This window comes from Apium graveolens, unplaced genomic scaffold, assembly GCF_009905375.1.
Source record: "Apium graveolens cultivar Ventura unplaced genomic scaffold, ASM990537v1 ctg4907, whole genome shotgun sequence".
Lineage (NCBI taxonomy): Eukaryota > Viridiplantae > Streptophyta > Magnoliopsida > Apiales > Apiaceae > Apium > Apium graveolens.
Window position 1 is genome coordinate 7175 of NW_027418738.1, and position 72089 is coordinate 79263.

General features: G+C 35.5%; 4 protein-coding genes across 4 annotated transcripts; 2 read left to right on the forward strand and 2 right to left on the reverse strand.

Moving 5' to 3' along the window:
* The first annotated feature begins 8981 nt into the window (after positions 1-8981).
* LOC141702355 (ras-related protein Rab11D-like) lies at positions 8982-12239 on the forward strand. Its single transcript, XM_074506055.1, has 2 exons — positions 8982-9333; positions 11623-12239. Exons 1-2 carry the CDS (start codon positions 9113-9115, stop codon positions 12053-12055), a joined length of 654 nt encoding a protein of 217 aa, XP_074362156.1. The 5' UTR covers positions 8982-9112; the 3' UTR covers positions 12056-12239.
* A 935-nt stretch (positions 12240-13174) lies between these two features.
* On the forward strand, positions 13175-14044 carry LOC141702354 (uncharacterized). Its single transcript, XM_074506054.1, has one exon. The coding sequence runs from the start codon at positions 13282-13284 to the stop codon at positions 13933-13935; it is 654 nt and encodes a 217-aa protein (XP_074362155.1). The 5' UTR covers positions 13175-13281; the 3' UTR covers positions 13936-14044.
* A 221-nt stretch (positions 14045-14265) lies between these two features.
* Positions 14266-19742, reverse strand: LOC141702356 (large ribosomal subunit protein uL5-like). The gene is made up of 5 exons (XM_074506056.1): positions 19695-19742; positions 19511-19580; positions 14879-15043; positions 14733-14754; positions 14266-14368 (listed from the first exon to the last, which is right to left on the reverse strand). Exons 1-5 carry the CDS (start codon positions 19740-19742, stop codon positions 14266-14268), a joined length of 408 nt encoding a protein of 135 aa, XP_074362157.1.
* A 239-nt stretch (positions 19743-19981) lies between these two features.
* Positions 19982-23435, reverse strand: LOC141702353 (uncharacterized). The gene is made up of 4 exons (XM_074506053.1): positions 23197-23435; positions 21502-21590; positions 21263-21360; positions 19982-20390 (listed from the first exon to the last, which is right to left on the reverse strand). Exons 1-4 carry the CDS (start codon positions 23204-23206, stop codon positions 20288-20290), a joined length of 300 nt encoding a protein of 99 aa, XP_074362154.1. The 5' UTR covers positions 23207-23435; the 3' UTR covers positions 19982-20287.
* Between the last annotated feature and the right edge of the window lie 48654 nt (positions 23436-72089).

A 72089-nucleotide genomic window follows, 5' to 3' on the forward strand; every position in this document is an offset into this window, starting at 1 on the left:
CTCAGCCCAAAAATAAGTTGGGAGTTTTGACTCCTCAAGCATTGTCCTTGCAGCTTCAATTAGTGATCTGTTCTTCCTTTCCACCACACCATTTTGTTGTGGAGTTCTTGGAGCTGAGAACTCGTGTATGATCCCATTTTCTTCACAGAACATCTTCATGGTTGAATTCTTGAACTCAGTTCCATTGTCACTCCTAATATTCCTTACTTTGAAATCAGGATGATTGTTGACTTGCTTGATATGATTGATGATGATTTCACTAGCTTCATCCTTTGATCCAAGAAAATAAACCCATGAAAACTTTGAGAAATCATCTACAATCACTAGGCAGTATCTTTTCCTTGAAATTGACAATACATTGACTGGTCCAAAAAGATCTATGTGTAGAAGTTGCAGTGGTTCATCAATTGCAGATTTAAGCTTCTTACGGAATGATACTTTCTTTTGCTTTCCTTTCTGACAAGCATCACACAGTCCATCCCTTGTGAATTCCACTAGAGGCATTCCTCTAACTAAGTCCTTTTTGACTAGATCATTTATTGTCTTGAAATTCAAATGGGACAGCTTCTTGTGCCAAAGCCAACTTTCAACTGGACTTGCTTTGCTGAGAAGACAAGTAATGGATTCTGCATCTGTAGAGTTGAAATCAGCTAAGTACACATTCCCTTTTCTAACTCCAGTTAGAACCACTTTATTGTCCTTTTTACTTGTGACAATACAGGCTTCAGAATTGAAGGAAACAGAATTCCCTTTGTCACATAGTTGACTGATGCTCAATAAATTGTGTTTGAGACCATTAACCAATGCAACTTCATCAATGATGATATTTTCTCTTGCAATCAAGCCATATCCCATAGTGAATCCTTTGCTGTCATCTCCAAAGGTTATGCTAGGGCCAGCTCTCTCCTTAAACTCTGTGAGCAGGGTGAAATCTCCTGTCATGTGTCTTGAACAACCACTGTCCAAGTACCATAGATTCCTTCTTTGTCCCTGCACACAACAAAATCAATCAAGTTGATTTTGGTACCCAAGTTTCCTTGGGTCCAACCTTGTTAGTCTTTTTCCTAGACTTCATTCCTCCTGCATCTTTTGACTTAGGTAACTTTAGGTCAACCTTGGTCTCAGATGTGGTTGGTTGAAGTGTAGGGTTAGTCACAGAATCATTTAACACATTTGATTGAATTTGATAAGGCATAGGTTGTGCAAACATGTTATTCCACATAGGCATATTGTATGGCATTTGAGGCATACTAAATGCAGTAAAGTAAGGATTGTTAATGTATGGCATGTTTGCAAAATGTGCATGGGGATTCTGGTGAGACATAACAGGCATAGCATGCAGAGGTGACATAGATATGTTAGACATGGAGGAATTTGAAGGCATGGGAGCATTTTTAACAGATTTGCAATTATTAGATAGGTGATTAACACTTTTATAATGCACACGGCTTTTTCTAGGAGCATACCTATCAGGTGTGTAATTGTTGTGTTTATTAATCCCTACCTTCCCATTTCTTTTAGATTTTCTTTTAGTTTCCTTCTTATCCTCAACCAACTTAAGTCGATCTTTTAGCTGATCTAAAGTCATATGTCCTATATTCACCTTACTAACATCTCTGGATGTGCTAGCTCCTTCTTTGACAAAGTTTTTGAGAGTTGAATCATTCTTTTTATTTTTAAAAGAACTTGCCTGTTTTAATTGATGAGCCTTCAACGGATGCTCCTTTTCTTCCTTCAACAGATAACTTTCATCATCCGTTGATTCCACATCCGTTGACAATCCATCAATTAATTCTAACTTCTTTTTGTTTTTCTTCCAGGCATCCTCACAGAATAATTCAATTCCCTGGACCTTTGCAATCTGAACACTGACATCCCTAGATGTTTTCCAGGCCTTGATTACCTCTTGCTCACTTTCTAACTGTTTAGAAAGAATTTCCACTTTCTTAACAGCTTCTGCTAGTTCACTCTCAACAGTCAGGCATTTAAGTTTTATCTTTTCAAGCTCAATTACCTGATCCTCTAACACAGCATTCCTATCACTTAAAAACAAGTTATTCTCCTTGATCCTAGTATTTTCTTTTGCTAGAGATTTAAGGGAAACACGCAAATGATATAATTCATTGGTCATGTCATTTATGGCTTCATTGCATTCATGTTTAGAAAGCTGAGAGAGATCAGTAGTAATTACCTGGTTGCTTGATGAACTAGTTTCATTTTCATCAGAATTAGCCATCAGGGCTAGGTTGACATATTCCACATCATCATCTTCATTTACCCCATCTGCTGCCCAATCATCTTGAGTGAGGAATGCTCTTTCCTTTTGTTTGAGCAAATCAAAATACTTCTTTTTGTAATCAACTTGCTCAAATTTCTTTTTCTCAGAATTTGGCTTCCTACACTCACTTGCAAAGTGTCCACTAATGCCACAGTTGTAACATTTGAACTTTGATTTGTCCACCATGTTCTTGTTTGGCTTAGTGAATTTTGTGTTTTTCCTGAACTTCATCTTTGCAAACCTCCTGGATAGAAAGGCCAAATGTTCTTCAATATCATCAGATTCATCCTGACTGGAATTGTCTTCATCCTCAGCAACTTGCTCTTTACCCTTGCTTGATTCTGATTTGCTTGTGCCAATTTTGAGACTTGGCATTGTCTTCTCCTCATTCTTGGCTTCCATCTTCTCACAGTCAGCTACAAGAGCAACTGTTCCTCCATTTCTTTTTACCTTTTCCAACAGCTCATCCTGCTCCATTTCAAGTTCATAAGTCTTCAAAATTCCATATAATCTTTCAAGTGTGAAGTTCTTATAATCTTGAGAGTTTCTCAAAGAGACAGTCACGGGCTTCCATTCCTTTGGCAGAGACCTAAGAAATTTTAAGTTGGAATCCTTGACTTGGTACACTCTACCATACAGCTTCAATCCATTCAACAGTTTCTGAAACCTGTTGAAGGTATCATTTAATGATTCACCTTCTTCAAAGTGAAAATATTCATACTGTTGAATAAGAAGCTGCATTTTGTTCTCTCTGACCTGCTCAGTACCTTCACAGATGATTTGTACAGTGTCCCAAACTTCCTTTGCAGTTTGGCAATTGATGACATTGTCAAACATATCTTGATCTAAGCCATTAAACAAAATGTTCATGGCTCTCTTATCCTTGCGGATTTCTTCCATGTCTTCAATAGTCCATTCTGCTCTTGGCTTGGGAATAGACTGTCCAACAGCAACTGTTGCAGTAGCAGCTGTGGCTACCTTGTGAGGGATGTGAGGACCATTTTCAATACAGTTGATGTAGTTTTCATCTTGAGAAAGAAGATGTAAATGCATCTTCACTTTCCAGTGATGATAATTATCCTTTTCCAGGACTGGAATCTTTACACCAATATCCTTCCTATTCATGATGGTAACAGGAGAGTTCTTCTGTGCACTCATGATGTTAGCAGAATAGATCTTTAAACTCTTTATATGTTAAGAGCTTGCTCTGATACCAATTGTTATTCCCAGTGGACTAACAATGAGATTTACAGAAGGGGGTTGAATATAAATCTTAAAACTTTTTCAAGTTTTGAGCAGTTTCTAAGGCTAAGTGTTTGAGTGATCAAATGTGTGTGAATTGCTTGGAGCTGATGCAGACAGATATATATTCAAACACAAATGTAATGAACACAAAGAACTTAAAAACTTTTCTGGTTGATTTGTTGTTCCACCAGAGATGTGTTATTTCAGAAAATCTGTGATTCAAAATTAAATCACAGCTGCTTCCTAGTACAAACTAGATGATTTTCTCTCTTGATATTTCTAAACAGCTCAGGGAAAATTCACATCTAATTACTAGCTACTACTTGGTTTATATATCACCAAGATTACAAGTGAAGACAAAGATAAAGTACAATAAGACAATAGTTCTCCACTTGTTTCTATTCCATTTTTATCCAGTGTAATATGGAATTATCTGTTGACTTTCCATTTTGAACCAGACTAAAAACGGCTGCTTTTTCTGCTGTTCCTGAAATAGGCTACCACATCTCTGTCAATCCATGTGCCTCTGTCAGCTTTGTTAACTGTCACTATCAACTGCTATTAGACTGAGCATCCGTTGAAGCTTTCATCCGTTGATGGCTTTATCCGTTGATGCTCTAGCAGTTGAAGCTTTATCCGTTGAAGCACTTATCCGTTGATGGATATTTATCCGTTGAAGCATTAGAGACATCCGTTGAAGCTTTGTTTCTTATCCGTTGAAGGTCTTCAATATCCGTTGACACTTCTTCACTTATACAAAATTACAAGGCATGAAATATTTACAATTAGCCCTCCTATTTGTACATCCATTAGTAGTCAACATGACTGATTATTTCCTAACAACATCTAAGTATTACAGCTTGAAACCAGAGAGTGAAATGTGCTACAATACCAAACTTATTGCTAAGTAAGGCTACTCCTTCAACGGATAGCCAAGATGGTCTTATCCGTTGAGGCTATAAACACTAGATTTCTACTTAAGTGTTTTGCTTAACTTATCATCAAACTAATACACATATTCCTAACACTATCCAACACTCGTGTGATCGAAGGTTGGACAACGATTGTTTATACACTTGTAATAAGCGAGATTCAACAACGTTTTTTAATACTGGTTACAATCAAGAATTCACAACGGGTACTCTATACTAACCATTGTTAGGAAATTCTTTAAACAACTGTTTCTTTATTCAACTATCGTCTACCTAACTTAACAACAATGGTTTTGTAGAAAAACCATTATTATTAACTTATTCGATATTTTCATAAACAACAGTTTATAAATTTCTTTTAACTAGTTAAAACTGTTGTCATTAATATTTTTTTTAAAAAAGATAATGGTGTAAAAGATTTAAACCATTGCAAAAAAATATGAAAAGACAACAGTTTTTTTTTAAAAAATATGTGCATTGAGACATACAACAGTTTTCATCATTTTTTAAGTGGGTTTCACACAACTGTTTACAAAATTAATCTCATTATTTAAAATAAATCAATTTTAAAATAAAATAATATTATAATAATTCAATTGTTATATCACAATTGAAATTAAATTTATAATACAAAGATTTTGTACAAGAATTACAACTATAACTTAAAATCTATTTCTAAACATGCTCATTAAGGTACACAATAACTAATTTGCAACATTCACACTAGTCAATCAATGCAGCCATCCTGTGTGGCCAGTTTACTCTCCTGTGTTGGCACTCCTCCTCTGTCTATCACTCCTCTGTCTATCACTGATTTCCTTTTCTCTCTCGGTGCTTCCAACTCTCTTTTTGTACCCCTTTCCTGGTCCGGCAGAATATGGGGACCAACTCTATATAGGCTTGATGCACGGGTAAATTCAGTTGTGCCACTGCTGATTGTGGCTCGGGAACTATCGAATATGCTAACACTGGCGCAATTCCTCCAGCCACTCTAGCAGAGTTCACGCTAACCCTAAACCCTTTCATAAGAAATGAAGAAATATCCTACAGCTAGCGGAGATTATATGAACATTAAAGTCAGACACCTACTTTACCATCTTTTCTTCATTTTATTCAGAGTTATTCATAAAAAAATAGATACTTAAGAAACTCACAACTGTCTTAAGCTCATGCCATTAGCCTAGATCTTTATAACCAGATCAGGGATATACTTACCTCACTAACAGAAAGAGATTGGGGCTGACCTGAGCTCCAACACATGCCTTAACAAACTAGAACATAATAGTTCTTCTCTTCATTCCCGGCTAACAAAAGAAATTATGTAATAAACTTTTTAAGCTCGTGATATTTTAAATTCTTGTCTTGTCACTACTTAACCAGATTGTCATTGACTTTACATTAATCTTACTTCAAAACGAAGCAAAGGGATGAAGCTAGTGCTCACTTTGTATCATGTAAAGTATGTGAGCCATGATTCTGCTTTCATTGCTCATGTCAAGTTATCAACCCTGCACAATCAAATTTGATACATTAAAATAGTGCAAATTATGCATATAGTCTGTACATACCTCGAAATCATGGTCATTTCAAAAATCACAGAACTAGCACATGGTTAGGTTATAAATGGTCGGGGGCGGTATGTTTCTCACGCTATGTAGTCATACTATTTTATTGCATATATGATTTACAGTATTGTATAGTTTACTATATAAGTATTATATAAGCATAGGCATATGTATATCATGCCTTTTCCAAAGAGATATAGATCATTAAACCTTGTTGGAGGATACAACGTATAGTCTGTATAAATTTTGAACCATAATAATTATGCAAAGGTAAATTTGGTATGCTAGGTTCATGGAGCCAAATATCATACATGAACTTTAGTATTATTTACTAGAATATGCAATTATATTCCCCTTTTTTCAATAAGGTATTTGCTTAGCACAAATTTTCACTCCGCTTCTTTAATTATTTCTTCAACAAGACAATAGCTAGATGGTGAGTGATTGTTCAAGGGAACAAAATTTGAAAAAAAATATTAGAGAACCGGCCACCTTAGGCTCAGGCTCCTGCTCTTCAGGATCAGCTACGGGATTCTTCTTGTTGACCTCACCAGCATCTTCCTGTTCTGTCTGTTTTTCGACATCAACGTTCTTCTCACCTTCAAGAGGGGTACATTAACTGGATTTTTCTAATCCTGACATGCAAGATGAATTTTAAATTTTTTAATAATTTTTTCATATGACTAAAATTGATATATCTTAACATCCGTACGGTTGGATCGTCGAAAAAATAATTTTAAAAATTAATTTGTCAATCGGGAACGAGTCTCGTTGTTGGGAGGGGTACATTAACTGGATTTTTCAAATCATGACATGCAAGATGAATTTCAAATTTTTTAATAATTTTTTAATTTGACTAAAATTGATATATCTTAACATCCGTACGGTTGGATCGTCGAAAAAATCAATTTAAAAATTAATCTTGTCAATCGGGAACGAGTCTCGTTGTCGGGAGGGGTACATAAAATGGATTTTTCTAATCCTGACATGCAAGATGAATTTTAAATTTTTTAATAATTTTTTCATATGACTAAAATTGATATATCTTAACATCCGTACGGTGGGATCGTCGAAAAAATCATTTAAAAATTTAACTTGTTAACCGGGAATCTCATTTTATACATTAATACTTTTACAATGGTTTCCTTGAAACACCATTGTGTAAAGATAAACTAAGACAACGCTTTTTTTATTATAAAACCGTTGTGTAAGCATATCAGCTTTTTTCAATCTAACGGCTAATATCTAATCTCATTTCAATCAAGGACAGTCATTCCGACACTTCAGCAATCCGAGTAAAATGTTTACAACCTATCATCGGGTGCCACCTCATCAGGTGGTGCCCATTGAAATTATAAAATAACTATTTTAGACAACTGTTTTATTCCGTTGTATGAAGGTATCTAAGACAACCCTTCTAAAAACTGTTGTATGAATTATACAACGTAATATCTAAAAGCTTGTATGATACCAACTAAGACAACACTTTTGTTTTAGCATAAAACCGTTGTATAAGAATATCATCTATTTTTCGATCTAACGGCCCATATCAAATCTCATATCAATGAAGGGCTCTCATTTCGCCACCTCATCAATCCTTGTGAATGATTTACCACCTATCACGTGCTGCCACCTCAATACGTGGTACCCACTGAAATTCCTCAGATAACTGTTTTATTCCGTTGTTTGATTGTTTAGAGGACAACCTTTTTGAAAAACTGTTGTCTGAATTACACAATGTAATGTCAAAATCGTTGTCTTCTATCCCTATACGTTAACATAGTAACAACGGTTTGTAATCGTTGTGTTAAAGATCTACAACAACACTATATTTAAAAAACCGTTGTCAGACTCGATGAGAGGATACAACTTGTACAACAGTTTAAAAAAGATGGATATCCGTTGTTTGTTCTAGAGCTCACACAACTGTTTTTTCTGCAAAATCAATTCACCGTTGTATGATTTTTTAGGACGACGGTTTTTTTTTTAACCATTGTCTGTCAAGTGTTGTCTGATTGCAAATTTCTTGTAGTGCAAGGTCAAATCTTAGTTTGACTTTTTCAATTTTTTTAAACCTGTCAAAAAAAGATCAAAACATGAATTTATACATCTTTGCATTTTTTTAAAGTACCAAAATATATTTGAATAATACGTGAATTTTTAAAACTTATATTAGATTATATATTAAAAATGAGATTAATATTTCTCAGTACAAAAAGATTTTTTATGAGAATACAGAGGAGTATTTTTGTAATTACACGATTGATTAAAAAAATATAACTTCACCATTAAAAATACAGTTCATACTCATATAACTCTCCTCAGTACGTATCTATAATATTAAATTATTAGTTTATTAGATAATTTTTTTATTAGTGCTACGTATAACTATACATATCTAACAATAAATGTATATAAATTTTGATACACATATACAAAAAATAGAATAAAATGAATCCAATATATGAGAGATAAAATTAATATAATGATGATGATGATAATAATAATAATAATAATAATAATAATAATAATAATAATAATGTAGAATACACAAATTTTCAATGGACGTTCTTGTAACATTTGTAAAGTGAAAACATACATTCTAAAAATGTGTATTAGATGATACGTATTTTTAGAATACATATCTTTTTTATTTTATATAGGCCTTATATTATTTGTGTCTCGTCGGTATTTTGAATTATATCTTCTGCTGATAGATATTTTGGGTCGTTATTATTAAAATGTCGATATTTTAGACATTTTCTCATCAATGAAAATAAAAATTAAAAAATATATTCAAATTTGTATATGATTATCAAATTTCAAAATTAGTAATGCAATAAATTATAAAATATATTTATAGAATGAAATAAAAGTTGAGTTGAAGTTTGATAATAATTAATAAATACTAATAAATAATTTGTCAAGGAATCAAACTTAAAATCGAAACTGTGAGTCGGCGGACTAGCACACCTGTAAAAGGAACAAATGTTGGAAGGGGCATATAAGTAACTCTATTCTTTCTTTGATCTTCCCAAAAATCTAGCCAACCTCAAGGCTGCAATAACAAGAATCACGAGAGAGAGAGAGAGATGTCTGGTTACAGAGGAGAAGAAGAGTATGATTACTTATTCAAGTTGGTGTTGATAGGTGATTCCGGTGTGGGTAAATCAAATCTGCTTTCCCGCTTTACGAGAAACGAGTTTAATCTTGAATCAAAGTCCACTATTGGTGTTGAATTTGCTACCAAAACTCTTAATGTTGATTCCAAAGTCATCAAAGCTCAAATCTGGGATACTGCTGGCCAAGAAAGGTATATGTGTGTGTGTTCTTTTCTAGCATTTACACATGTTTGATCTTTTGTTTGTGTGATTAGTTCTTTTTCCCATTTGGGTTTTTTTAATGTTATTATTAGAGAATTTTGCATTATTACTATTGGATCAGATTTTGTTTTTCGATTTTATTTATTGAATATATGAAGAATTAGGTGATGTGGGCTTTGTTGTATTTCTAATGACTTATGATCTTTTACCTATAATTGCACTGGAATTTTTAGATCATTAGGGGGGGATGGAGGTTTGGCATTAAATCAATACTGATTTCTCGGTATTTGATGTTTAACAGAGATTAAGGATGTAGATGTCTGTAAGTCTGTTGTGATTCGTGGAGAAGCCAGTGGATTTGAGTTTCTTTCATTGTTTGCATTTTAGAGTTTTTTTTTGGTTGTCATTGAAATACCATTGAGCTGATATAAACTTGATCTGATTGGTTTTACTTTAACTACTTGAACTTGAAACTTATATAAATTGTATTTGGGTGCTTTTCCTAGTTATGCTTATAACTTGTGCAATCTGAGGAATGCCATTCACCAATACATCTTCATAGAAGAGCCTGGAACTGTTATTTTTTTTATTCTTGAAAAACTGGAACTGTTGTTGTACAATTTACATTGTTCGTTTGGGAGGTCAAAGAAGTCTGTTTGGTAATATTTCTATATCATTTGTTTGTTGCAAGGACAACATAATTTTCTCATTGATATTTTTGAGTCATCTCATCCTTTTCAAATTTTCATATCTTGGTCTGTCGTGTTTTGTGCATTCTATTTGCTTGTCATAATTTCCCTTATGGATCTCTGTGATCCCTTTAATTTTAGTTCATTCAGTATCTGTTTCTATTCACAATATTTTTTTCTTTCAATGCTCATCATTGTGTGGGCTTTCAGATCATTTTGCTCTATAAGTTCTTACGTTGTTATAAAATCCTCTGAAACATATTTTTTAGCAGTACATGCTAAAACTGAATACTGCTAGAATTGATATTAAAAATTTTCCTGGATGTTCAAGATATTTGCACAAAGTCAGTGGTGGAGGGAGGAATTTTTCCAGGGTATCCAAGAAAGAAGCAAAAATTTGTGTTAAAAGAGGGAGTTGAACCCACTATTCTTAAGTTTTAAACCAACTTGTCTAAGTGAAACATACAAAATATATGTAATGTAAAGTCAGGGCAGTCCATTAAATAATATAAAGAAAATATTTGAACTTGCAATGGTTTATCACCAGACCACACACCTCAAACCAACTTTGCTATGTTAAGCTTTTGTTATTTAATCTGAAAATCCTGTTACTCCATGAGTAACCCTGGTTCCAGAGCCCCCCTGGCCCCTGCATATAGTTATCGTCGTTAGATTTGGTAAATTTAGTGACAAGTATAGTTGAACTAGGTAGGGTAGATAACCTGTCCTTGCTATGTTACTCTTATAAGGCTGTGCCCACTTTAATATTTTTATACTATTTGGGTGCTTTATGTTTCTTTTTGAAAAAGTAATCTGCCTTGTAAGAATGCTTCCATTGTGCTGATCAGTCCTTTATAAGCTGCCATGTCTTCAACTTATTAAGGGAAAAGATATTGTATTTCATAAATCTAATGGTGAAATGTGGAAGTAGCACCCCTCTAGTATTATAAATGAAAAGGGTGACTAGAACAATTAACGGACTTGTCCAGCAACACTAATTGGTCCTGCAGATTAGTTTACTTTGTAAGAGATATTAACTACTTAAAAATAACCTTAATTATCCAAAATCGATATGGTGTAGAAATGTCTGTCTGGGTCATTTGGTGATCCTCATACTAATTGTCAGATGACAAGAAATGGGAAGATGTTCCAGCGTTCAACTCAAGAAATGTTTGGAACTTTTAAATATCTGCACATAGTTGTGATGCAAACATAATTTATTTATTTTTTATCTCTTTTCACTTGGCAAATCACATTAGAACTATGTTTGTGATGTTTTATTATTTTCTTTGTTCTCGTGATCTTAGAATAGTCGAATGTAACCGGCACAGACGCACAGTTACTGATTGGTTGTGAATACCGTGTCTTTTTGTAGTTGATTAAGGGAATTAGAGGTCCATCAACACTGTATCATTGAATCATAATTCATAAGCAGCGAAATCTCTACTCACTTTATAGTTCATATGCAGATCTTAAATTTGTATACCTACTTTATGTACTTAAAGCTTGAAAGTGCTAGTTTATGATAAGATACTAGACTTTTGAAACCTTTTAGACTTTGCACTTTCATCTGAGCCCTATTTTTCGCAGATACCGTGCCATTACCAGTGCTTATTATCGTGGAGCTGTTGGTGCTTTACTTGTGTATGATGTCACTCGAAGCGTCACTTTTGAAAATATTGAGAGGTGGTTGAAAGAGTTGAGAGATCATACGGACCCCAACATTGTAGTAATGCTGATTGGCAATAAATCAGATCTTCAGCACCTTTCCGCTGTTTCAACGGAGGATGCAAAAGCATTTGCAGAGAGGGAATCTCTTTACTTCATGGAGACTTCTGCACTAGAGGCCACTAATGTTGAAAACGCCTTCAAGGAAGTTCTCTCCCAGATACATCACATTGTCAGCAAGAAAGCAGTTGAAACTGGGAATGAATCTGCTTCTTCCATTCCATCCAAAGGACAAACCATCAATATCAAAGACGATTCATCCGCTCCCAAGAAATCTGGTTGCTGCTCAAGCTAGATCTTAATCTAATAATTCAATTTGCTTCATCAGGATTATACTTTTGTTCATCATATTTTCATTCATGGTTTTGGTATCCATAATATATGTAGAAAGAAATAGTTTCATGCAACGTTATTTAAACAGGCTCGAAACCGGATGCAGTATTGCCCCGTCTTTGACAATATGAGAATCTTTTTATGCACATCTTCTCTGTTAAAAGAAGCTACAAGCTGGTAGTTTACATGGCAAATATGTTAGAAGTTAAATGCCATGTTCATGTTCATGTTCATGTAAACATTTTGTGTCCGGGAGTATGGATACTGCATTTCATGCGTGATGCGTAGCACGGAATTATGCAATTACGCGATTAATTAGTTTTGTATTTATTCGTAAATGTATTTAAAACGTGTTCACCAAAATGCAATTATATAAAGAAATAGTGATCGCGCTTAGTTCTATTTGACCACAAGCGAGAATGCTATATATGAGTTGTGACAGAATCTTTTCTTTTGTATCTCCCTCTTTTGACCAAGGTTACAGGGTCTTGGTCACGGACCAACAGACTCTAACAAAACTGTACATGTAATAATTCATTTTCGGATGGCCAAAACCATTAGCTAAACTACTTCTTTTGCTCATTTTTCTGGGTTCGACACCTCTTTTTTGTACGTCACAAAGAGTCCAATGATGAGAACAAAACAAGTTGCAATTTTGTACATATCTTCAAACTGTAGTGACTGGACAAATATGTACTCCCTCTGTCCCATCCATTTCTTTACAGTTACTATTTTGGGCCGTCCCATCCATTTCTTTACATTCCAAAAATAGTAAATTTTTAATAATATAAAACACTATTACACCCACTAACTTCCTCCACTCTCTCAAATCTATTATTAAATATTAATAGGTCCCACTACTTTAACCACTTTTCATCATTTTTCATTACTTTACCTACTTTTATATATATATATATTGGTCTCCGTGCCCACCAGAGATGTAAACATCCTGGTGGGACGGAGGGAGTACATTCATACAGCATCTTCATGACTTGAAATATTTACATGATTAAGACGTCGACCACTAACAAGATTCCCATAATATGCGCATAACTTATGGGCCATCGTGTATAATTCAACCCAATATAAATCAACTCTATAAAGTTTGTTTAATTTGTGTTGTATCTACAATATTCTTACACTTGTGCAATCCTTTTCACTGTATAAGATTGAACAGTTATAGTACTAATGGCAGCTGAAGAAGTTCTTAAGCTTTATGATGCTTATTGGTTTGATCTTGATATCTTCACCAGCAAGAATACTATCCCAGCAACCATTTCAGTTGATAGCCAAAACCAAGTTCAAGAACCAAGTTTCTGTCCATCGGTTCAAGCTCGATCGCAAAGTCTATACTGTCTTTGCTCTGATACAAGTTTTAACCCGAGTTCTCCATCTCCACCAAAACTTGAAACTGTAGTCTCTGGAAAAGAAGTCAAAGAAGATGAACTCGAGATACCTTTGAGGAGAAAGAAGGTAGAAAAGAAGCAGAGGAGGAGAAACAAGAAAGGTAGTAGGAGCTTAACAGACCTCGAGTTCGAGGAGCTAAAAGGTTTCATGGACTTGGGATTTGTGTTTAGTGAAGAAGACAAGGGTTCAAGATTGGCTTCAATAGTTCCAGGCCTACAAAGATATAGAAGAAACGGTGATGAAGAAACAGGTAACAGTAAAGATCATGATTACAAAGTTTCAAGACCATATCTTTCTGAAGCATGGGGTGATTTGGATAAAACAAAGGCGGGGAACCCATTAATAGACTGGAGACTTCAAATTCCTAATGGAGAGATTGACATGAAAGATCTTCTTAAAGTGTGGGCTCAAAGTGTTGCATCTGCAGTCAATTGATTCAGTTAGTTGAACTTTTTAATATGTTTTCAGGAGTTATACCATTGAGATCCTCATCCTTGTATTTGTTTTGTCATCATTATTGAAGACCGTCTACTGCAGATTAAAAGTTAGTGTAGTCTAAGATTATAGATACAAAGAGAAGTTCGGACCGTGAACATCCTTTACAGTTAAGTAGAGAAATCGCGCTAGCTAGACTAATAAGCTGGGTACTACAAGATTATTATGCTTGTTATATGAGATCCACTTATCAAAAGACCCGATACATCATACATGTTGAAAAATGTAAAGCAACACTCATCAACCAGGTCCACAGGATTTGTTTAGGACTTAAACACGAGATTTGCATCTTCGACGTCGTCCCACACGATAACCAGGACGTTCAAGTACAACATAGAAATCCATATCATAAATACCAGTACAAGGGTCATACCTGAAGAACAAAAATAACAATAAAATTACAGGGAAAACAAGTCCACTTCAAAAGTACTCCCTGCCCCCTTTAATTGTCTTATGAGTATTTGGCATACCAACTTCAATCCATAACTAATAACTGTCGGGTAATCATAAAATTTCAGAAAACAAAGGTCTTATAAAATAATTGTACACGTCAAACAAACAAAGTTCACTGCTCTATCTGAAATAACAGATTACTTCTTCATAGAAAGGATAAACTAACATGAATTATTACTTACTAGAGATCATTTTATCCCTACTGAATTATGATAAATGGCTTAATCAACCCAAATAAGGAACTCTGCATATACACATCTTCCAAAATATAACAGATTACACACCAGAAAACTTCAACAGAATAAACTGATAATCAGTGAACCAATTTAAACAAGAATTAAGTCAACAACATGAATTTAATAAAGAATAATACAAGATATATACAAAATATAGGCTTACTTTATTCAGAGATCAATATGCTCCTGGATACCAAAGCCAAAACATCCAGTATCACTGAAGTTCTTTCGCAGCAACTCATATTCCTTGACCTTCAGTCCACTCTCCAAGAGCTGCATTGCCTTGTCGCCCCTCACAGTGACATAGCAAGCTATCTTCTCATTACGCCTGATTCCAAAAGATTTTACAGTATACCTTGCTGTCAAGCAAAACAAAAATATTCTCAAATGCAGATCAGTATATTCTAATCAAAGATTCTAATCAACTACATAAATCACCATCTGTAAGATTTTTTTAGACTAATCAAGTAGCTACAATTTTATGCATTTGATTCTTGTTATTACATCTTTAGTGAAATACAACAATGTGTACCAAGTTTTTTGTGCTCCTGGAATTTAATCACAGGTAATGTAAGATCAAAATTTTATTTACATAATTTAATTATCCGAATAAGTTGAGAAAACATGCTCCTTTTTTAATATGTTTGCAATACTATTTATCAGTTAGTAACATATCCACACATATATAGTATAAGTGTACATACGCACTAGGTTGGGAGTAATAATAAGCTAGTTAAATTCTCATCTTATTTTTTTCCCAACATATGGTTTTGGTAAAAGAAAAACTAAAGAATTTGCACTTTCTATCAATATTGGTTAAATTTTTTTTAAGATTTGTTGGTAGCAATTTCTTCTTCGCCTATGGATGCATCCTCTGCATCAGCTTAATCACCCTTTCTGGCCACACCTTACTTTGATTCAATCATCTCCTCTACATTCTTTTCTACTTTTGGGAACTTAAATTAGGTTTCTTTAACTTTGCAACCAACTCATTCATATAGAGGAGTGCTTTGGATCATTGACAAGGTATATTATGAGTAATGTTCCAAGTTGGTCTCAAAAGGCTTAATTTCAAATTAGAGGCAGCAGATAGACAAATAAAATGTAAGCAAGTAGAGCGATTAGGTTGGCGAAAATGATGAAGGACATAGCTATGGAGATATTTCTACCAACATTTTACTATCATACAACCTGCAAATTATGTATATGCTCTAAATTACTCACATATTTTTCTTTGTAATACAAGTATACAACCCTAGATTATCAACCAAGAAGAAACAGTGGTTCTCAATAAACATCTAATATAATTTAAACCAGATTCAGAGAACTGGTGTGGTGATTCAAGTTTTTAAAGGCGTCGCTAATTAATCTGAACCAAAGTTTGGCCAACTGTTAGGAAAAATAGTCATAGCCTACGGTACAGTCACATTATCCCCTATCTATATACACATTAAAATAAAGGGTGTCCTTCTACAGCCCCAGTTGATTCTAGCAATTCAGGGTGGTTCTAGCAACCACCTGAGTCATTGAGGAGGCATTGCAGCAGCCCCTACAAACATTGCTGGAGGACACTGTTTGCCAACTTTATTTTTTTTTAATTTATTATTTTGTTAAAAATGAATTTTTAAATACTTTTTCGAACTTATATTTTAATATTTTTTAATTAATATTTTAAACTAAAATATTTAAATTTAATATTGAATTTAAAATTTTTGAGTGAAAAAATATTTTTTAATTATTTGTTCGAAATAGTATTTTCGAATTTTTATTATAACTGAATATTGTGAGTTTTATGTTTTTTTAATATTGTGAATTTTTTGTTTTTTTTTGTTTTTCTTGTACTTGTCCAATTTAATTTATCAATTTTTAATTTATAGTATACGAATATAATGCTAAAAATTGAAAATGTGGAAAACTAAAAAAATGAAATTTTATCGATTTTTCGTTAGCTATAAAAAAATATAAAACAACTCAACACCCGGAATGCTAAACATTTTTTCGTAACAAATAAAAAAATACCCTCTCTACCTACATCATTGTTTCATTGTGACTAGTGCAATGACCCGCTTTATTTTTTCTAATTTATATTTTTTGTTAAAAATAAATTTTTAAATATTTTTTCGAACTTATATTTTGATATTTTTGAATTATTATTTTAAACTAAAATATTTAAATTTAATATTGAATTTAAAATTTTTGAGTGAAAATGTATTTTTTTTATTATTTGTTCGAAATAGTATTTTCAAATTTTTATTATAAGGGAATATTATGAATTTTATATTTTTTTAATATTGTGAGTTTTATGTTTTTTTTTACTTTTCTTGTACTTGTCCAATTTAATTTATCAATTTTTAATTTATAGTAAACGAATATAATGCTAAAAATTGAAAATGTGGAAAACTAAAAAAATTGAAATTTTATCAATTTTTCGTTAGCTATAAAAAAAATATAAAACAACTCAGCCATCGGAATGCTAAACATTTTTTCGTAACAAATAAAAAAAATACCCTCAACCACCTATAGCATTGTTTCATTGCGACTAGTGCAATGAAACATTGTTGGAGGACACTGTTTTAAATGTGACGGTTGTTGGCCGCTTTATTTTTTCTAATTTATATTTTTTGTTAAAAATGAATTTTTAAATATTTTTTCGAACTTATATTTTGATATTTTTGAATTAATATTTTAAACTAAAATATTTAAATTTAATATTGAATTTAAAATTTTTGAGTAAAAATGTATTTTTTTATTATTTGTTCGAAATAGTATTTTCGAATTTTTATTATAAGAGATATTATGAGTTTTATGTTTTTTTAATATTGTGAGTTTTATGTTCTTTTTATTTTTATTGTACTTGTCCAATTTAATTTATCAATTTTTAATTTATAGTAAACAAATATAATACTAAAAATTGAAAATGTGGAAAACTAAAAAAAAAAAAATTTTATCGATTTTTCGTTAGCTATAAAAAAATATAAAACAACTCAGCCCCCGAAATGCTAAACATTTTTTCGTAACAAATAAAAAAAAATACCCTCTGCCACCTACAATCAGTGCGGCTAGTGCAATGAAACAATGTTGGAAGAGGCTATTTTAAATGTAACGGTTTTTACCCGCTTTATTTTTTCTAATTTATTTTTTTTGTTAAAAATGAATTTTTAAATATTTTTTCGAACTTATATTTTGATATTTTTGAATTAATATTTTAAACTAAAATATTTAAATTTAATATTGAATTTAAAATTTTTGAGTGAAAATGTATTTTTTAATTATTTGTTCGAAACAGTATTTTCGAATTTTTATTATAAGGGAATATTTTGAGTTTTATATTTTTTTTAATATTGTGAGTTTCATGTTTTTTTTGTACTTGTCCAATTTAATTTATCAATTTTTAATTTATAGTAAACGAATATAATGCTAAAATTGAAAATGTGGAAAACTAAAAGAAAATGAAATTTTATCGATTTTTCGTTAGCTATAAAAAAATATAAAACACCTTAGCGCTCAGCTACAACATTGTTTCATTGCATGCAATGAAACAATGTTGTAGGTGGCTCTTTAACCACCAGCCTCAATATTTTATATATGTTGGGGCTGAGCTGAACACCTCCAGCAATGACGCATTGCGGGAGGGATTTTTATTATTAGTTTGTCCTCATTTGTTTTTTAAAATTAAAAATTGTTTATAAAAAATATTTAATTTTTCATAACCTCATTAAGGAGTACAAATGTGTTATTATACATAATTTTGACATATTTAAAATTTAAATTAAAATAGTTTGATTAGAATTTACTCAGAAAAGTTTTAGAGTAGACGACACCTTTCGATCAATAAACAATCATACTTGCAATACTCCATTCATACATTTCAGTTACTATCTTAGGTTTTTTTATTTTTTTTTCATTAAAACTAATATTTTAATTATTTTTCCGATTATATATCTAATTTATTTTTAAATTTTAAACTCATTATACAATTGATAATAAATGGGAAGTAGTAATAAAATTAGAAAATATAGAACAAATGATTGTTAAAATTAATTATATATTTTCTAACTCCGTTATTATCGAAAAAAATTAATTCATTAAAATATAATTTTTTGTTATTTTAGAAATTAAATAAAAATAGGAATTCTGCTTCATTATTTCATTGTGGTAGGTACCTCCCTTAATGTCTCATTGATGGTTGCAATGAAACAATGCGGGACACCAGGTGGTTACTACAACCACGGGTTTGTGGACCAAAAATATAATATATATATATATATATATATATATATATTTAGTAAAACTAACAAAAAATATATAAATTGAAAGCTGTTTTAGATCATGAGATTCAACCTGGTTTAAGGGAATGGAAATGAAAGTTCAACACAAAAATGTATTAGAATCTCATTCCCTTTCCCATATACTAGGTTGAAGTCTCGTGATCCAAAGGCACCAAAACAGTATTAGACACATAATTGGACCCAAGTTCAATAATAAGAGGACAAGATGTCATATAACCAGTCCAATGCAAAAGGTAAAGATAATTTGAGTACATGTCTTTCATCTCTTTCCTTTCTCCGGCAGTGTGGAAAAGTAAACTACTACACTATCTTTTAACGGCATAACGACATTGTTTAATTTCCTGCTAATTATTACTCCCTACATCCCATATTATTTTTCCCATTTCGATTTTTGCTACTGTTCGTTGACTACTAATTTACGTCTAATATATAAGATCAAACATATTCATAAGTAATTTTGTTAGATTCGTATTTATGAGTAGTTTAATATAATGAAATTTTTATATTTAATATTAATACGGTATTAAAGATATTAACAATCAAAAGTGTGCATGTTGAGAACGACCTTAATTTCCCTCATTGGGTTCGCTAGTTTCCTGTCTGAAGCCTGCATTTCATATTCAAACAATTAATCACAACATATCAACACCATATATGTGAAACTATATTGAATAAGTAGTAACATTTATTTAGATTAAGAGTTGAGGCCTGAGGGTGTTACCATTGAGCTGCTGTTTGGCAAATTATGAAACTGATGATAAACGGTCATCTTTGACACATAAACGAAAAGTTAGAAATCCTGTCTAAAATTTGCAGCACATTCTTAAAATTTGGAAATTAGTTCATATCCGTCATTTGTTTTATTATCTTATTGGTAAGTTTGTAACTTAGTTTTCTTATGTGGGTGACTTTATTTTTTAAAAAAAGAGTCTTTGTCAGTATGTTGTAAGTATACTTTTTGCTCTTAGCATACCCCAGACCCAGAACAATAAACTAAACAACACAGACTGAAAGTGGGAAGGGGGAATAGTATTAAATAAAAACAAGAACTTGATCCTTTTCAGGAGTCCAACAATATTTAGGATAAGATTTAAAGACTTGATTTCAAAATTTCATCTAACTACATATACTTCAGCTCTCAATTCGTGTTTGTTTGATTATGGACTGCTCATAAGATATCATGAGATTGGTATACAATACGACCAACAGAACCCAAAATTTCCTGCAGTAATTGTAATAGTGATGGCCTAGCTACATAAGACTCCTCAAAAAATTGAATTTTCCGGGTCTAAAGTGCCATAGCTGAGGATGAGTTCAGTCTTCTATCATCTCATTTGTAATTCCATCTTTAGAGGCCTCCAACACAGGCTTCTTCCCAAAACCAAGTTCTGACATGTCTTGCTTTGCCATCAGATTCCTGTACGACCCATTTAACAGATATTAACTACACGGCAGTAATTTAGAGAAAGGATTTATCTCGATAATAAAGATTTCACTAGAGAAATTTAAGAATGAGAAAATATATTTTTGAATGATGACATCATTGACCTGGTCAATCGCCTGCAGTAATATAAGAACTCATCATCATAAGGGTGCCAAAAAGTGCTATCTAGTCTTCTTATCTTACTATGGTATTGAACTTGGTAGCTTTAAAAGGTCAGGAATAATAGTTCAGTTTCTTCTGGACTGCAATTAAAGCAGACACCGCCTTGGTGGTTAACTTAAGACTGAGTATACTTGCAATAATACTAGGCATTGCTGTAATTAGATTCTATTAGCAAGGAGGTATATATTGAGAGACTATCCTAGCTGTTTCGAAACAGTTACAGTTACAGAACACACCACCATATTTGGAAACACATGTAATTCAAGATAACATCAGAAACAAATTAAAATATATACCTTTTTAAATCACATTGTGAACCCAAGATATGTTTTTTCTCTTCACATACTACAGTCATTTAAGAAGGTATCACATACTATAAACCTCTTGGTACGTTCAGTATAGTTATACAATGTCACTCCGCATATAGTAAAAGTAATTATAAAAAAAACATATTGGTTTAAATGTTTAGCTTGCAAAACGCAAAATCCAACTGCAAGTTGGTAACAATCATACAGGAAGCTCAAAGAATAAAATATAGGTGATAAAGGACTTGAAAACTTGAAACAATTTGGTTTTACAATCAAGAAAAACATTTCATGCTTAGCTGCCATGTACATCAGATCTCATAAATGCTATTAGATCAATATGCATACCTGCAGTGCAGGAAATCAGAGTTCACTTACTTATTCATACGACACTCTAAGTAGATTCTAGAAAGGTGTCTACACAGGTCAGATTTATGGCCAGAAGATTTCAGACAGCCAATGTAGTCCTTTTTCTCCTGAAACATTAATAGGAGACGATAAATACTAAAAGTTTAGTAAAGATCACTAATCATATGGTAGGTGCAGCTTCCACTCTAAACTAGTACTAGCTTATATACATATTAAAGAGCTGTAAAAAAGTCACTTGTATATACTACCGCGTCACATAAATGCATGTGATCCAAAGGGAACACTCCCTTTTCTGGTGGTACTGGCCTGGCTCCTCTATTCCCTCCAAATGCCCCCCCTGCACAATTTCTTATGCAATTCCAATCAAACATGCATAATTATGAATATATCTGTACATAAATATGCTAAACCTTGTAAAGATATTGCTAAGTGTCGGGAAACATTAATTTACTTAATTTTTTGCCAAAAGAACATAAATTTTCTAAAGAAAGATCCAAACAACGTGAAAGTATTAAAACCCCTTCAAGACTGAAACTAGACCTCTAAAAGCCAGCAGCAAAAAAGGCAAAAGCAAAAGACTAAACACCTAATAAGATTGGGAATAAAAGATCAGCGCATGGACCTACTCAGATGGTCCAAACAAGTAAGCTAGAGTCTCTAAGGAACGCCTTAAGGAACTATGTTGAAAAGTAGAGCTGACAATTAATAATCTGCTCAAATTGTTTGGCTATGGCAAGAGGGGAAGAGCAATTTTCTTTATGCAGTCTTTTTTTTCTTCTGCTAAGATCCTTTATGCAATCTCTGATAATGAGCACGTCAATTGGAGTAAAATCCAATTTTAATAAAATAAGAATGGAGATGCAGTTTTATGTGTTGTTGCTGGGGAAATAATATAATAGACACATGCTTTGCGCCCAAGATTAGGGAGGGGGAGAAGCCATTGGTTCTTAGCATCTGTTTACAAGGTGACTTCCTTCTGGACTTATAAGCAGCCCAAAACATGCTCTTGAATTATGTTTTACGCATAACGTGCTCAGATACAGATTCATTGCTGCTCAGCATGTTGCCTAATCTATTTCCAATGGAAGACACACTAGCCTGTGTTTTGATCCATGCAAACACCTCTGGGTAACATCTCCCACATACCACATTTCGTGAAGTCATTGCTTAGAATCAAAATTTTGACACTTCCAATCCTCGTACAATCTTCACAAAAACGACATATACAGGGAGAACACTACTTGCAGCAAATACAAACCTCACTATGCAAGTACTCCCTCCGTCCCGTTGATTTCGATACGTTTACTATTTGCACGCATTTCGAGACTTCTATAAAATATAGTTTCATAATATATTTTTTTTAATTTTTTTTTTTTGAATAAAGGTTTAAACATAAAACTTTTATACAGGGAAAAAAAATTAAAAATATATAATGGAGTTATACTTTAAAGGAGCATTGAAAAGCGTGTCAAAAAGTGATGTAGAGAATTCAATGGGACAGAGGGAGTAGCATTTAGGCTATTTAGTGGCACCACCCACGCACACCCGCAAACACAACGATCACAATCTCCTTGATAAAAAAATCCACCTCCATACTGTGATCAAGTAGCACTCTCCAAGATTTTTTTATTCTCTTTGTTTAAATTTAGTCATACACATATTAAGCAACTTTGTACGTATAGCTAAATTCCAAGTTGATTACTTTTATTTTAATAATCAAAATTAAAATAGGCTGCTAATTTAACTCGGAATCCTAATTTCAGTCTTGGCATTTCGTTTTTGCAACTTCTAATATCATGAACACGTGTCTAATCGAACACAAGCTCTATAACATAAACACACACAATATATTGGATTGGATTTTCAACATACATATATAAAACAATTAAACTCGAATATAGCAATCATGAACCCTAATTAAAAAACAGAGAGTAATTATATACCTGCGCTCATTTGCTTTGATCTAAAAATGAAATCCTCTGCAACAAGCTTCTAGGTTCTATCAAATAAAGTAATTGCTTAGTGATTAAGCGGTCAATGAATTAACAATTGGACCTGAAGATGGAGAGATGGGGTGTACAGCAGAGAGAGAGAGAGTGAGTGAGCGCGAGCGTATGTGTGTGTGTTTAGGCAATTGAGGCGAAAACAGGCACATCCAACGGGATTCTCATTTATTTTTCATTTTTCAATTTTTCAATATCTGTCTTAACTAATATAAAGTACAATTATTATATACCATTGGAGCATCCAATTTCGTACGCACCATTGGAGCATCCAATTTCGTACGCAACACGATAACACACACGAAAACAACATGAAAATAACGGATTTGGTTTGACATTTTTGGTATATGAACACGAAAGTACACGAATATATTTAGTGTCGGTTTTGGGTTTACACTTGGGTACATGACACGAAACGAAAGTACACGAAATAAATAAATATTTAAATAAATTTATCAAAATTATATGAATACATATATCTTACATATAATATTTACATAATATAGATACAAAATAAATTCAAATTTAAATTTTATAAGACTTGACTGCACTTGAGTCTTTATTACTTATTGATTTAAGACCCGACTAGTAAAAAATTAATATTTAAATATATATTTTATTTATTTTTAATTTTATTTTTAATTTTAAATTACACGAAATACGACACGAAATGAAGGTACACAAACACGAAACGAATTCTTAACGGTTCGGGTTTGTGTTAAACATTCATGACACGAAACACGAAAGTACACGACACGAAAGTACACGAAACGAACAAAATTGTTAGCTCTATATACCATATAAGTCTACAAAATTTAAATATAAGTAAAACTAACTAATATTTATATTTATATATATGAGCAAAATTTCATGCAGATGACTATTTCATCGGAAATTTCGGAAACCATGTGTTCTGCAATCAAAACACTATAAAAAATATTATTTTGCAAAGTATGTTCTACGAATATTTTTAATTGATTAAAATTTTTGAAGATAAAGTTTAATAAGTAGAATGTGTATGTTCTGCAAGCTGAAAAAATATTTTACAAAGTAAACATGTTTTATAGAGTAAAATATTTTATAATGTTTTACATGTGGTACATATATGATATTGAAATTTTTGAATAAAATAATTATTTTTGTAAAACATGATCTACAAAATAATAATTTTACAATATTTTATATAAAATTTTACTTGCAGAACATAAATGGTGTCTAAGGTCTCCAACAAAAAGCGATCTCCATAAAACTTAACTCTTATATATCATCAATATATTAATTTTACATATAAGAGATAGAAAGTTAATATTTTATTATTCAAATATATTTAGTCATGTTGGCCTTATTCACTGTTCTAAAATTTAATTAAAATTTAACTCAAAATCGGTCCAAATTTAGAAATTAAAGTTATTGTTATTCCCAGTGGACTAACAATGAGATTTACAGAAAGGGGGTTGAATGTAAATCTCAAAACTTTTTCAAGTTTTGAGCAGTTTCTAAGGCTAAGTTTTTAGTGAGCAAATGTGTGTGAATTGCTTGAAGCTAATACAGACATATATATATATATTCAAACACAAATGTAAAGAACACAAAGAACTTAAAAACTTTTCTGGTGGATTTGTTGTTCCACCAGAGATGTGTTATTTCAGAAAATCTGTGATTCAAAGAATTAAATCACAGCTGCGTCCTAGTACAAACTAGATGATTTTCTCTCTGGATTTTTCTAAACAGCTCTGGAAAATTCACCATCTAATTACTAGCTGCTACTTGGTTTATATATCACCAAGTTTACAAGTGAAGACAAAACTGTAAAATACAATTAAAAGATTCTTCACATGTTTCTTCTTCATTTCTCTATCCAATGCAATTTAGGTTTAGCTGTGAATCTTTGAATACTTCCTTGTTTGCACCAGAATGGAAATACTGCATTTTCTTGATTTCTCCTAGAGGCTGCCACATTCCAGTTTGTCTCTGTCAACCCATGTGCCTCTGTCAGCTTATGAATTGTCACTATCAACTGCTATTGAACTAAGCATCCGTTGAAGCTTTCATCCGTTGATGACTTTATCCGTTGAAGTTTTATCCGTTGATGCATTAGCAGTTGAAGCTTTATCTGTTGATGCATTGGCAGTTGAAGCTTTATCCGTTGAAGCACTCATCCGTTGATGGATGTTATCCGTTGAAGCTTTAGAGACATCCGTTGAAGCTTTGTTTCTCATCCGTTGAAGGCCTTTAATATCAGTTGATACTACTTCATTTATACAAAATTACAAGGAATGAAATATTTACAATTAGCCCTCCTATTTGCATATCCACTAGTAATCAACATGACTGATAATTTCCTACAACATCTAAGAATTACAACTTAAATACAGAGAATAAAATGTGCTACAATACTAAACTTATTTCTAAGTAAAGCTACTCCTTCAACGGATAGCCAAAATGGTCTTATCCGTTGAGGCTACAAACACTAGATTTCTACTTAAGTGTTTTGTTTAACTTATCATCAAACTAATACACATATTCCTAACAATCTCCCCTATTTATGTCTACTAGAACTGTAGGCATAAATTTGGGTTTAACTTGATGATAACAAAACACTTATCAAACATATGAACTGAAATAAAGTAGAAAGTCAAAAGTGCTGCAAAAATGTGTATACTGAGATAGAATTGAAAAATTATATTATTTCCAAGGGTGCTCCTTTAGCCTGAGTAGATTAATTTCTTTTTCTTTGATCCCTTGTTTTCTTCCCTAGCCTCCTGTCATCTCCTCTATTTGGAGTTGGAGTTGTCTGTAGAATTCAGCTTCATCTTCGTCATTGATGTCCAACTTAGATTGCATATCCTTGAGAGTTTCATTACTGGCAATCTTGAGCTGATCTTCAAGTCTGAAAAATCTTCTGACTCCTTTATTGTCTCTGAACTCCATCAACCAATGAGGTGATTTATGAACTGTAATTCCTCTCTCTGGGATGAGTAATGTTCTAGGCAAGGCATTGGGCTCCCACCAAGTTTTCCTTATGCTGGTAATCTTGTTGAGAATCTCAGTTTTGGCAGTCCTGGTAAAGCCATAATCCCTTTTTATAGCTGAGTAGACTCTAACCAAGGTAGAATAGCCTTCATTCAGAATTCTGTAAAGAGACCAAGTCCTTTCCCCACTTCCTTTATATTTGAACACTAGTCTTTCTGGAAGCTGTCTGTAGGCATCTATTTCCCTTACTTCCTCCAGCTCATCCAGAAAGAGTTCAATGTCTGTAAATTCCTTTATGTCACAAATGTGAACACAATCATCCTTTGAGGCTTGTGGCTTAGGCTTAGGATTCTGAGTGAATTTGATTGAGGTTAGAGGAGGTGTTGATTTAATTTTTCTTTTCTGTTTCTTTGATGGTGGAGAAGTGGTTAAGAAAGTGGGCAATTTGATGGTGTCCCAATCAATTGGTTCCTCCTTAGGAGTGATTGTTTCACCATGGATGTTTATGAAGGGGTCAGGTACAATGGGTTCAGGAATAGAAGGTAGTGGTTTGGATTTTGATTGGGTTTCTTCAGTTTCATCTACAATCTTCCTTTTTGCATTGGCCTTCTTTCTGTTCCCTTTCTGCCATTCCTTTCTTTCCTTACTTCTTTCTTCCACATCATCACTAAGCATGTCCCCCATACCTACATCTTCACCCTTATCTTCAATTTCTTTCTTTTCTTCATCTTGACTTGACTTTAGCTGTTTTTCAAGCTTTGCTTGTGCTCTTTTGTCAGCCTTTAGCTTTTTAGCTTCTTCCTTCAACCTTCTGGCTTCTTCCCTCTTGGCTATTGAGAATTTGGGATATCCTTGTATCACACAGATACTCTTTCCCTCTCTAAAGATAATAGCCATGTTCATTCTTTCAACCACATCCTTGGTCTCCTTGTGCTTCATGATATTACCACCCAAAACCTTGTCTTCATCAGGCTTTGGAAGAGGAAAATCCACTCCTTTCAACTGAACAAGGCTCAGAGGGTTCTTTGTAGAGTCCTTATTGGATCTGTTGTTGGGCTTGAGAACCATAGGTTTCAGATTCTTGGAAGAAGTCTCTCCAACCTTATTCCTCCTTACTGGCTTGAGCTCCATAATGATTGGCTCCACCTTTGTGCTATGCTTCACAGATTGTGATTTTGAAGTTGTAGAACCAAAAATTTGTTGCATCCTTTCATCAATTTTCCTCCTTTGCTCTTTGACTTTCATCTCAGCTGCTGCTATCTGGATTAGATCAATTCCATCAAACTTTCCTTTGATTTGAAGTGTTGGAGAAGTGGTGATGGCAGGAACTAGCACTTTAGATATTTGAACTTTTGTTGATGGCTCTCCTTCCCTTTCCCCTTTATTCTCCCCCTTTTTGTTATCATCAAGGATAAGGGTCAAACCTTGTGCCTTTGCCAGCTGCAATAGTAGATTTGTCTGAGATTGTTGATTTTGAAGAATGGTGACCACAGAGTCTTCAATGACTTGAACTCTGTTTTCCAACTTGGCCAGCCTCTTGTCAGCATCAGATTCTCTCCTCAATCTCAGCAACAAATCTTGCATTGTACCATAAGGCATGACTGAATCCAACTTCTCAGAATTGTAGGATTTCAGATCAGCAATATCCTTTTTGAGTTCATTCACACTCAAATTTTGTCTGATGTGCTGCAACTACAAGAGATGCAGAGAGTCTAGACGAGCTTGAAGAATAGCCTTGGTACCAGCATCTGTAGTCTCCTGAAGGGCCTTTTGAATAGCCATAACTTGCTTGACCAAAGCTACACCAAACTGTCCTGGTGTAGATTTCTTTGTTCATGCCCATTCAGGTAAATCTGGAATAAAACTTAGGCCTGCATCTCCCCCTAAGTTCATGCTCCCATCCAAAGAAATAGAGTCATCATCATTAGAATTTACTTCAAATTCTTCAGATGGCTCACCAGCTTGAGAAGGCATCCTATTAACAGCAACTTTATCTCTTTGAAGAGATTCTGAAATGTGCACTATGTTCAAAGTCTGCTCTGCCTCCACATTGCCCTAAGCAGCCAACAGTTGATAGGCTGAAACAGGATGAGTAAAAGTGTCAGTATCCAAGGAAATGTTATCAATTTTAGCTTTGTAATGTTGCTGAAATTGTCTTCCCTTTTCAGCATCATCCACAATCATTGACTCACTAGCAATGGCTGGATCTACCCTTATAGCTTCTGTACCTGCTTTTCTCTCATTTTCTCTATATTCTTGCATCAGGGGCTCCCCCTGGCTCACACACACCCTCACACCCTCACCCTCACCTACTAAGGTGGCACTCCTCTCACTCACTTTTGCCATGCTGGAAGAAATAGCATGCATATTGTGACTTTCAACCTCTCCCTTTGCCTGGGAGCAACCCATCCTGTCACTTAAATTATCACTCCCTTCCCTCAATCCTAGAAGTGATTGTACAGTAACCATGTCTTCTACACTTGGAATTGATTAAGTTATATGTGTAGAGACCATCAACGGATAGGGAGTATCCGTTGAAGTGGAAACTGATGATTTCAACGGATAACTGTTGTTAAGCTTATCCGTCGAAGAACAACCACATGTCAACGGATGAGAGATATCCGTTGAAGAAGGAAAATATGTAGATTTTGAAAGTGACATAATTGTTGAATCTATGTGAATTGATTTTAAGTGAGGTGACACAGATTCTTCAACTAAGTCTGAAAGAATTGGCTGATGATCCAACAAATCATCTAAAAGATGATGATCACCAGGATTTGAGTGGGGCTCCTCCCTGAGTTTTAAAGAGGGAGAATCAGGAATTGATGTGAATATCATATTCACATCCAGAGATGGTGATGGAGAATTTGGTGATTGATGTGTGTCTATTATGAGAGAATGGGGCTGTGACTCCACATTTGTTGGAGCCACATCAAGCTGAATTTGAGAAGGCAAAGATACAGGTGGATGTATATGTGTAGTGTGTGCCCCCTGTGTTGAAACTAGGGTTTTAGCCTTCTTTCTTCTTGAAAAGGCTTTGATAGGTGAATGTGTGGCTTCAGTGTCCCTCCCTCTTTTGTTCTGTGTCCCTGGTTGGGGACTATTTTCAATAGCTGCATCCTTTTGGGAGGATGCAACTAGGGATGTGTTTGACTCCTTTTGAACCACCACAGTCTTTTGAGAAACTGTGGCTTGGCTGGCTAGGGTACCACTCACCTCTCCCACCTTATCCTGGGGGGTTTCTTGATATTCACCCCTCCCCTCACCACTCACACCCTGTTCACTCCCTTCAGGGTTTATGGTAGCTGTTACAATTGTTGTCTTTTGAGAAACAACATAGGTGGTTTTCTTTGACTTGTGTTTTGGAATTTTAGTTTTGGTGGCTTTGGTAGGAATCTGTTGGGACAAAGACACAGATTCCATTGCCACACTAGAAGGCAAAGAAATAATGGGGTTGGAAGAAGTAGGAGTTGCAGAAGTATTTACCTCACTAACCTGAGGTGCATTCATTATTGGCAAATATACCAATGACACCTGGCTGTTGAGGTTAATTCTCACAAGGTCTGCAAGGACCCTTTTCTCTTGTGCCCAACATTTGAGTTTATTGCTCTCATTAGTTATGGCCAAACCTTCAGCAACATGGTTAGCCAATAACATAAAGAATCTAGCATAGTAGATGTTATGAGGTCTATTAGCTTTGTTACCTAACCTGGAACCTAATTCTAGCATGACATAGTTGCTAAAATTAAAGTACCTATCAGAAACTAGCATATAGAGCATATTAATAAGAGATGAAGTTATGGCATCAAAATTGCTAATCTTCCCAGAGAAAACCTTGATAAAGGCATCTCCAAGAAAACTCCATTCTTTCCTAAGGCCCTTTCTTCTAATGCTCCCTAAACTAGCAGAATCAAAAGAATAGCCTATGGAATCTAACATAGCAGATACATCATTATCAGTGTGTGGTGTCATGACATTATTCTCAGGTAGCTTAAAGCAAGAATGTATATCATCACAGTTAATACAGTAATCCTTACCTTTGAGAGAGAAGGCAATGGTCATATCTGTGGAATTGAACTCTGCAGTTGTCCAAATCTCCTCAATTACCTCACAATAGATAGTTGGGGCATCCAGCATTGCATAGCTTAGTTTGCAGTTCTTGATGAAGTCCATCATCTTGTGATAATCTGAGTGGGCTTCATTCTTTTCCACCAAAGCTACGAAATTGTTCTTTTCATAAACAAAGCCAGACTGAGACATAATCTTGACTACTGGTGCCATTGTTGTGAGTAGAGGTTGCAGAGAAAAGATTGAAAGTTTTGGGAGAGAAAGAGAGTAAAAATTGCAAGAAAGCGTAAAGTGAAAATAAGAATTCAATGGGTTTGTATACTTTCTCGAATTAAAACGTAAATAAAATGATTAAATGATACTTTTAAGTAAATTACAGCCGTTTGAGAATAAAGAAAACTGTAGAAATTCAGAAAACTGCCTTTAATACAAATACATACAACTGTGTATATATGTATCAACGGTTAAGTAAACGAATCAACGGCTGTGACTCACTTAAAGTAACGGATGTGACACTTCAACGGATGAGGTAAATAGTTATCCGTTGAAGATTAACACTTTTTTTATCCGTTGAGGGATAAAATTACCAGAAATGTATTTGTCTTTCAACGGATAATGAACATCCATTGATAGAACAATTTTGACTTTCAACGGATAGGGAATATCCATTGATAGAATAAACTTTACTTAAAGCCAACTTTGTTCTTGCCACAAATTCATTTCAGGCTTCAATGCAAATTACAATGAGGACTTGAATTTATGAATAATTAAGCATACCTAGCTCACTTACTAATCTTGTGAATGTTGATTCATCAAGTGGCCTGGTAAATATGTCTGCAATCTGCTTTTCACTTGGAACAAAATGAAGTTCCACTATACCTTTCATCACATGTTCCCTTATGAAATGGTACTTGATGTCAATGTGCTTGGTTCTTGAGTGCTGCACTGGATTTTCAGTAATGGCAATGGCACTTGTGTTGTCACAGAATATAGGAATTTTGTCAACAGTTAGTCCATAGTCAAATAGTTGATTCCTTATCCACAGTATCTGTGCACAGCAACTACCAGCAGTAATGTACTCAGCTTCAGCTGTTGATGTTGAAACAGAATTTTGCTTCTTGCTGAACCATGCCACAAGCTTATTCCCTAGAAATTGACATGTGCCAGTTGTGCTTTTCCTGTCTATTTTGCAACCTGCATAATCTGCATCTGAGTAGCCAATTAGATCAAAACCAGACTCTCTAGGGTACCAAATTCCTAGATTTGGAGTCCCTTTGAGATATCTGAAAATCCTTTTAATAGCCACTAAGTGAGACTCTTTAGGGTCAGCTTGAAATCTAGCACAGAGATATGTAGAAAACATTATATCAGGTCTACTAGCAGTTAAATATAAAAGTGAGCCAACCATGCCTCTATAACTTGAAATGTCTACAGACTTTTCAGCCTTATTTAATTCAAGCTTGGTGGCAGTGGCCATGGGAGTTTTTGCTAATGAACAATCCATTAAGTCAAACTTCTTTAAAAGATCATAAATATATTTAGTTTGACTAATGAAAATTCCACCACTAACTTGTTTAACTTGTAAACCAAGAAAATAAGTTAGCTCTCCCATCATGCTTATTTCATATTTACTTTGTATTAACTTAGCAAACTTTTTACAAAGCTTATCATCTGTAGACCCAAATATAATATCATCTACATAAATTTGAACAAGTATTGTACAACCATTAACATTTCTAAAGAAAAGAGTTTTGTCAACAGTACCTCTTGTGAAGTGATTATCTAGAAGAAATTTTGACAAAGTCTCATACCAGGCTCTAGGTGCTTACTTTAGTCCATAGAGTGCTTTCAACAGATAATACACATAGTCTGGAAAATTTGGATCTTCAAATCCTGGAGGTTGGATTACATAAACTTCTTCCTCCAATTCCCCATTCAGAAATGCACTCTTGACATCCATTTGATAGACCTTGAAATTGGCATGGGCTACATAGGCTAGAAAGATACCGATGGCTTCAAGTCTTGCAACTGGAGCAAATGTCTCATCAAAATCTAATCCCTCTTGTTGAGAATAGCGTTTAGCAACCAATCTGGCTTTATTCCTTATGACAATGCCATTTTCATCCATCTTGTTTCTGAATATCCATTTTGTGTCAATAGAACTCTTGTTCTTTGGCTTGGGTACCAGCTTCCATACTTTGTTCCTTTCAAATTGGTTTAGCTCCTCTTGCATTGCTAAAATCCAATCTGGATCCAATAGAGCTTCTTCCACTATCTTTGGTTCCTCCTGTGATAGAAAGCTACTATACAGACATTCATCTTGAGTAGCCCTTCTAGTTTGCACTTTAGATGTAGTATCACCAATGATCAGTTCAAAAGGGTGATTCTTGGTCCATTTCCTTTGAGGTGGTAGATTAGCTCTAGATGAGGTTGCCTCAGTATTTTCATGATGTGAGATAGAGTGTTGATTGGTTGAAACTCCCCCCGAGTTGCTGATCCTTTGAAAGGAATTGGGAGTTCTATCAACTGATGAAGTGAAATGATTATCCGTTGACAGACTGTGATCAACGGATGCTTTATTATGAACTTCAACGGATGATGCACTTTGTCTTTCAACGGATGCTGCATTGCTTCTATCAACGGAAGCTGAATTATGACTTTCAACGGATGCAGCATTCTATGCATTATCCAAAGGCAGATTTTGAATTCTTTTCGAGGTGCCTTCTCCATCATTCTCATCTTCACTATCATCACAATATATCTCAATGTTATCAAATTTGAGTCCTTCATGATGTCCCTCATCTGTTAGTCCATCAATCTTTTTATCATCAAACACAACATGCACAGATTCCATGACAATGTTGGTTCTTAGATTGTAGACTCTATATGATTTTCCAGCAGAATAACCAACAAATATTCCTTCATCAGCCTTTGCATCAAACTTCCCTTTGTGATCAGGCTGATTCCTTAGAATGTAGCATTTATAACCAATGACATGCAGAAAGTTTAAAGTTGGTTTTCTTCTCTTGAACAATTGATAGGGAGTCATGCCTTTTGCCTGATTAATTAGAGAAATATTCTGAGTGTAACATGCACAGTTAACAGCCTCAGCCCAAAAGTATGTTTGGAGTTTTGACTCTTCAAGCATTGTTCTTGCAGATTCAATTAGTGATTAGTGATCTGTTCTTCCTTTCCACCACACCATTTTGTTGTGGAGTCCTTGGAGCTGAGAACTCATGCATGATCCCATTTTCTTCACAGAACAACTTCATGGTTGAATTCTTGAACTCAGTTCCATTGTCACTCCTGATATTCCTTACTTTGAAATCTGGATGATTGTTGACTTGCTTGATATGATTGATAATGATTTCACTAGCTTCATCCTTTGATCCAAGGAAATAAGCCCATGAAAACTTTAAGAAATCATCTACAATCACTAGGCAATATCTTTTCCTTGAAATTGACAATACATTGACTGGTCCAAAAAGATCCATGTGTAGCAGTTGTAATGGTTCATCAATTGCAAATTCAAGCTTCTTACTGGATGATGCTTTCTTTTGCTTTCCTTTCTGACAAGCATCACACAGCCCATCCCTTGTGAATTCCACTAGAGGCATTCCTCTAACTAAGTCCTTTTTGACTAGATCATTCATTGTCTTGAAATTCAAATGGGACAGCTTCTTGTTCCATAGCCAACTTTCATCTGGACTTGCTTTGCTGAGAAGACAAGTAATTGATTCTGAATCTGTAGAGTTGAAGTCAGCTTAGTACACATTCCCTTTTCTAACTCCAGTTAGAACCACTTTGTTGTCCTTCTTACTTGTGATAACACAGGCTTCAGAATTGAAGGAAACAGTATTCCCTCTGTCACATAGTCGACTGATGCTCAATAGATTGTGTTTGAGACCATCAACTAATGCAACTTCATCAATGATGACATTTTCTTTTGAAATCAAGCCATATCCCATAGTAAACCCTTTGCTGTCATCTCCAAAGGTTATGCTAGGGCTAGCTCTCTCCTTGAACTCTGTGAGCAGGGTGAAATCTCCTGTCATGTGTCTTGAACAACCACTGTCCAAGTACCATAGATTCCTTTTTTTTCCCTGCACACAACAAAATCAATCAAGTTGATTTTGGTACCCAAGTTTCCTTGGGTCCAGCCTTGTTAGTCTTTTTCCTAGACTTCATTCCTCCTGCATCTTTTGACTTAGGTAACTTTGGGTCAACCTTGGTCTCAGATGTAGTTGGTTGAAGTGTAGGGTTAGTCACAGAATCATTTAGCACATTTGATTGATTTGATAAGGCATAGATTGTGCAAACATATTATTCCACATAGGCATGTTGTATGGCATCTGAGGCATACTAAATGCAGTAAAATAAGGATTATTAATATATGGCATGTTTGCAAAATGTGCATGAGGATTCCGATGAGACATAACAGGCATAACATGCAGAGGTGACATAGACATGTTAGGCATGGAGGGAGTTAAAGGCATGGGAGCATTCTTTACAGATTTGCAGTTATCAGATAGATGATTAACACTTTTACAATGCACACAGCTTTTTCTAGGAGCATACTTATCAGGTGTGTAATTGTTGTGTTTGTTAATCCCTACCTTCCCATTTCTATTAGATTTTCTTTTAGTTTCCTTTTTATCCTCAACCATCTTAAGCCTATTTTTCAACTGATCTAAAGTCATGTGTCCTATATTCACCTTACTGGCATCTTTGGATGTGCTAGCTCCTTCTTTGACAAAGTTCTTGAAAGTTGAACCAACCTTCTTATTGAGATTTTTCTTTTTAGAATCACTTGCCTGTTTTAATTGATGAGCCTTCAAGGGATGCTCTTTTTCTTCCTTCAACGGATAACTTTCATCATCCGTTGATTCCATATCCGTTGACAATCCATCAATTAATTCTAACTCCTTTTTGTTTTTCTTCCAGGCATTCTCACAGAATGATTCAATTCCCTGAACCTTGACAATCTGAGCACTAACATCCCTAGATGTTTTCTAGGCCTTGATTACCTCTTGCTCACTTTCTAACTGTTTAGAAAGAATTTCTACTTTCTTAACAGCTTCTTCTAGTTCACTCTCAACAGTCAAGCATTTAATTTTAATCTTTTCAAGCTCAATTACCTGATTCTCTAACACATCATTCCTATCACTTAAAAACAAATTATTCTCTTTGATTCTTGTGTTTTCTTTAGCTAGTGATTTAAGGGAAACACGCAAATGATATAATTCATTGGACATATCATTTATGGCTTCATTGCATTCAATCTTAGAAAGCTGAGAGAGATCAGTAGTAATTACCTGGTTGCTTGATGAACTAGTTTCATTTTCATCAGAATTAGCCATCAGGGCTAGGTTGACATATTTCATATCATCATCTTCATTGACTACATCTGCTGCCCAATCATCTTGAGTCAGAAAAGCTCTTTCCTTTTGTTTGAGCAAATCGAAATATTTCTTTTTGTAATCAACTTGCTCAAATTTCTTCTTATCAGAGGTTGGCTTCCTGCACTCATTTGCAAAGTGTTCACTAATGCCACAGTTATAACATTTGAACTTAGATTTGTCCACCATGTTTTTGTTTGACTTAGTGAATTTTGTATTTTTCTTGAATTTCATCTTTGCAAACCTCCTGGACAGAAAAGCCAGATGTTCATCAACATCATCAGAGTCATCTTGACTGGAATTGTCTTCATCCTCAGCTACTTGCTCCTTTCCCTTGCTTGATTCTGATTTGCTTGTGCCAATTTTGAGACTTGGCATTGTCTTTTCCTCATTCCTGGCTTAAATCTTCTCATTGTCAGCTACAAGTGCAACTGATCCTCCTTTTCTCTTTCCCTTTTCCAACAACTCATCTTGCTCCATCTCAAGTTTATAGGTCTTCAAAATTCCATATAATCTTTCAAGTGTGAAGTCCTTATAATCTTGAAAATTTCTTAGAGAAACAGTCATAGGCTTCCATTCCTTTGGTAGAGACCTCAGAAATTTTAAATTGGAGTCCTTGACTTGGTACACTCTGCCATACAGCTTCAATCCATTCAAAAGTTTCTGAAATCTGTTGAAGGTATTGATTCTCCTTCTTCAAAATGAAAATATTCATACTGTTGAATGAGAAGCTGCATTTTGTTTTCTCTAACTTGCTCAGTACCTTCACAGATAAGTTGCACAGTATCCCAAATTTCCTTAGCAGTTTGGCTGTTAATGACATTGTCAAACATATCTTGATCTAGGCCATTAAACAGAATGTTCATGGCTTTCTTGTCCTTGTGAACCTCTTAAATATCTTCAACAGTCCATTCTACTTTTGGCTTGGGAATAGACTGTCCAACAGCAACTGTTGCAGTAGCAGCTGTGGCCACCTTGTGAGGGATGTGAGGACCATTTTCAATGCAGTTGATGTAGCTTTCATCTTGAGAGAGAAGATGTAAATGCATCTTCACTTTCCAGTGATGATAGTTATCTCTTTCCAGGATTGGAATCTTTACACCAATATCCTTCTTACTCATGATGTTAGCAGAATAGATCTTTAAACTCTTTGTATGTTAAGAGCTAGCTCTGATACCAATTGTTATTCCCAGTGGACTAACAATGAGATTTACAGAAGGGGGGTTGAATGTAAATCTCAAAACTTTTTCAAGTTTTGAGCAGTTTCTAAGGCTAAGTGTTTTAGTGAGCAAATATGTGTGAATTGCTTGAAGCTAATACAGACAGATATATATTCAAACACAAATGTAAAGAACACAAAGAACTTAAAAACTTTTCTGGTGGATTTGTTGTTCCACCAGAGATGTGTTATTTCAGAAAATCTGTGATTCAAAGAATTAAATCACAGCTGCATCCTAGTACAAACTAGATGATTTCCTCTCTGGATTTTTCTAAACAGCTCTGGAAAATTCACCATCTAATTACTAGCTGCTACTTGGTTTATATATCACCAAGTTTACAAGTGAAGACAAAACTGTAAGATACAATTAAAAGATTCTTCACATGTTTCTTCTTCATTTCTCTATCCAATGCAATTTAAGTTTAGCTGTGAATCTTTGAATACTTCTTTGTTTGCACCAGAATGGAAATGCTGCATTTTCTTGATTGCTCCTAGAGGCTGCCACATTCCAGTTTGTCTCTGTCAACCCATGTTCCTCTGTCAGCTTATGAATTGTCACTATCAACTGCTATTGAACTAAGCATCCGTTGAAGCTTTCATTCCTTGATGACTTTATCCGTTGAAGCTTTATCCGTTGATGCATTAGCAGTTGAAGCTTTATCCGTTGAAGCTTTATCCGTTGATGCATTAGCAGTTGAAGATTTATCCGTTGAAGCACTCATCCGTTGATGGATGTTATCCGTTGAAGCTTTAGAGACATCCGTTGAAGCTTTGTTTCTCATCCGTTGAAGGCCTTTAATATCAGTTGATACTACTTCACTTATACAAAATTACAAGGCATGAAATATTTACAATTAGCCCTCCTATTTGCATATCCACTAGTAGTCAACATGACTGATAATTTCCTACAACATCTAAGAATTACAACTTAAATACAAGGAATGAAATGTGCTACAATACTAAACGTATTTCTAAGTAAAGCTACTCCTTCAACGGATAGCCAAAATGGTCTTATCCGTTGAGGCTACAAACACTAGATTTCTACTTAAGTGTTTTGTTTAACTTATCATCAAACTAATACACATAATTCTAACAATTATTCTAGACGCACTCGTTGACTCACTTTTTTCTCTGTATATCTATATTTATGATACGTCACAAAACACTATAGAAGGGGGTTGAATATAGTGTTTGTACAATCAAATCGATTTTGAACACAAGTATGTAATAGTAATCAAGTATATTCGATATAATAAACTCTGTTACAATAGAACAATTGTTCTCTCTTAGTGATGAACAATATCACTAAGAGCTGCTAGGTTACAATGTATAATCTTTTTCGTGAATGATAACACATATAGCGTAAACCCTAAGCTGTGTTTATATAGTACACAATTACAAGATATCTTCTAATTGATATGGAATATAATTCTGTCTCCTAAAATATATCAATCAGATATTATCTTCTACAAGTCTTCTAGTCTTCTAACTCTTCATGCATATCTTCTATTGTTTTAGTCACGATCATTTCCTGTAAATCAGCTGCTTTCCTTATCTGAAGTATCCGCACTTAAGTCCTGATATAAATCCTGACGGCCTTAAGTTCTGATATAAGTTTTGACTTCAGTAAGTTCTGATTTCCAGTAAGTCCTGATATTAAGTTCTGATACTAAACATAACAGATTAGACATGACATCTCAAATATATCTAACAATCTCCCCCAACTTGTAAATTATGAAAAATATACAAGTTAATAGATTTGATGATGTCAAAAACATTCAGTACAAATGCAATAAGAGTTTAATTAGACAACTAACTACAACTTACAGTCCTTGTAGCTTTTACCAATCTTACTGAGTCAAACTGAATCCAAAGTGATTCTTGACAAAGTTTGATATCAACTTCTCTTCTGCATTCCTCAGGACTTGAGCTAGTGTAGCTTTGACTTGCTTCAATTCTTCACCCTGACTTCCAATCTGGTAGATTGCAGTCCTTAGTGCTGAGATTTGATTTCTTTCTAAACCATCACCAAGTCTGATTACTCTTGGATAAGTTGAATCTTCATTATAGCACAGATATTTCTCTTTCAGAATGACCTCAAGTTTAGCAGAATCCTTCTTCATTGGAATTTCACTTCCATCATCTTCAACTATATTTGGAATAAATTCTATAACCCTTGATCCAGAAATTCTTGCTTTATCTCTTATGGTCTTCATGACAAAATTTGACAATCTTCTAGTAATCTCAAACTTTCTCTAAAAGATAATGAAAGAATTGAAGTTCTTTCAGATATTTGTTCAGCACATCTGATTCTGACATTCAGTATGTTCTTCCATCTTTAAGAAACATAATCAGTTTTTCTTTGACATTACTTTTATCATGAGCATCCTGTACCACTTGAAGAGATATAACCTTATCAAGGTGTTTCTGTGTAACTTCTTCAAGATGTTTGTCAGTCAATAAGAATGGATCTCTTATAAGTACTTCAACTCCTATTTTGAACTTGGCTTCTTTAGAACCTAATCCAGCTCTGTCTCTTGCTTCTCTGGCTTTCAATCCAACAGTCATGAAATCAGATAGCAACTGGCTTTTCTTAGGATCTGATGGATTAAAATTCTTCTATAGGAGTTTTCTCTTATCAGTAACTGTCAATTTGTTCAAATCAACTTGAGCTTTGTCAGAGGTTGATGTCTTGATGACTTGATCATAATTTATTATTTCTTCTGTAGCTTGCTATTCTTCACTCTGAACAACTTGAGCTATGTCAGAGGTTGTCTTAGATTCTTCAGTTATCTTCCTTCTTTTCAGAGTTTCAACAGTGTCATCTTCAGCAGCTGTATCATCAAAAACTTGAACCATTTTGCATACTGATTTCATCAGGATTTGAGGAATCTTCATCTCCTGTGGCTTTGTTGGTTCATCAATCTTTCCTTTCCCTTTATCCTTGGGATCAATTTCAACTTGTGATCTTGTCTTGAGCTTTGAAGCCTCAGAGCTTTTCTTGATCACAATGCCTTTTGTCTTAGGCCTTGGAGGTTTCTTAGCATTAGAAGCTTCAGACTTAAGATTTGCCTTCTCAGCTGCAAATATAGCTTCTTCCTCCTTGAGAGTCTCTAAATCCATTCCAGGATTATGCTTGAGAAATAGTCTTCTAGCAATTTCTTCATCAAGTGTATGAATCTTGGGATCTTTATAATAGACTGTAGTCTCCCTTCCCTTGAGCTTCAGAGTTTGCAAAAACTTCTGAGAGTCTTCACTATCACCTTGAATGAGAAGATCAGAACTTGATATCAGATTTTGATTATCAGAACTTGCTATCAGAGTTTGAGCATTTATAGCTTCAGAACTTGTCTTCTTCTGTGTAGAAGATTTGCTAGCATCAGAAATTAGTTTCCTTGAAGAAACTTTTCTGTTTTGCCCTTGACCTTTTCCCTTGCTAGGGTTTCCCTGGTCATCTTCTTTGTCATCCTTCTTCTTCTTCTTCTTCTTCTTCTTCAATACTTGACTAGTTGAGCATTTGGACTTCACTACCTTCTCCCCCTTTTTGGCATCATCTGGTAGGAGTAGAGATAGAAGAAGTTCTACTGAAGATTGAATTTCATTCAGTTGAGCTTGTTGAGAGGCTTGATTCTGCAGGTTCTCAGTCAGTTGGGCTTGTTGCTTTTCTTGAACCTTCTCAATAGATGCTACTTTCTCATGAATAGGTCTGATAAACCTGTTCTTATCCAGCTTGATCATCAGGTCCAGCTTATCAGCATTTTCCTGTAGCTTATCAACCTTAGCATGAGTAATGGAGTGTTGACCTTGAAGGCTTTTAGTACTGAGAGCTGTGACTTTAAGTTGAGCTTTAAAGTCAGAATTTGTCATAAACTCATCAGCCTTTGCAATATGATCTGATAGAACTTTGGAGCTTGGAATGAAATCAGATTCAGTCCACTTCTTGGTCCATTCAACTCCTCTGTGAGTTTCTTCCCATAGAACAGGAGCATCTTGTTCACCAAACTTTTTAATCAGTGCCTCATTTCCAAGAGTTTGAGCTGGTGTATTTACTAGAGCCGACTCTCCAGAACTTGCAAGAAACTCTTCATCTTCTGACAACACAAGTGTGTGTGTGGCTGTTGGAGATTCTGGTACAACTTCATATGTTTCCACATCCAGAATGTGAGTATTTGGAACTTCAGCATGTAGTGGAGAAACATGTGGACTTGTCACTTGTCCTTGTGGAGCTTCCAGAAACAAGACAGAAGGAATATTCAGCCTATGAAGGTCAATTTCAGGACTTAATCCCGAATCTTCAACTTGAACATTTTCTTTCATTGGAGAGACAGGAGGTGTGATCACTATGTCAGGAACAGTGTCTTCAACTTGAGGTGGAGGTGGAAAAGCTTCAATGACTATTGGTCTTGTTGAGATCAGAGATTCCTGATCCCCCTCCTCAGCTTCTTGAGCATCCTCAAAGTGAGGTTGTGCCATATGCCGTCCTGCTCTCATTTTCTTAGATCTCCTGGATGGTGGAGGAGTTGCTTGAGTAGCATCAGAACTTGAAGTTCTTTTCCTCTTTAAAATACCAGAATTCTCAGCTTCAGTTTCCTTCTGAGAAATATCTTTTTCAGCTGCTACCTCCTTCTGAAAAATTTCTTTTTCAACTTCTATCTCTACAGGCTCTGATGTGGGAACCTGTACCTGTTCATCTTCATCTGATTCATCCCTTAGAATCATCATTCTTCTCCTTGGTGGAGATTTAGGAATAGATTTTGCTCTTGAAGGTTTGGGTCTAGATGTTGTAGCAGATGGTTATGGTTGAGAAGATTGTCCAGGTTGGAAATAAGTTCTGATGGTAGGCTGTGGTTATGAGGATTGAGCTGGTTGAGTATTTGTTGTAGGTGCTGATGGAGGTTGAGATTGTACTGGTGCTATATCAGGATATATGGAACTGTGTGTGTGAGGATCAACATTTACTAAGAATTGTTTAACTGATTGAGGAATTTGGAGGGGTCTTAGTGTAGTCTTCTTATTATCAGTAGATAATAAGTCAGTGAAAGCCCTTTTATGTAGCTTAAAGGGTTCAATTGTCTCACTAAAGGGTTGTGATGTATCAGGACAACAGAAAGTATAAATAAGTTGACAAAATCTAGCAAAATAGACTATATTGCTATCTTCTTTCATCATATCACCAATAAACCCTAAAACAGTACTTGCATAATCAAAATGTGTTTGATTCAAAAGGGCATACCCGATTTGCTGACTCATTATGGGTATAGCATCAAAGTTTGAGCAGTTGTTGGCGAAAGCTTTTATAATATAGTCAAAGAAAAAATTCCACTCCCTCCTGATGTGGGGTCTCTTCAATTGTCCCAGCTTTGCCAAAGACTTTTCATAGCCCAGATTTGCCATCATTTGTTGAAGAGCTGGCTCCTCAACTGTTGAATTTAAAGTGCAATCTTCTGGCAAATATAGTGCTTGTCAAACAGTTGACAAGGTCACCACATGCTCATCCTCCCATGTTGTAATGATAATACTTGGGGACCCAGCTTTTCCCCCATCATCATAAACACCTGTCCTCCAAAACTCCAGTATTTGCTTGCCTGAGAGTACCTGGGGTTGGGTCAGTGCATAGCCTATTTCACTTCGAGCAAGAAAGTCTTGGACGAAATGAAGTTCTGAAGGAGCCTCATCCTTAGAAAGAATAACCATGTAGTTATTAGGAACAAACTTGGCTCCATCATAGATTAGATCTTTGGGTGCCATTTCTGTAAAGAAATAAGTGAGAAACTGTGTGTTCACAAGATGTTTGTTAAAATGCCTGTATGAAAGTCCATCAGAAAATAGAGAGTAAGAGAGATAGTAAAAGAAATAAGAGAGTAAGTAAGAGAGAAAGTAAAAGATTTGGGTAATCTTTTGTCTCTAATATTTATACTCTTTCCACTCAACGACTCTTTTTGGAAGTAAAACAGACACTTTACACCTGCCATCCAGTAAACAGTCAAAGCAGTAGTTAGTGGGCACAGGAAATAAGCAGTAATTATTGCACACATGCATATGCAAAAACTAACACGCAACCCATTGACCAAATGATTATCACTATTTTTATCTCATATATTTATTTTCTGACAAAATATAACCGTTACAGTAAATACTAAAAATAAGCCAAGTAATTAAGTAATGTCACGTAAACATCAGAGTTTCCATCAGGATTTGCATCAGAACTTGACTATTATCAGAATTTAACGGTCATCAGAACATGGCTTCTGTACTCAAAATGTGAATGTCTGTTTCTGCGATTCTTCATACAAATACTGACTGGTTTCTTCAGAGTTTAATCATTAGAACTTTCATCAGAACTTGTCCTCAGAATTTATGCAAATAATACTTAACTGTTTGTCAAAAACAACTTAATCACCACAGTAATTTTCATCATTCATATGGAGTGAGAGTGTGTGCATTTGCAAATGATCAGAAAATGATTAAAGCCTGATAAACTTCAGTATATCTTAGAAATAAGGCATAACTAAGAATAGTGCTTAAAATCTGTCTTTAATTTTGAAGTCTACTATAGAATAAATTTATGCAAGAGTCCACCTCAACTGTTTGTGCTCATTTTATGCATCTTTTGACATTATTTTTATAGTGGTTTCTCAGTGTAAATGAGTCACAACTGCTATCAGAATTTATGATATTATAAGAGTATTTCTCCAGTAATCAGAGAATGTGAAAAGTCACCAAGAAAAATTGATTTGCTTTTCTAATGCATATAACTTAATACCAGCAATGCACTTGGGTCTTCCCTTTCACATATTTACTCTAGATCTCAAAGGAGTACCTGACTTCAATTTCTTTTCTTTTGTTTTTTCAGATAAGTGAGGTTTATCAAGCATGTAGTTCATCCTTAAGATTTACTAACATCAGAATTTGACAGATGAGAAGCAAAAATCTAGTTTGTGACTTAGTAATAAGATACACAAAGTAAATTTGACTAAGATCAAAATCAGAGTTTGCTTGTGTTATGGATTTCCACATAAATAACTAATTCAAATATGGGATACACAATTTATTAAAGACTACTAAGTCAGCATCTAACAAATAATCCTCATTGGATTGAATAGTCACAGAACATTCAAAAATCTATCAGAGTATATAGAATCACATCAGATAACAATCAATATTTAATATATTACAATTTAAGCACATATTACATAGAGATAAGACAATCTATAAACACTGATCATAAAGTCTGATGCATGAGAGCAAAAACTAAGCAGATATTGAGAAAGAACCTGAAACCATTCCAAGTTCATTTACCAGTCTTGTAAAAGTAGCTTCACATAGTGGTTTTGTGAAGATATCTGATAGTTGTTGATCTGTTGGGACAAAATGTAATTCCACTGTACCTTCCATCACATGTTCCCTTATGAAATGGTACCTAATGCTGATGTGCTTTGTCATTGAGTGTTGAACTGGATTACCTATCATAGCAATAGCACTTTGATTATCACAGTAAATGGGTATTTTAGAAAATTCTAACCCATAGTCCAGTAGCTGATTTTTCATCCAAAGAATCTGTGCACAACAGCTTCCTGCAACAATATATTCTGCTTCCGCAATTGATGTGGAAATTGATTTTTGTTTCTTGCTAAACCAAGAAACCAATCTGTCTCCAAGAAATTGGCAGCTTCCACTAGTGCTTTTCCTGTCTATTTTGCATCCTGCAAAATCTGCATCTAAGTAACCTATTAGCTTAAAATCTGATTCCCTAGGATACCACAATCCTAGATTAGCTGTACCCTTGAGATACTTGAAAATTCTTTTCACAGCTCTTAGATGAGGTTCTCTTGGATCAGCCTGAAATCTTGCACAAGCACAGGTAGCATACATGATATCAGGTCTACTTGCAGTTAAATAGAGTAAAGAGCCAATCATACCTCTTTAGTTAGTAATATCTACTGATGCTCCAGTATCTTTATCTAACTTGGTTGCAGTGGTCATGGGAGTGGATGCAGTTGAACAATCTTGCATTCCAAATTTCTTGAGTAAATTTCTGGTGTACCTGGATTGATTTATGAAGGTACCTTCTTCATTTTGCTTGACTTGAAGTCCCAGAAAATAGCTAAGTTCTCTCATCATACTCATTTGATATCTTGACTGCATTAGCTTTGCAAACCTTTCACAGAGTTTGGCATTTGTAGAATCAAAGATGATATCATCAACATATATTTGTACCAAAAGTAAGTCCTTTCCATGGTTGAGGTAGAACATTGTTTTATCAATTGTGCCTCTGTTAAATCCACTTTCCAAAAGAAATTGAGCTAAAGTCTTGTTAGATATATTTGTGATGTCATGTCTAATAATGATTTGTGTTTAGTTTTCAGATCTTAACTAACAGGATAAATCAGGACTTAACTGGAAATCAATACTTATACTGAAGTCAGAACTTAAGATATCAGAACTTAAGTTATCAGATTTTAAGATATCAGAAGATATTTATCAGGAGATAATATCAGGACTTAAGAAGACTTTCAGATGAGGAAGACGACTGATTGAAGGAAAAGAAGATCAAAACAAACACAAGAAGAGATATGCATGAAGAAGAATTCTATGAAGAATAGGTTACTTGGAAGAAAAGATAACTAATTGATATATTTTAGGATGCAGACTTATGTTCGATATCAATTAGAAGATTATCTTGTAACTGTGTGTCTATATAAATACAGCATAGGGTTTACACTATAAGTGTTATCTTAATCGAGAATATTATTCATTGTAACCCTTGCAGCTCTCGTGATATTTGTTCATCACTGAGAGAGAATTGTTCCATTGTAATACTGTTTCATTAATAATATTATTTTATGTTTCATACTTGTGTTCTTAATTCGATTTGATTGTACTTGACACTGTATTCAACCCCCTTTTACAGTGTGTGTGACCTAACAAGTGGTATCAGAGCAATCTGTTAACACATATACAGTAAAGATAAAAAACAATCATGTCAGAAGTAGAACAAACTTCAACCAAGCCCACCAAAACTGAAGAAACTCCAAAGACTCAAATCCATAATCGATATGAGACTATTAGGGTTCCCATACTGAAACCTTCTGAATATCCCATATGGAAAGTGAGGATGACTATGTTTCTGGAAGCTACAGATCCAGAATACCTTGACATAATTAATGAAGCTCCACATAAGTTAACCAAGCTCTCTGTTGTAGTTGCAGATCAGCCAGCACAGACTGTACCAAAGGAGAAAAGTGAATATACAGCTAAAGATATCTCATCTATTGCCAAGGATGCAAAGGTAAGACATTTGCTGCATAGTGCCATTGATAATGTCATATCAAATAGGGTAATTAACTGCAAGACTGCAAAGGAGATATGGGATGCTTTGGAGACAAGATGCCAGGGAACTGATTCAATTAAGAAGAACAGGAGGACTATACTTACGCAAGAGTATGAGCACTTTGACTCAAAACCTGATGAGTCATTAACTGGTTTATATGATAGATTTGTCAAACTCTTGAATGATCTGTCACTGGTGGATAAGGAATATGATCTTGAAGATACTAATCTTAAATTCCTTTTAGCTCTTCCTGAAAGTTGGGATTTGAAGGCAACTACTATAAGAGACAACTATGCTCTTGATGAAACTACTCTTGATGAAATTTATGGTATGCTCAAAACTCATGAACTTGAGATGGATCAAAGAAGCAAAATGTAATATCCGGGATATATCGTGTAATTATTTTACTATTAAATAATTATTATATGTGTCCAGTATCTATTCTGTGAATTAATTGTTAAATGTTATCTGTATTTGGATAATTATCCCGAAAACCGATAACGTTTGGATCAGTTTTTATAAATAAACGTACCGTTTTATATCCGGAATGATCCAACGGGATACTAATTTTCCGTAAATATAAATAGCCTTTACCCGTATTTTATTTCGTATCAAAATCATTTGCAGACAGATAATTATATAATTTTCAGAGAAAAACCCTAATTTCATAAACTGTTCTAAGAATCAAACAAGCTTTTGAAGGTGTTATTGAATTCAGTTTGGAAAGCTCGAGTAACCAATCTGAAGGTCTTGAAGAGCTCTACCAGATTCTGTAATCCATACACCTGCAAAAATCAAGGTTATTTTTCTATAATTTTATTTATTTTCGAATTATTTTGATTAAATATATGAATTTTTGTTCGGATGATTGTTTGTATGATTTAATGATTGCATGTTATAGAGCTTGTTTTCCTGATGATTTTGATATATTATACGTCTGATTTGGAGTCCAATAACATGTTCAAATTTGAGTTTGATTTTCGAATTTTAAAATTAGGGTTTATAACCCGTATGAATGTTCTTAATTGAAATTTGGGGGTTTCTTATTCTGGAATAGATAGATGTGGTGGTATAGTGGATTGTGTTCTCTGTGAAATTTGCAATCCAGTCGTATAAGTTTCATGAATCAACGAGGTCTGTAGAGAAGGGAGTTGTGTTTTGAATATTTTTGAAGTTCGCCGGAAACTGGCAAACTTCACGGCCAAAGTCCGGCCAACTCAGGGATGATTAGAACGATTTGTTGGCATGGTTGTGTTCCTGATAAAGTATAGATGTGATCTAGAGGTGTTGGTGGGGTGAGGACGCCGGGAACGTGTTCTCCGGCCACCCCTGCATTTTTCCGGCGACGGGGGTGTAAAAATTGCAGTTTGGTCCCTAGACTTTTGGGGACGATACAGTTAGGTCCCTGAAGTTTCCAGACTTTGCAAATTTAGGATTCCTGTTTTAAAAATGTTTAAAAATCATATTTCCAATTTATTTTTATTAGAAAAATTCGTTTTTAATTTCTGAAAATTCTAAAAACTATTATTTTAATTCCGAAAATTATTTTTAATTCAAAAATAAATCTGAATTATTTAGTTAATTAATTTCAGTTAATTTTTAATTGATTAATTGGTCAATTAATTCAAAAATTAATTGATTAATTGATTTAATTAATTATTAATTGATTTTAATTAATTATTTGATTAGATTTAATTATTTAAAAATGATTTAAAAATTCTGAAAAATAGTTTCGAGCTTAAAAATATTATTTTAAATTATTTCCAAGGCTCGATAATTATTATAAAATTGTTTCGAAGCCAGAATTGGCTAACCGAACCCTGTTTATTAACCCGAAATTGATCCAACGACCCGTTTTAATTCCGAAACTTCTTTATAAATGATATGTCATTGATTATGTGACGTATGTGATTTGTTGGTTGACTGTCGGTCTCTATATTCGATGTGTACTTGTTTATTGCATAACTTTCAATTCGTTAATCGGGTTTGGGTGAAACGAAGGGTAGATAGAAGTATGTGTTGAATAGAATCGTATGAGTTGATTATTGATAGATGCTTATGATATGTGAGCAGAAGAGGCAAAACCTAGGAAAGGGAAACAGGTAGTTGAGGAGTAAGGCGGTTGAGATTGGAAGCGAGTACAGTGTAGTAAGCTAACACCAGGCAAGTGTTCTGAACTTTCTCGAGATATTGTAGTGATTGATAGTCCTGTTCTAAATTGCAAGTGCTTTGAAGCACTAAAACCCAAACCCTGATTCCAGTTTTGATCTTGAGCCGTAAACCTTATTCTTTCTAAGCCATTGATTATTGCATACCCGAATACGAACCTCAAGCACACGATACTACTCCACAAATACATACAAACTAAATACCGAACACTGAATCGAATTACCTACACACTCAAACCATTGTATCCTATGCTTTGAAAGGCAAAATCCTTGAAACCTTAAAATACTGATTCCTTTGTTATCCAATTCTTTCATTACCCAACAACAAAGCTTTGAAAATGCCATATTGATCCTCATGAACACGGAAACCATTTCATTATGAAATATCAAATGTTGTTAATGATCCTGTTTATTGTTTATTATTGCTTATTCTGTTATTATGTTAGAATTGGATTGTTTTTATAAAATTGTGGACCAGATTCGTGGTCAGACCATATAATGGTCAAGTTAGGCCAATGTGTGCCTTGGATCCAGTAGTTAGAGCAGTGTTGTGTGCTTTGCTCGGGGTTAGTGTGTGACTGATCAGCAGCCTAACCTTAGTTTTTAAAATGAAAGTATGAGGTCCAATTCTAAATCATAATTCATTGTTCACTTGATATCGTAACAATTTTCACCTGATGATCATTATTCTCAGTTTTATCATTGTGACTTGCTGAGCTAGTTAGCTCATTTGTGCGATGTTGTTTATGTTCTTTTCCAGTTAAGAAGGAACAGGTTGGTAACGAGGATCCCCAGTCCAGCACGAGAGCTAGGGGTTCAGGTTGATCGAGCTGAGCTAGTAGGCTTCTTTTGGGATAATATAAGTTTGTAAAAGTTTGTAATAATATTTAATACTCAGTTCTGAGTTTGGATAGTTGGGGTTTGAACGGTTTGTAATATAAGTGTGTGTTCGGCTTGTGTGCATACTTTAACCTGTTGCGGTCCGTGGTAGTTGGTAAGTAGGGTCACTGCATATTATTATTATCTTTATTATTGTTATAAGCAGGTTATAAGTAAGGTGTGTGTGTGGACCCCAAACTTTTGACCCGGATTTGGAGGGCGCCACAGGTTTGGTATCAGAGCTACAGGTTATAAGTCACGGACACAAGCCTAGGTTGACGGGAATGGGTAGAGGGTTAGGATTAGAAGTAAGGAATAGAATGATAGAATGTCGAGAGGTTGAGTGTTACGGTATAACCGGTATTAGTATAATTCGCGTCGTGGTTCGAGATTCTTATATTGTGATATGATTTCAGATAGCAGCGATGACCGACTCTTTTTTTCCCGTATCAGCTGATCACTCAGAGCCTTCAGTTGGAGCGCCATCATCGGATCCACGTCCTGTTATTCCACCAGCATTGGCTATTCTACCTCCACCTGTGTTGCAGCCCGTACCACGGCAGGCTATTCCACCCCCAGGCATGAGGCCCCCTTTTAGAGGACCCCCACCTGCTGATTCAGGCTTTACTGGTCATTCAGTCATAGGAGTACCTTTCCTGTTCTCTTCCTATCCTATCCCATATCATCAGTTTGAGGCCAGCCTTATGGAGCAGCGGTTCCTTCAGGGTCAGATTCAGGAGTTACTACATATTATGCGTACCAGAGAGGTTGGGAGTGGTGAGAGGCGACTCAGAGAGAGGCTACAGCCGTTTCGTAGGACAGCTGCAGTGAGGATTGCTGAGGCTACACATGAGGACATCACCCCTAATTTCTTAGTGGAGTGGGCTAAGTGGGTTCTAGAAGAGCTTGAGGAGATTGGAGGTCCAGACCTGCCATGAGTCAGAGATCCAGAGATAGAGATGCTGAGCAGTGTTGTTATGGTTATATAGTATCTACAGTAGTGTGTAGTGTGTATCAGTAAGCTTTTGAGTTATATTTACAGACTAGCTATGTTGACTAGTGAGTAGGTTGTTGTACCCTTTTGCTTTTACTTTCGAAGCGTCTTTACGCTTGTACTACCCAAAACTTTTGATCTATATATATCAGTACTTTTTTCTTTCCATTACTGTCATTTCCTTTATTGCACCTGTTTTACTTTACCTTATTTATTGCACCAGTTATACCCTGTGATACCAGGTACCCTATTTTTCATAACTGTTTATATTCTGTAAAAAAGCATGCAATTTACTTAGTTACAACTGTTTTCAAACAGAGATATTTTTGTTTTACAAAACTTTTCTTTTATGCAAAAGATTTGATTCAAAAGCTAAATAAGTTGTTTGATTCTTTACAGAAAATGCCTCCCAGAAGAAATACCCGCACCAACACCCAGAATGAAGAAACCAACAACAACAACAATAACAACCAAGACGATACAATCCCAAATGTGAACCCAGGACCCATAGTCCCAGCAATAGCCCAGATTCTTCAAATCTTGGCCCAAAAAGCAGTTCACCTGGCACAACAACAATAAAGACAGACCAATCCCCAGGTAACTTTTAAAACTTTTCAGGCAATAAACCCACCAGAATTCAAGGGATCCCTAGAGCCGATCGAAGCAAATGTTTGGTTAAAGGAAATAGAGAAGGCATTTACCTTAGTGAAAGTAAAGGAAAAACAGAAGGTTGAGTTTGCAAGTTACTATCTGAAGAATGAGGCCACCTATTGGTGGGAGATGGTGAAGACATTGGAAGGTACATATGTTATTACTTGGGAGAGGTTTAAGGAATTGTTTTTAGAAAAGTATTTTCCTCAGTTTGTCCAAGATCAAATGGAGATGAAGTTTTTAGAATTAAAGCAAGGGAACATGTCGGTAACAGATTATGAGGGTAAGTTTGAGGAATTGTCAAGGTATGTGCCGTCATATGTGGATACTGATAGGAAGAAGGCTAAAAGATTCCAGCAAGGTTTGAAACCATGGATCAGAGGGTAGGTAGCCATTTTTGAATTGGATACCTATGCAGGAGTGGTACAGAAGGCTATGATCGCAGAGACAGAGAGTGAGATGTTCCAGAAGGAAAAGGAAAGCAAGAAAAGGAAATTTGAAGGGAATGAGGGCCAGTCACAACCAGGAAAGTTTCCAAATTTTAAGAAGGGCAAGTTTCAGCCAGGGAAGAATTTTAATTTCAGGAGACAAAATGCAAGCGACGGAGGCCAGGGCAACCGTCCAGTTAATGTGAATCAGCCAAATCAGTTAAGACTAACTTTTCCAGATTATCAAGTTTATGGAATGAAGCATGGAGGAGTTTGTAATAAGTTGAATATGGTATATTTCAAATACAACCAGAAAGGGCACTATTCGAGGGAGTGCCGAAATTAGCCAGCAAGAGAGCCAGCAAATAAGGATCAGTCTATCCGGAATCCAGCAGCGAAGGTTCCAGCCATTGGATTTATGTGCTTTAAATGTGGGAAACCAGGACATATAGCCAGGGATTGCAAGACACCAGCCCTAGTCAGTAATGCATTGAGGATTATGGGATCTACCCCAGCAGTGAATGAGACTTCAAGGGATAGAGTTTTTGACATGTCTGTGAAAGATGCTATCCAGGATACGGATGTCGTGGCACGTACGCTTAATGTGAATTTTTTATGTGCCAAAGTGTTAATAGATTCGGGAGCAACTCGATCGTTTGTTTCACAAGATTTTGTTAGTAAGTTAAATTATCCAGTGGAGTATTTAAATGAAATAATGACTGTGGAATTAGCAAATCAAGAACGTATATCTGTTAATCAATTTTGTGGGGATTGTGAGATTGAGATCTCTGGTAGTAAATTTTGTGTAGATTTGATACCATTTAAGTTAGGAGAATTTGACGTTATATTAGGGATGGATTGGTTATCTAAGCATGATGCCCAGATAGATTGTCGAAATAAGAAGGTAATGGTGAAGACGCCAGATGAAAGGATAGTAATGTTCAAGGGACAGAAGCAAGTAAAGAAGTTCTTAACAATGATTCAAGCTAAGAAGTTATTACGGCAAGGATGCGAGCATTTCGTAGCATATGTGATCGACAAAAGTCAGGAACCAGCAAAACTTGAAGACATTCCAGTAGTAAATGAATTTCCAGACGTGTTTCCCGATGAATTACCAGGACTTCTCCAGATAGAGAAATTGAATTTGTGATCGACTTAGCACCTGGAACAGAACCAGTATCCAAGGCCCCGTATAGAATGGCGCCCGTTGAGATGAAAGAGTTAGCAAAGCAATTGCAAGAGCTGTTAGAGAAAGATGTAATCAGACCCAGTATGTCCCCGTGGGGAGCACCGGTATTATTTGTCAAGAAGAAAGATGGAAGCATGAGACTGTGCATCGACTATAGAGAACTCAATAAGCTTACAATCAAGAACAAGTATCTGTTACCTAGAATCGACGACTTGTTTGACCAATTGAAGGGAGCCAAGTATTTCTCCAAAATTGATTTAAGATCGGGATATCATCAACTGAACATCAAGCCAGAAGATATACCAAAGACAGCTTTCCGAACAAGGTACGGACATTATGAATTTTTAGTAATGTCTTTTGGATTGACCAATGCCCCGGCAGCATTTATGGACCTGATGAACAGAATTTTCAAGGAATATTTGGACAAGTTCGTTATTGTATTTATAGACGATATTTTGATCTATTCAAAGACGGAAGAGGATCATGCGGAACATTTAAGAACAACTTTGGAAATTTTAAAGAAAAAGAAGTTATATGCTAAATTCTCGAAGTGTGAGTTTTGGCTACAGGAAGTTCAGTTCTTAGGACACATAGTTAGTAATGAAGGGATCAAAGTGGACCCGGCAAAGATCGAGGCAATTACAAATTGGGAGAGACCGAGAACACCCACTGAGGTAAGAAGTTTCTTGGGATTGGCAGGATATTATCGACGATTCATTCAGAATTTCTCAAGGATTGCAACACCATTAACAAAGCTTACACGAAAGAATGAAAAGTTTATATGGAACGATAAGTGCGAAGAGAGTTTTCAAGAGTTGAAGCGAAGATTAATCACGGCACCTGTTTTGTCACTTCCAGACGATCAAGGGAATTTTGTAATTTATAGCGATGCTTCTCATAAAGGATTAGGATGTGTTCTTATACAGCATGACCAAGTGATTGCGTATGCATCAAGGCAATTGAAACCACACGAACAGAAGTATCCTACTCATTATTTTGAGCTAGTAGCTATAGTGTTTGCTTTGAAGATTTGGAGACATTACTTGTATGGAGAGAAGTGTGAGATTTATATGGATAATAAAAGTTTGAAGTATATATTCACCCAGAAGGAACTTAATATGAGGCAAAGGAGATGGTTAGAATTGATCAAAGATTATGATTGCTCGATTAATTATCATCCCGGTAAAGCGAACCTTGTAGCGGACGCGTTAAGTCGAAAGGTTATCAGTACCTGAAGAGATATATAAGGAATTTCAGAGATTGGAATTGGAGATTAGAGTTTGCAAGCCTGAAGAAGCAAAAGTGTACAATATGACTTTCCAACCGGAGTTGCTGGAGAAAATAAAGAAAGGTCAGGAAGATGTAACGGATCAAGATATAAATTGTTTGGTAGGTGAAGAGTTATGCACGCAAAAGGATGATCAAGGTATTCTGAGGTTTTCATCTAGAATTTGGATTCCACCAGTGACGGAGCTGAAAAATGAAATTTTACAAGAGGCACATAGTTCAAGATATTCCATCCATCCAGGGAGTACCAAAATGTACAGAGATTTAAAGAAGAATTATTGGTGGCCAGACATGAAGAGGGAAATTGCGGAATGGGTTAACAAATGTTATACCTGTCAGAGAGTTAAAGTAGAGCATCAAAGACCAGGTGGATTGTTACAGCCACTGGAGATTCTAGAGTGGAAGTGAAAACATATTGCCATGGATTTTATAGTTGGATTACGAAGGACAAGGGCTAATCATGATGCCATTTGGGTTATAGTGGATAGACATACCAAGTCAGCTCATTTTCTACCTATAAATGAAAGATTTTCGCTTGACAAGTTAGTCCATATGTACCTGAAGGAAATCGTAGTTCATCATGGAGTTCCTGTGTCTATCGTATCTGATCGAGATCCAAGATTTAACTCGAGATTTTGGAAGAGTTTTCAAGAATGATTGGGAACAAGACTAAATATGAGTACAGCCTATCACCCCCACACGGACGACCAAAGTGAATGAACGATCCAGACAATCGAGGACATGTTACGCGTTTGTTCTATTGATTTCAAAGGAAATTGGGACGAGCATTTACCCCTGGTAGAGTTTGCTTATAACAACAGTTATCACGCTAGTATTGGTATGCCACCCTATGTAGCCCTTTATGGACGCAAATGCAGATCTCCAGTATATTGGGATGAAGTAGGAGAACACAAGATACTTGGACCTGAACTGGTACAGCAGACAAAGGAAGTTGCTGAAATTATCCAGAAGAGATTGATAGTCGCACAAGATCGTCAGAGAAAATTCGCAGACCAGTCAAGGAAAGACATGGAATTTGAAGAAGGAATCTTGGTATTACTGAAAGTATCACCGTGGAAAGGACTAACAAGATTTGGGAAGAAAGGGAAGTTAAGTCCAAGATATGTCGGACCTTTTGAGATCCTAAAGCGCGTTGGCAAAGTAGCTTACGAGTTGGCGTTACCTCCGCACATGGAGCACATTCACAATGTTTTTCACGTATCAATGCTTAAGAAATATAATCCAGACTCCAGGCATGTAATAGAATATGAGCCAATAGAGCTTCAGGCGGATTTTCATATGTAGAAAGTCCGATAGAGATTCTAGAGGAGAGAGAAAAAATATTAAGAAATAAAGTGGTAAAGTTAGTAAGAGTTTTGTGGAGAAACCCAAAGGTTGAAGAGTCAACCTGGGAGTTAGAAAGTGATATGAGAGAAAAGTAACCTCATTTATTTTCTTAGAAGATTCTGAGGACAGAATCCTTTTAAGGGGGAAGGATGTAATATCCGGGATATATCGTGTAATTATTTTGCTATTAAATAATTATTATATGTGTCCAGTATCTATTCTGTGAATTAATTATTAAGTGTTATCTGTATTTGGATAATTATCCCGAAACCGATACCGTTTGGATCAGTTTTTATAAATATACGTATCGTTTTATATCCGGAATGATCCAACGGGATACTAATTTTCCGTAAATATAAGTAGCCTTTACCCGTATTTTATTTCGTATCAAAATCATTTGCAGACAGATAATTATATAATTTTCAGAGAAAAACCCTAATTTCATAAACTGTTCTAAGAATCAAACAAGCTTTTGAAGGTGTTATTGAATTTGGTTTGGAAAGCTCGAGTAACCAATCTGAAGGTCTTGAAGAGCTCTACCAGATTCTGTAATCCATACACTTGTAGAAATCAAGGTTATTTTTTTATAATTTTATTTATTTTCGAATTATTTTGATTAAAAATATGAATTTTTGTTCAGATGATTATTTGTATGATTTAATGATTGCATGTTATAGAGCTTATTTTCCTGATGATTTTGATATATTATACGTCTGATTTGGAGTCCAATAACATGTTCAAATTTGAGTTTGATTTTCGAATTTTAAAATTAGGGTTTATAACCCGTATGAATGTTCTTAATTGAAATTTGGGGGTTTCTTATTCTGGAATAGATAGATGTGGTGGTATAGTGGATTGTGTTCTCTGTGAAATTTGCAATTCAGTCGTATAAGTTTCATGAATCAACGAGGTTTGTAGAGAAGGGAGTTGTGTTTTGCATATTTTCGAAGTTCGCCGGAAACTGGCAAACTTCACGGCCAAATTCCGGCCAACTCAGGGATGATTAAAACGATTTGTTGGCATGGTTGTGTTCCTGGTAAAGTATAGATGTGATCTGGAGGTGTTGGTGGGGTGAGGACGCCGGGAACGTGTTCTCCGACCACCCCTGCATTTTTCCGGCGACGGGGGTGTAAAAATTGCAGTTTAGTCCCTGGACTTTTGGGGACGATACAGTTAGGTTCCTGAAGTTTCCAGACTTTGCAAATTTAGGATTCCTGTTTTAAAAATGTTTAAAAATGTTTAAAAATCATATTTTCTATTTATTTTTATTAGAAAAATTCGTTTTTAATTTCTGAAAATTCTAAAAACTATTATTTTAATTCCGAAAATTATTTTTAATTCAAAAATAAATCTGAATATTTAGTTAATTAATTTTAGTTAATTTTTAATTGATTAATTGGTCAATTAATTCGAAAATTAATTGATTAATTGATTTAATTAATTATTAATCGATTTTAATTAATTATTTAATTAGATTTAATTATTTTAAAATGATTTAAAAATTCCGAAAAATAGTTTCGAGCTTAAAAATATTATTCTAAATTATTTCCAAGGCTCGATAATTATTATAAAATTGTTTCGAAGCCAGAATTGACTAACCGAACCATGTTTATTAACCCGAAATTGATCCAACGACCGGTTTTAATTTCGAAAAATGTTTTAAAAATCATTTTAAATACCAGAAAGCCTATTTATGACCCGAAACTTCTTTATAAATGATATGTCATTGATTATGTGACGTATTATGTGTTATATGTGATTTGTTGATTGACTGTCGGTCTCTATATTCGATGTGTACTTGTTTATTGCATAACTTTCAATTCGTTAATCGGGTTTGGGTGAAACGAATGGTAGATAGAAGTATGTGTTGAATAGAATCGTATGAGTTGATTATTGATAGATGCTTATGATATGTGAGCAGAAGAGGCAAAACGTAGGAAAGGGAAACAGGTAGTTGAGGAGTAAGGCGGTTGAGATTGGAAGCGAGTACAGTGTAGTAAGCTAACACCAGGCAAGTGTTCTGAACTTTCTCGAGATATTGTAGTGATTGATTGTCCTATTCTAAATTGCAAGTGCTTTGAAGCAATAAAACCCAAACCCTGATTCCAGTTTTGATCTTGAGCCGTAAACCTTATTCTTTCTAAGCCATTGATTATTGCATACCCGAATACGAACCTCAAGGTCCAATTCTAAATCATAATTCATTGTTCACTTCATATCGTAACCATTTTCACCTGATGATCATTATTCTCAGTTTTGTCATTGTGACTTGCTGAGCTAGTTAGCTCATTTGTGCGATGTTGTTTATGTTCTTTTCCAGTTAAGAAGGAACAGGTTGGTAACGAGGATCCCCAGTCCAGCGCGAGAGCTAGGGGTTCAGGTTGATCGAGCTGAGCTAGTAGGATTCTTTTGGGATAATATAAGTTTGTAAAAGTTTGTAATAATATTTAATACTCAGTTCTGAGTTTGGATAGTTGGGGTTTGAACGGTTTGTAATATAAGTGTGTGTTGGCTTATGTGCATACTTTAACCTGTTGCGGTCCGTGGTAATTGGTAAGTAGGGTCACTGCATATTATTATTATCTTTATTATTGTTATAAGCAGGTTATAAATAAGGTGTGTGTGGACCCCAAACTTCTGACCCGGGTTTGGAGGGCGTCACAGGTTTGGTATCAGAGCTACAGATTATAAGTCACTGACACAAGCCTAGGTTAACGGGAATGGGTAGAGGGTTAGGATTAGAAGTAAGGAATAGAATGATAGAACGTCGAGAGGTTGAGTGTTACGGTATAACTGGTATTAGTATAATTCGCGTCGTGGTTCGAGATTCTTATATTGCGATATAATTTCAGATAGCAGTGATGGCCGATTCTTTTATTCCCGGATCAGCTGATCACTCAGAGCCTTCAGTTGGAGCGCCATCATCGGATCCACGTCCTGTTATTCCACCAGCATTGGCTATTCTACCTCCACCTGTGTTGCAGCCCGTACCACTACAGGCTATTCCACCCTCAGGCATGAGGCCCCCTGTTAGAGGACCTCCACCTGCTAATTCAGGCTTTACTTGTCATTCAGTCACAGGAGTACCTTTCCAGTTCTCTTCCTATCCTGTCCCATATCATCAGTTTGAGGCCTGCCTTATGGAGCAGCGGTTCCTTCAGGGTCAGATTCAGGAGTTACTACATATTATGCGTACCAGAGAGGTTGGGAGTGGTGAGAGGCGACTCAGAGAGAGGCTACAGGCGTTTCGTAGGACAGCTGCAGTGAGGATTGCTGAGGCTACACATGAGGACATCACCCCTGATTTCTTAGTGGAGTGGGCTAAGTGGGTTCTAGATGTTAGGAATATGTGTATTAGTTTGATGATAAGTTATACAAAACACTTAAGTAGAAATCTAGTGTTTGTAGCCTCAACGGATAAGACCATCTTGGCTATCCGTTGTAGGAGTAGCTTTACTTAGCAATAAGTTTAGTATTGTAGCACATTTTATTCTCTGGATTCAAGTTGTAATTCTTAGATGTTGTAGGAAATTATCAGTCATGTTGACTACTAGTGGATATGCAAATAGGAGGGCTAATTGTAAATATTTCATGCCTTGTAATTTTGTATAAGTGAAGAAGTATCAACTGATATTGAAGACCTTCAACGGATAAGAAACAAAGCTTCAACGGATGTCTCCAAAGCTTCAACGGATAATATCCATCAACAGATAAGTGCTTCAACGGATAAAGACTTCAACTGATAATGCATCAACGGATAAAGCTTCAACGGATAAAGCCTCAATGGATAAGGCATCAACGGATGAAAGCTTGAATGGATGTTTAGTTTATTAGCAGTTGATAGTGACAATTCATAAGCTGACAGAGGCACTTGGGTTGACAGAGACAAACTGGAATGTGGAAGCCTCTAGGAGGAATCAAGAAAATGCAGCATTTCCATTCTGGTGCAAATAAGGAAGTATTCAAAGATTAACAGCTAAGCCTAAATTGCATTGGATAGAGAAATGAAGAAGAAACATGTGAAGAGCCTTTTTAATTATATTTTACTGGTTTGTCTTCATTTGTAAACTTGGTGATATATAAACCAAGTAGCAGCTAGTAATTAGATGGTGAATTTTCCAGAGCTGTTTAGAAAAATCATCTAGTTTGTACTAGGAAGCAGCTGTGATTTAATTCTTTGAATCACAGATTTTCTGAAATAACACATCTCTGGTGGAACAACAAATCCACCAGAAAAGTTTTTAAGTTCTTTGTGTTCTTTACATTTGTGCTTGAATATATATCTGTCTGTATTAGCTTCAAGCCATTCACACACATTTGCTCACTAAAATACTTAGCCTTAGAAACTACTCAAAACTTGAAAAAATTTTGAGATTTACATTCAACCCCCCTTCTGTAAATCTCATTGTTAGTCCACTGGGAATAACAATTGGTATCAGAGCAAGCTCTTAACATACAAAGAGTTTAAAGATCTATTCTGCTAACATCATGAGTAAGAAGAATATTGGTGTAAAGATTCCAATCGTGGAAAAAGATAACTATCATCACTGGAAAGTGAAGATACATTTACATCTTCTCTCTCAAGATGAAAGCTACATCAACTGCATTGAAAATGGTCCTCACATCCCTCACAAGGTGGCCACAGCTGCTACTACAATAGTTGCTATTGGACAGTCTATTCCCAAGCCAAAAGCAGAATGGACTATTGAAGATATTGAAGAGGTTCACAAGGACAAGAAAGCCATGAACATTCTGTTTAATGGCCTAGATCAAGATATGTTTGACAATGTCATTAACAGCCAAACTGCTAAGGAAATTTGGGATACTGTGTAGCTTATCTGTGAAGGCACTGAGCAAGTTAGAGAAAACAAGATGCAGCTTCTCATTCAACAGTATGAATATTTTCATTTTGAAGAAGGAGAATCATTGAATGATACCTTCAACAGATTTCAGAAACTGTTGAATGGATTGAAGCTGTATGGCAGAATGTACCAAGTCAAGGACTCCAATTTAAAATTTCTAAGGTCTCTACCAAAGGAATGGAAGCCTTTGACTGTTTCTCTAAGAAATTCTCAAGATTATAAGGACTTCACACTTGAAAGATTATATGGAATTTTGAAGACATATAAACTTGAGATGGAGCAAGATGAGCTGTTGGAAAAGGGAAAGAGAAAAGGAGGATCAATTGTACTTGTAGCTGATAGTGAGAAGGTTGAAACCAGGAATGAGGAGAAGACAATGCCAAGTCTCAAAATTGGCACAAGCAAATCAGAATCAAGCAAGGGTAAAGAGCAAGTAGCTGAGGATGAAAACAATTCCAGTCAGGATGACTCTGATGATGTTGATGAACATCTGGTTTTTCTGTCCAGGAGGTTTGCAAAGATGAAGTTCAGGAAAAATACAAAATTCACTAAGCCAAACAAAAACATGGTGGACAAATCCAAGTTCAAATGTTATAACTGTGGCATTAGTGGACACTTTGCAAGTGAGTGTAGGAAGCCAACCTCTGATAAGAAGAAATTTGAGCAAGTTGATTACAAAAAGAAGTATTTTGATTTGCTCAAACAAAAGGAAAGAGCTTTTCTCACTCAAGATGATTGGGCAGCAGATGGAGTCAATGAAGATGATGATATGGAATATGTCAACCTAGCCCTGATGGCTAATTCTGATAAAAATGAAACTAGTTCATCAAGCAACCAGGTAATTACTACTGATCTCTCTCAGCTTTCTAAAAATGAATGCAATGAAGCCATAATGATATGTCCAATGAATTATATCATTTGTGTGTTTCCCTTAAATCACTAGCTAAAGAAAATACTAGGATCAAAGAGAATAATGTGTTTTTAAGTGATAGGAATGCTGTGTTAGAGGATCAGGTAATTGAGCTTGAAAAGATTAAACTTAAATGCTTGACTGTTGAGAGTGAACTAGAAGAAGCTGTTAAGAAAGTAGAAATTCTTTCTAAACAGTTAGAAAGTGAGCTAGAGGTAATCAAGGCCTGGAAAACATCTAGGGATGTTAGTGTTCAGATTGCCAAGGTTCAGGGAATTGAATCATTCTGTGAGGATGCCTGGAAGAAAAACAAAAAGGAGTTAGAATTAATTGATGGATTGTCAACGGATGTGGAATCAACGGATGATGAAAGTTATCCGTTGAAGGAAGAAAAGGAGCATCCGTTGAAGGCTTATCAATTAAAACAGGCAAGTAATTTTAAAAATAAAAATCTCAATAAGAAGGATGATTCAACTTTCAAGAACTTTATCAAAGAAGGAGCTAGCACATCCAAAGATGCCAGTAAGGTGAATATAGGACACATGACTTTAGATCAGCTGAAAAATAGGCTTAAGTTGGATGAGGATAAGAAGGAAACTAAAAGAAAATCTAAAAGAAATTGGAAGGTAGGGATTAATAAACATAACAATTACACACCTGATATGTATGCTCCTAGAAAAAGCTGTGTGCATTGTAAAAGTGTTAATCACCTATCTGATAATTGAAAATCTGCTCCCATGCCTTCAAATCCCTCCATGCCTAACATGTCTATGTCACCTCTGCATGCTATGCCTGTTATGTCTCATCAGAATCCCCATGCACATTTTGCAAACATGCCATATATTAATAATCCTTATTTTACAGCATTTAGTATGCCTCAAATGCCATACAATATGCCTATGTGGAATAACATGTTTGCACAATCTATGCCTTATCAAATTCAATCAAATGTGCTAAATGATTCTGTGACTAATCCTACACTTCAACCAACCACATCTGAGATCAAGGTTGACCCAAAGTTACCTAAGTCAAAAGATGCAGGAGGAATGAAGTCTGGGAAAAAGACTAACAAGGCTGGACCTAAGGAAACTTGGGTACCAAAATCAACTTGATTGATTTTGTTGTGTGCAGGGAAAAAAAGAATCTATGGTACTTGGACAGTGGCTGTTCAAGACACATGACAGGAGATTTCACCCTGCTCACAGAGTTTAAGGAGAGAGCTGGCCCTAGCATAACCTTTGGAGATGACAACAAAGGATTCACTATGGGATATGGCTTGATTTCAAAAGAAAATGTCATCATTGATGAAGTTGCATTGGTTGATGGTCTCAAACACAACTTATTGAGCATCAATCAACTATGTGACAGAGGGAATACTTTTTCCTTCAATTCTGAAGCCTGTATTGTCACAAGTAAGAAGGACAATAAAGTGGTTCTAACTGGAGTTAGAAAAGGGAATGTGTACTTAGCTGACTTTAACTCTACAGATGCAGAATCTATTACTTGCCTTCTCAGCAAAGCAAGCTCAGTTGAAAGTTGGCTATGGCATAAGAAGCTGTCCCATTTGAATTTCAAGACAATGAATGATCTAGTCAAAAAGGACTTAGTTAGAGGAATGCCTCTAATAGAATTCACAAGGGATGGACTGTGTGATGCTTGTCAGAAAGGAAAGCAAAAGAAAGTATCATTCAGTAAGAAGCTTGAATCTGTAATTGATGAACCATTACAACTGCTACACATGGATCTCTTTGGACCAGTCAATGTATTGTTAATTTAAAGGAAAAGATATTGCCTAGTGATTGTAGATGATTTCTCAAAGTTTTCATGGGTTTATTTTCTTGGATCAAAGGATGAATCTAGTGAAATCATTATCAATCATATCAAGCAAGTCAACAATCATCCTGATTTCAAAGTTAGGAATATTAGGAGTGACAATGAAACTGAGTTCAAAAATTCAACCATGAAGTTGTTCTGTGAAGAAAATGGGATCATGCATGAGTTCTCAGCTCCAAGGACTCCACAACAAAATGGTGTGGTGGAAAGGAAGAACAGATCACTAATTGAAGCTGCAAGGACAATGCTTGAAGAGTCAAAACTCCCAACTTACTTTTGGACTGAGGCTGTTAACTGTGCATGTTACACTCAGAATATTTCTCTAATCAATCAGGCAAAAGGCATGACTCCCTATCAATTATTCAAGAGAAGAAAACCAACTTTAAACTTTCTGCATGTCTTTGGCTGTAAATGTTACATCTTAAGGAATCAATCTGATCACAAAGGGAAGTTTGATGCAAAGGTTGATGAAGGAATATTTGTTGGTTATTCTGCTGGAAAATCATATAGGGTCTACAATCTAAGAACCAACATTGTCATGGAATCTGTGCATGTTGTGTTTGATGATAAAAAGATTGATGGACTAACAGATGAGGGACATCATGAAGGACTCAAATTTGACAATATTGAGATATATTGTGATGATAGTGAAGATGAGAATGATGAAGAAGGCATCTCAAGAAGAATTCAAAATCTGCCTTTGGATAATGCACAGAATGCTGCATCCGTTGAAAGTCATAATTCAGCTTCCGGTGAAAGAAGCAATGCAGCATCCGTTGAAAGACAAAGTGCATCATCCGTTGAAGTTCATAATGAAGCATCCGTTGATCACAGTCTGTCAATGGATAATCAATTCACTTCATCAGTTGATAGAGCTCCCAATTCCTTTCAAAGGATCAGCAACTCAGGGGGAGTTTCAACCAATCAACATTCTATCTCACATCATGACAATACTGAGGCAACCTCATCTAGAGCTAATCTACCACCTCAAAGGAAATGGACCAAGAATCACCCTTTTGAACTGATCATTGGTGATGCTACATCTAAAGTGCAAACTAGAAGGGCTACTCAAGATGAATGTCTGTATATTAGCTTTCTATCACAGGAGGAACCTAAGAGAGTGGAAGAAGCTCTATTGGATCCAGATTGGATTTTAGCAATGCAAGAGGAGCTAAACCAATTTGAGAGGAACAAAGTATGGAAGCTGGTACCCAAGCCAAAGAACAAGAGTTCTATTGACACAAAATGGGTATTCAGAAACAAGATGGATGAAAATGGCATTGTCATAAGGAATAAAGCCAGATTGGTTGCTAAAGGCTATTCTCAACAAGAGGGAATAGATTTTGATGAAACATTTGCTCCAGTTGCCAGACTTAAAGCCATCAGAATCTTTCTAGCCTATGCAGCCCATGCCAATTTCAAAGTCTATCAAATGGATGTCAAGAGTGCATTTCTAAATGGGGAATTGGAGGAAGAAGTTTATGTAAGCCAACCTCCAGGATTTGAAGATCCAAACTTTCCAGACTATGTGTATTATCTGTTGAAAGCACTCTATGGACTAAAGTAAGCACCTAGAGCCTGGTATGAGACTTTGTCAAAATTCCTTCTAGATAATCACTTCACAAGAGGTACTGTTGACAAAACTCTCTTCTTTAGAAATGTTAATGGCTCTAAAATACTTGTTCAAATTTATTTATATGATATTATATTTGGATCTACAGATGATAAGCTTTGTAAAAAGTTTGCTAAGTTAATGCAAAGTAAATATGAAATGAGCATGATGGGAGAGCTAACTTATTTTCTTGGATTACAAGTTAAACAAGTTAGTGGTGGAATTTTCATTAGTCAAACTAAATATATTTATGATCTTTTAAAGAAGTTTGACTTAATGGACTGTTCATCTGCAAAAACTCCCATGGCCACTGCCACCAAGCTTGAATTAAACAAGGCTGAAAAGTCTGTGGACATTTCAAGTTATAGAGGCATGGTTGGTTTACTTTTATATTTAACTGCTAGTAGACCTGATATAATGTTTTCTACATGTCTCTGTGCTAGATTTCAAGCTGACCCTAAAGAATCTCACTTAGTGGCTATTAAAAGAATCTTCAGATATCTCAAAGGGACTCCAAATCTAGGAATTTGGTACCCTAGAGAGTCTGGTTTTGATCTAATTGGCTACTCAGATGCAGATTATGCAGGCTATAAAATAGACAGGAAAAGCACAACTGGCACCTGTCAATTTCTAGGGAACAAGCTTGTGTCATGGTTCAGCAAGAAGCAAAATTCTGTTTCTACATCAACATCTGAAGCTGAGTACATTGCCGCTGGTAGTTGTTGTGCACAGATAGTATGGATGAGGAATTAACTATTTGATTATGGACTAACTGTTGACAAAATTCCTATATTCTGTGACAACACAAGTGCCATTGCCATTACTGAAAATCCAGTGCAGCACTCAAGAACCAAGCACATTGACATCAAGTACCACTTCATTAGGGAACATGTGATGAAAGGTACAGTGGAACTTCATTTTGTTCCAAGTGAAAAGCAGATTGCAGACATATTTACCAAGCCACTTGATGAATCAACATTCACAAGATTAGTAAGTGAGCTAGGTATGCTTAATTATTCATAAATTTATGTCCTCTATATAATCTGCCTTGAAGCCTGAAATGAATTTGCTGCAAGAACAAAGTTGGCTTTGAGTAAGACTTATCCTATCAACGGATATTCCCTATCCGTTGAAAGCCAAAATTGTTCTATCAACGGATGTTCATTATCCGTTAAAGACAAATACATTTCTGGTAATTTTATCCCTCAACGGATAAAATAGTGTTGATCATCAACGGATAACTATTTACCTTATCCGTTAAAGTGTCACATCAGTTACTTTAAGTGAGTCACAGCCGTTGATTCTTTTACTTAACCGTTGATACAGATATACACTGTTGTATGTATTTGTATTAAAGGCAGTTTTCAGAATTTCTACAGTTTTCTTTATTCTTAAACGGCTGTAATTTGTTTAAAAGTATCATTTAATCATTTTATTTACGTTTTAATTCAAGAAAGTATAAAAGCCTATTGAATTCTTATTTTCACTTTACGCTTTCTTGCAATTTTTATTCTACTTCTCTCCCAAAATTCTCAAGTTTTTTCTCTGCAACCTCTACTCACAACAATGGCACCAGTAGTCAAAATTATGTCTCAATCTGGATTTGTTTATGAAAAGAATAATTTCGTAGCCTTGGTTGAAAAGAATGAAGCCCATTCTGATTATCACAAGATGATGGACTTCATCAAAAACTGCAAACTAAGCTATGCAATGCTGGAAGCCCCAACCATCTACTGTGAGGTGATTGAGGAGATTTGGACAACTGCAGAGTTCAACTCCACAGATATGACTATTGCCTTCTCTCTCAAAAGTAAGAATTATTGCATTAACTGTGATGATATACAGTCTTGCTTTAAGTTGCCTGAGAATAATGCAATGACACTATACACTGATAAAGATGTATCTGCTATGTTAGATTCCATAGGCTATGCTTTTGATTCTGCTAGTTTAGGTAGTATTAGAAGGAAGGGCCTTAGGAAAGAATGGAGTTTTCTTGGAGATGCCTTTATCAAGGTTTTCTCTGGGAAGATTAGCAATTTTGATGCCATAACTTCATCTCTTGTTAATGTGCTCTATATGCTAGTTTCTGATAGGTACTTTAATTTTAGCAACTGTGTCATGCTAGAATTAGGTTCCAGATTAGGTAACAAAGCTAATAGACCACATTACATCTACTAAGCTAGATTCTTTATGTTATTGGCTAACCATGTTGCTGAAGGATTGGTTATATCAAATGAGAACAATAAACTCAAATGCTGGGCACAAGAGAAAAGGGTCCTTGCAGACCTTTTGAGAATGAACCTCAACAGCCAGGTGCCATTGGTATATTTGCCAATCATGAATGCACCACAGGTAAGTGAGGTAAACACTTCTATAACTCCTACTGTTTCCAACCCCATTGTTTCTTTGCCTTCCAGTGTGGCAATGGAATCTGTGTCTTTGTCAAAACAGGTTCCTACCAAAGCCACCAAAACTAAAATTTCAAAACACAAGTCAAAGAAAACCACCTCTGTTGTTTCTCAAAAGACAATAGTTGTAACAACTACCATAAACCCTGAAGGGAGTGAACAGGGTGTGAGTGGTTAGGGGAGGGGTGAACATCAAGAAACCCCCCAGGATAAGGTGGGAGAGGTGAGTGGTACCCCAGCCAGCCAAGCCACAGTCTCTTAAAAGACTGTGGTGGTTCAAAAGGAGTCAAACACATCCCTAGTTGCATCCTCCCAAAAGGATGCAGCTATTGAAAATAGTCCCCAACTAGGGACACAGAACAAAAGAGGGAGGGACACTGAGGCTACACACTCACCAATCAAAGCCTTTTCAAGGAAGAAAAAGGCCAAGACTCTAGTTTCCACACAAGGGGCACACACAACACAGATACATCCACCTGTATCTTTGCCTTCTCAAATTCAGCTTGATGTGACTCCAGCAAATATGGAGTCAAAGCCCCATTCTCTCATAATAGAAACACATCCATCATCAAACTCTCCATCACTCTCTCTGGATGTGGATATGATATTCACATCACTTCCTGATTCTCCCTCATTAAAACTCAGGGAGGAGCCCCACTCAAAATCTGATGATCATCATCTTTTAGATGATTTGTTGGATCATCAGCCAATTCTTTCAGATATAGTTGAAGAATCTGTGTCACCTCACTTAAAATCAATTCACACAGATTCAACAATTATGTCACTTTCAATATCTACATCTTTTCCTTCTTCAACAGATATCTCTCATCCGTTGACAAGTGGTTGTTGTTCGACGGATACGCTTAACAACAGTTATCCGTTGATACCATCAGTTTCCACTTCGACGGATACTCCCTATCCGTTGATGGTCTCTACACATTTAACAGAAACACTTCCAACTGTAGAGGACATGGTTACTGTACAATCACTCTTAGGTTTGAGGGAAGGGAGTGATAATTTGAGTGAGAGGCTGGGTTGCTCCTAGGCAAAAGGAGAGGTTGAGAGTCATCATATGCATGTTATTTCTTCCAGCATGGCAAAAGTGAGTGAGGGGAGTGCCACCTTAGAAGGTGAGGGTGAGGGTGTGAGGGTGTGTGTGAGCCAGGGGGAGCCCCTGATGCAAGAAAATAGAGAAAATGAGAGAAAGGCAGGTACAGAAGCTATAAGGGTGGATCCAGCCATTGCTAGTGAGTCAATGATAGTGGATGATGCAGAAAAGGAAAGACAATTTCAGCAACATTACAAAGCTGTAATTGATAACATTTCCTTGGATGCTGACACTTTTACTCACCCTGTTCCAGCCTATCAATTATTGGCTGCTCAGGGCAATGTGGAGGCAGAACAGACTTTAAACATTGTACACACTTCAGAATCTCTTCTCAGAGACAAAGCTACTGTTAACAGGCTGCCTTCTCAAGCTGGTGAGCCATCTGAAGAATTTGGAGTAAATTCTAATGATGATGACTCTGATTCTTTGGATGAGAGCATGAACTTAGGGGGAGAAGTAGGCCCAAGTTCTGTTCCAGATCTACCTGATTGGGCATGGGCAAAGGCATCTACACCAGGAGAGTTTGGTGTAACTTTGGTCAGGCAAGTAATGACTATTCAGAAGGCCCTTCAGGAGACTACAGATGCTGGTACCAAGGCAATTCTTCAAGCTCATCTGGACTCTTTGCATCTCTTACAGTTGCAGAATTTCAAACAGAATCTAAGTGTGGATGAACTCAAGTAGGACATTGTTGATCTAAAATCCTACAATGCTGAGAAGTTGGATTCAGTCATGCCTTATGGTACTATGCAAGATTTGTTGGGGAGACTGAGGAAAACATCTGATGCTGACAAGAGGCTGGCCAGGTTGGAAGATATAGTTCAGATCATTGAAGACTCTATGGTCACCATTCTTCAGAATCAACAAACTCAGACAAATCTACTAATGCTGTTGGCAAAAGCACAAGGATTGACCCCTACCCTTGATGATAACAAAAAGGGGGAGAATAAAAGGGAAAGGGAAGGAGAGCCATCAACAACAGTTCAAATATCTCAAGTGCTAGTTCCTGCCATCACCACTTCTCCAACTATTCAAATCAAAGGAAAGTTTGATGGAATTGATCTAATCCAAATAGCAGCAGCTGAATTGCAAGTCAAAGAGCAAAGGAGGAAAATTGATGAAAAGATGCAACAAATTTTTGGTTCTACAACTTCTAAATCACAATCTGTGAAGCATAGCACAAAGGTGGAATCAATTATTATGGAGCTCAAGCCAGTAAGGAGGAATAAGGTTGGAGAGACTTCTGCCAAGAATATGAAACCTATGGTTCTCAAGCCCAACAACAGATCCAATAAGGACTCTACAAAGAATCCTCTAAGCCTTGCTCAGATGAAAGAAGTGGATTTTCCTCTTCCAAAGCCTGATGAAGACAAGGTTTCGGGTGGAAGTATCATAAAGCACAAAGAGACCATTAATGTGATTGTAAGGAGGAACATGGCTATTATCTTTAGAGAGGGAAAGAGCATTTGTGTGATGCAAGGACATCCCAAATTCCCAATATCCAAGAGGGAAGAAACCAGGAGGTTGAAGGAAGAAGCCAAAAGCTAAAGGCTTACAAAAGAGCACAAGCAAAGCTTGAAAAACAGCTAAAGTCAAGTCAAGCTGAAGAAAAGAAAGAAATTGAAGACAAAAGTGAAGATGAAGGTATGGGGACATGGTTGATAATGATATGGAAGAAAGAAGTAAGGAAAGAGAGGAATGACAGAAAGGGAACAGAAAGAAGGCCAATGCAAAGAGAAAGATGGTAGATGAGACTGAAGAAACCCAATTAAAATCCAAACCACTACCTTCTATTCCTGAACCCATTGTGCCTGACCCCTTCATAAACATTCATGGTGAAACAATCATTCCTAAGGAGGAACCAATTGATTGGGACACCATCAAATTGCCCACCTTCTTAACCTCTTCTCTACCATCAAAGAAGCAGAAAAGAAGAATCAAATCAACACCTTCTAAAACCTCAATCAAATTCACTCAGAAGCCTAAGCCTAAGCCACAAGCCTCTAAGGATGATTATGTTCACATTTGTGACATAAAAGAATTTTCAGACATTGAACTCTATCTGGATGAGCTGGAGGAAGTAAGGGGAATAGCTGCCTACAGACAACTACCAAAAAGACTAGCGTTCAAGTACAAAGGAAGTGGGGAAAGAACTTGGCCTCTCTACAGGATTCTGAATAAAGGCTACTCTACCTTGGTTAGAGTCTACTCAGCCATACAAAGGGATTCTGGCTTTACCAGGACTGCCAAGACTGAGATTCTCAACAAGATTGCCAACATAAGGAAAACTTGGTGGGAGCCCAATGCCTTGCCTAGAACATTACTCATTCAAGAAAGAGGAATTACAGTTCACAAATCACCTCATTGGTTGATGGAGTTCAGAGACAACAAAGGAGTCAGAAGATTTTTCAGACTTGAAGATCAGCTCAAGATTGCCAGTAATGAAACCCTCAAGGATATGCAATCTAAGTTGGACATCAATGAAGAAGATGAAGCTGAGTTCTACAGACAACTTCAACTTCAAATAGAGGAGAATGACAGGAGGCTAGGAAAGAAAACAAGGGATCAAAGCAAAAGAAATTAATCTGCTCAGGCTAAAGGAGCACCCTTGGAAATAATGTAATTCTTCAATTCCATCTCAGCATACACATTTTTGCAGCACTTTTGAATTTCTGCTTTATTACAGTTAATATATTTGTCAAGTGTTTTGTTATCATCAAGCTAAACCCAAATTTATGCCTACAGTTCTAGTAAACATAAATAGGGGGAGATTGTTAGGAATATGTGTATTAGTTTGATGATAAGTTATACAAAACACTTAAGTAGAAATCTAGTGTTTGTAGCCTCAACGGATAAGACCATCTTGGCTATCCGTTGAAAGAGTAGCTTTACTTAGCAATAAGTTTAGTATTGTAGCACATTTCATTCTCTGGATTCAAGTTGTAATTCTTAGATGTTGTAGGAAATTATCAGTCATGTTGACTACTAGTGGATATGCAAATAGGAGGGCTAATTGTAAATATTTCATGCCTTGTAATTTTGTATAAGTGAAGAAGTATCAACTGATATTGAAGACCTTCAACGGATAAGAAACAAAGCTTCAACGGATGTCTCTAAAGCTTCAACGGATAATATCCATCAACGGATAAGTGCTTCAACGGATAGAGACTTCAACTGATAATGCATCAACGGATAAAGCTTCAACGGATAAAGCCTTAACGGATAAGGCATCAACGGATGAAAGCTTGAACGGATGCTTAGTTCATTAACAGTTGATAGTGACAATTCATAAGCTGATAGAGGCACATGGGTTGACAGAGATAAACTGGAATGTGGAAGCCTCTAGGAGGAATCAAGAAAATGCAGCATTTCCATTCTGGTGCAAACAAGGAAGTATTCAAAGATTAACAGCTAAGCCTAAATTGCATTGGATAGAGAAATGAAGAAGAAACATGTGAAGAGCCTTTTTAATTGTATTTTACTGGTTTGTCTTCACTTGTAAACTTGGTGATATATAAACCAAGTAGCGGCTAGTAATTAGATGAGAATTTTCCAGAGCTGTTTCGAAAAATCCAGAGAGAAAATCATCTAGTTTGTACTAGGAAGCAGCTGTGATTTAATTCTTTGAATCACAGATTTTCTGAAATAACACATCTCTGGTGGAACAACAAATCCACCAGAAAAGTTTTTAAGTTCTTTGTGTTCTTTACATTTGTGTTTGAATATATATCTATCTGTATTAGCTTCATGCCATTCACACACATTTGCTCACTAAAACACTTAGCCTTAGAAACTACTCAAAACTTGAAAAAGTTTCGAGATTTACATTCAACCCCCCTTCTGTAAATCTCATTGTTAGTCCACTGGGAATAACACTAGAAGAGCTTGAGGAGATTGGAGGTCCAGACCTGCCATGAGTCAGAGATCCAGAGATAGAGATGCTGAGCAGTGTTGTTATGGTTATATAGTATGTACAGTAGTGTGTAGTGTGTATCAGTAAGCTTTTAAGTTGTATTTACAGACTAGCTATGTTGACTAGTGAGTAGGTTGTTGTACCCTTTTGCTTTTACTTTCGAAGCGTCTTTACGCTTGTACTACCCAAAACTTTTGATCTATATATATCAGTACCTTTTTCTTTCCATTACTGTCATTTCCTTTATTGCACAT

Excerpts from the sequence above, each read along its gene's own strand:
- LOC141702355 (XM_074506055.1), top strand. The coding sequence starts at position 9,113 with ATGTCTGGTTACAGAGGAGAAGAAGAGTATGATTACTTATTCAAGTTG. Across the intron at positions 9,334-11,622 it reads GATACTGCTGGCCAAGAAAG|ATACCGTGCCATTACCAGTG; the intron begins GTATATGTGTGT and ends TATTTTTCGCAG.
- LOC141702354 (XM_074506054.1), top strand. The coding sequence starts at position 13,282 with ATGGCAGCTGAAGAAGTTCTTAAGCTTTATGATGCTTATTGGTTTGAT.
- LOC141702356 (XM_074506056.1), bottom strand. The coding sequence starts at position 19,742 with ATGACCGTTTATCATCAGTTTCATAATTTGCCAAACAGCAGCTCAATG. Across the intron at positions 14,755-14,878 it reads TACTGGATGTTTTGGCTTTG|TTTATTCTGTTGAAGTTTTC; the intron begins GTATCCAGGAGC and ends ACTGATTATCAG. Across the intron at positions 14,369-14,732 it reads TATTCTGTTGAAGTTTTCTG|GTATGACCCTTGTACTGGTA; the intron begins GTGTGTAATCTG and ends TTTGTTCTTCAG.
- LOC141702353 (XM_074506053.1), bottom strand. Across the intron at positions 21,361-21,501 it reads ACATGCATTTATGTGACGCG|GAGAAAAAGGACTACATTGG; the intron begins GTAGTATATACA and ends TTAATGTTTCAG. Across the intron at positions 20,391-21,262 it reads TTAGAGTGTCGTATGAATAA|GAATCTGATGGCAAAGCAAG; the intron begins GTAAGTGAACTC and ends TGGGTCGTACAG.